General features: G+C 46.6%; 1 protein-coding gene across 1 annotated transcript; it reads right to left on the reverse strand.

The window, feature by feature from the left end:
• Positions 1–11,467: 11,467 nt before the first annotated feature.
• Positions 11,468–40,250, reverse strand: TMED7 (transmembrane p24 trafficking protein 7). The gene is made up of 4 exons (XM_073552898.1): positions 40,034–40,250; positions 37,725–37,938; positions 15,830–16,075; positions 11,468–11,906 (listed from the first exon to the last, which is right to left on the reverse strand). Exons 2-4 carry the CDS (start codon positions 37,893–37,895, stop codon positions 11,670–11,672), a joined length of 654 nt encoding a protein of 217 aa, XP_073408999.1. The 5' UTR covers positions 37,896–37,938; positions 40,034–40,250; the 3' UTR covers positions 11,468–11,669.
• Positions 40,251–72,089: the final 31,839 nt, after the last annotated feature.

Below are 72,089 nucleotides of genomic sequence, written 5' to 3' on the forward strand. Positions count from 1 at the left end.
GGATGCCCTCTTTTCTTGAGGTGTCCAGGACCCCTGGCCTATGTGACCCCTTAGGTGTGCCCCCCACCCCAGGGAGCTTGCGTCCGTTAGGATTACATCTGTCGCCTGTTTGTCCCAAGGTATTCCTGCGGCCAAATTTGTACTGTCCAGCCACCAGTTGAGACTCTGGTCTGTAGTGAAAGCTCTAGACCTCCTTCTAAACGCCCTCCTAGTGATCTTTGTGCTGCTAGTATCTCCCACTGGAGTTGAGAGGTATGAAATTGAGCCCACCTGACCGCAGGAATACAGGACGTCAGAGTGCCTAGTAGAGACATCGCTTTCCTCCATCATCTGAGGGTGGTCTTGGGCTGACAAGGCCACGTTCCGCACCTTCTCTTTTTTGGCCTCCAGAAGCAGACACACCTGCTGTTCTGAATCCAGGATATACCCTAGGAAGGTCTGTTGCTTTAGGGGTTGTAGTTTTGATTTTTTTTAAATTTATTATCGGTCGGTCACCTGGCTTAACTGCGCAGTACATTGGTCCTCGGAGTTGCCCACTATGAGGAAATCGTCTAGATAGGGTATTATGACTATCTTGAATGCGAAGGAAAGCTGTTACCTCCGCTATGACCTTGGTGAAAACTCTCAGGGCTATGGATATGCCAAATGGAGGAGCTGTGAACTGGAAATGCTTCAGTACGCCTTGGATATAAAGTGCTACCTACCCTCAAATATTTTTGGTGATCTGGATGGATAGGGATATGATAATATGCGTCCTTCAGTAGCTTTATGGCCGTCGTCACCGACTCCATCTTGAAGGTCTGATTCCTTATCCACTGATTGAGTCCTCTGAGGTTTATAATTGTCCTGATTGATCCAGAAACCAGAGCAAAAAAAGTGGTGAATAAAACCCCCTTCCCTTCTGTGTGTCTGGGACTTAATAAAGGACCTGTTTGTCTACTAGGTTCAGGATCTCTGCTTTCAAGGCCAATTGTTCTTCGGCCGCTCTTCTGAAGGGGGTAACTACGAACACTGGTTTCGGTTGGCGAACATAGGGGATTTTCAGGCCTTCTCTTAAGATGCTTAGGATCCAGGCATTGGAGGAGATCTTTTCCCAGGCCTGGGAAGAGTTCCAATCTCCCCCCCCACTGGAATACTGGCGTCATCGTGGAGATTTTTTTGAGGTGGAGGTACCTCCACCAAACATAAATCCTGACTCCTTTTTCCTTTTGTCCTCCCATCTCCTTCTATCGGCCGGAGGATGCCCCCTATTGAACCTTCCGCCCCTCCGAAAGGGCTGTCTCCTCTGCTCTGTTGGGAACCTGGGAAAGCCTTTTTTCCTATCGCTTGCTTTTTCCAGGATGTCGTCCAAGTTCTTTCCGAATAAGAATCTCCCATCACAGGGGAGAGCGCACAGCTTAGCCTTAGATTGCAGGTCACCCGGACAGCCTTTAAGCCAAAGTGCTCACCTAGCAGCATTTGATAAATTTGCTGCTCTGGCCGGTAATCTCATAGAATCCGCCGAGGTGTCCGCTAAAAAGGCTGCTGCCCCATGCAAGAGATACATATCTGCCAATATTTTCTCTCTTGGGACCCTTGATGCTAATTTTTCCTCCAACTGCTGCAGCCAGATCATGAGGGAGCGTGCCGTGCAGGTGCCCGCTATCACCGGCTTTAGTCCTCCTGCTGTTGCCTCCCATGCATGCCTCAGATATGAGTCTGCCTTCTTATCTAGTGGGTCTCTAAGAACCCCTGAATCTTCCAGGGGCAGGGCTGATTTTTTAGAAGACCTGGATACCGCTGCGTCTATTTTTGGGACCTTGTCCCATATCTCTGCGTCTTTGTGCTCAAAAGGGTATCGCCTTTTAGAGGTGGAGGGAAGAGCTCCTGATTTTTTGGGTTTCCTCCATTCTCTCTCTATAAGCGCCTGAACCTTTTCGTTCACCGGAAAGGTACGCTTTTTCCTCTCCTGGAGACGGAGACCCCCAAACATAACATCTTCTAGGGTTTTTGTATTTTCTCTTCCTGTATGCCCATTGTTGTCCTAATGGCCTTTAGGAGGGCATTTGTGTCTTCCACCGGAAAACATGGCTTACCCCCTGTGTCACTATCTGAGGAGTCTGATGAGGAGGCCTGTTCCGACTGGGTCGAGGCCGAAGAGGAATTTGAGGGAGAACTAGGGGGATCCTTTCTACTTTTCCTCCTTTTTTTCAATAGGGTCTTAGTTGAACCCTCCATCTCCGACCTAAGGGCTGATATTAGATTAGCCGCGAAACTAGGTGCTTCCTCCACCATAGTACTCTGAATACAACTGGCACAGAGGTCTTTCTGCCAGTCTCTTGTTAGGGCCGCTTTGCATATGGCGCAGTCCCTATTCTTTTCCTTGCTTGCTGCTTTCTTGGGCCTTTCCTACGGGGTCAAACAGGGAAACCCTATTAACACAAATGCTAGCTTTCACGAAGATCTCTCACCACCCGCAATCAAGGGTACCAGACTCGGAGGCTGCATCAGAGCACGTGACCTGTGTTCTCGGGATCTCGAGGATTCTCCCGACCTGCGGCTGGGGTGGCTGCTGCTTGAGCGGCTTCCATGTTTGCGGCAGGAGGGCGGCAGAGACACGGACCTCTCCTGCTCTGACTCCATCGCTGCACCGTCTGCCCCGCCGCAGAGCCTCGTTTAAATATGCCTCCGTCCTGTGAGTGGCATCCGATCAGCTGTCTCCCCTCCCCCCTGCGACCGCCGGCCGACTGCCTTCAGAAAAAGCTGGCTGGCGTCGCACTGGGCGCCATGACAGTCGCCTGGTGCTGACGTCAGCCGGCGCACCCATAATCCTCTGCGCCGCTGACGTCAGTGGCCGGAAAGCGTCCACGTCTCTCCCCCGTCAGATACCGTGGGGATCGAGATGCGGCGCACGCGAGGGGAGGGCGGCGTGGTGGGGGCTTCCCGCAGCCATCGGGGATCCCACCAGCGCCCAAACAAACCCGGAACCCCCGGAGGGCCCGGGGACTGTGCATCCAGCAGCAGACGGCCGGCGCTACAGGTAAGACACCTGTTCTTCCCGCGCCAGGACGGGGCTGGGTTCCTTTTTTTTTTTTTTTCTTTCTTCGCACATGACAGGCACCGCCGACAGTGGGGTTCCTTCCAGGACAGGAACCCAACTGAAGCGGGGGAGAGGTGCCGCCCCTTATATCTCAGTAGGTTTCTGTCCTGGCGGGGCGGATCCCTCAGGTGGTGCTGTCATGGGTGAAGGGAAAACATGAGATATTCTCAGACGAATCATCGTTTACCCTATTTCCGACCTCCAGCCGAGTGTACGTTTGGAGACAGCCAAAAGAAGCATTTAATCCAGACTGCATTCTCCCAACCGTAAAACATGGCGGAGGTTCTGTGATGATCTGGGGTGCTATTTCGTGGAGATCTGCCGGGCCAATGATATCCCTTCATGGAAGAATTAACAGCCGTGATTATTTAGGCATTTTGGGCGACCAAGTGCATCCTATGGTTCAAGCACTGTTCCCAGAGGGGAACGCCATCTTTCAGGATGATAATGCACCAATTCATACAGCTAGAATCGTTAAAGCATGGCACGAGGAACATTGTAATGAAGTTGAGCATCTCATCTGGTCCCCACAATCCCCAGACCTCAACATTATTGAGCATTTATGGTCGATTTTAGAGATTCAAGTTAGACGTCGATTTCCGCCATCGTCGCTCAAAGAACTGTTCCAGTTGGAAGAATGTCTCAAGTGGGGTACCACAGGGCTCTGTCCTGGGCCCTGTATTGTTCAACATCTTTATCAACGATTTAGATGAAGGAATTGAGGGTAAACTGATTAAATTTGCTGATGACACAAAGCTGGGAGGGATAGCTAATACTAGAGAAGAGAGAGAGAGGATTCAAAAAGATTTAAATAAACTGGAGAAGTGGGCAGCAACTAACAGAATGGTTTTTAACAGGGAGAAATGCAAAATACTACATCTGGGCAATAAAAATGAAGCATATACAGAATGGGAGGAATAGGGCTTAGTGACAGCACATGTGAAAAAGACTTGGGTATACTAATAGATCACAGACTGAATATGAGTAAACAATGTGATGCAGCAGCAAAAAAGGCAAATGCAATTCTAGGATGTATTAACAGAAGCATACAGTCTGGATCACATGAAGTCATTATTTTTCTCTACTCCTCTTTGGTCAGACCTCATCTGGAATATTGTGTCCAGTTTTGGGCACCACATTTTAAAAAAGACATCAACAAACTGGAGCAAGTTCAGAAAAGAGCGACCAGAATGGTGACCGGTCTGCAAACCCTGTCTTATGAGGAAAGGTTGCAGGATTTGGGATTGTTTAGTTTGCAAAAGAGAAGACTGAGAGGTGACTTAATAGCTGTCTACAAATATCTAAAGGGCTGTCACATTGTAGAAGGATCAACTTTATTCTCATTTGCACAAGGAAAGACTAGAAGCAATGGGATGAAACTGAATGGGAGGAGACACAGATTAGATATTAGAAAAAACTTTTTGACAGTTAGAGTGATCAATGAGTGGAACAGGCTGCCACGAGAAGTGGTGAGTTCTCCTTCAATGGAAGTCTTCAAACAGAGGCTGGACAGGCATCTGACTGGGATGATTTAGACAATCCTGCTTTGAGCAGGGGGTTGGACCAGATGGCCCAGGAGGTCCCTTCCAACTCTACGATTCTATGGTGTTTTAACTGAAGAATGGGCTACAATTCCTTTGGAAACAATTCACACCTTGCATGAATCCATACCTCGGAGAACTGAGGCTGTAATCGCCACAAAAGGTGGACCTACACCATATTAAACTAACTTTTGTTGACATTTCCAGGTGTTTCCATTATTTTGTCCACCCCCTGTATATCTCTCTATCTACACACAATGGGTAGTTTCTTAATGGGAATCTGTCACCTATTTTTTCGACTATAAGCTGCGGCCACCTCCATCAGACGTTTATCTACAGCATTCTGTAATGCTGTAGATAAGCCCCCGATGTAACATGAAAGAGAAGAAAAACGAGTTATATTATACTCACCCAGGGGTGGTCCGGGTTCTGTCCAGCGCCTCCCATCTTTTAGCGATGACGTCCTCTTCTTTCCTTCCTGTCGCGGCTCCGGTGCACTGCTCTGCCCTGTTGAGGGCAGAGCAGAATACTGCAGTGCGCAGGCGCCGAGAAAGGTCAGAGGTCCGGCACCTGCATCGGGAAGCAAAGAAGAGGACGTCATTGCTAGAAGATGGGAGGCGCCGGACCGCGACACCCATCGGACCTGGACCAGACCCGGACCGCCCCTGGGTGAGTATAATATAACTCGTTTTTCTTCTCTTTCAGGTTACATTGGGGGCTTATCTACAGCATTAAAAAATGCTGTAGATAAGCCCCTGATGGCGGTGGCCGCATCTTATAGTCGAAAAAATAGGTGATAGATTCCCTTTAAATGACTCACGAGTTCCTGTCTCTGTATACGGTGCAAAAAGAAACACCATTCATGTAGGGTGATGGGTAGATGGTGAATCACCTGCAAGACGCTTCCCATTCAATTCTGGTCATACGTTCAGTCTTTTGAGCGTTTTTCTTCTGCTTCAGGTTTTGAAAAACCCTTGATAAGAGAAACACTGTTGATGGAAAAATACTCCTAACTAGGCACTGTCCAATCACACAACCACAAGAAATGCTTCCGACAAAACTTTTCCTAAAACTTCCCAAGTGTAAGTACACATGAAGTCTTCAGGATGTTTGTCTAGACTGCCGCTGCTTCGAGAAAAAGCCAGCCAAGCTTTCCTGAAGTGCCATCGCTTTTGTGCAGCATGTTTATTTCTAGAGCTTAAGCTGTAACTGGTGAGGAATGGACACGATCCGGCCTTTAACAGTTTCATGGTTTCCGAACCCTGAAGCGGTTGAAATAAGTGACAAAATACAGAACATGTGCACAGCAATGTTGTTTTTGCACCATGTTCATTTTTTGTGCCGCTTTTGCAGGGCATTTTTACGGGAGGATTACGACATCATCTGCACATACCTGAAGCTATTTCCACTAGAAACCTTGCCAGTTTTGACCGCCTCAAATATCCTCTATAGTATGAGATTCAATGGCTAGCACACGATAGGTACGGGGGTATGGTGCTAGTGAAGGAGGCTCATGAGTCCCACATAAATGTCTATTAGAATCACTGCACACATACACTTATGGAGTATTTGCTTATTAGTGAAATTTATTGAAAGCAAGTGCTCTTATAGTGATTGCGACAGAATGACGTTTCGGTCATTCAAGACCTTGATCACATAAGTCGCTGAAAAAAAACGGAGATATATACAATCAGGTGTTGTTGTTACATATATTACATATTTACATTATATTTACAACATAATATATATGTCTAGTATATCTATGTCTGACATCTGGTGATGCTCATAGGAGGAATGCCAAGACTATGGTAAATGTGAAAGTATTAACATATAAGTACTGAGAGAGAGATTGGAGGGCACAGATAATTGCATCATTATACAAAGTCAATAGACATGTGTGGAAAAAATATTGAAGCATAAAACAAGAGGACATGCATACCCTTGAACAATGTAGTGGTTCACGAAGGATGTGGTCCTTATGATCAAAAATAGGGACAGCGAGTATGCCTGGATAGAGGGATTTGTATGTTTAAATTAGATTTAATGGTTACTTATAATGCCTGGTGATAAAATTTTTTTGCTAAATATAAGTGACTAATAGCATGGTTGTATTTAAAACCCTGTGGTGTCATAGAACCGTCTAGAGAAATCTAGTATCATCCCCATTGGTGAAAATGGTATAGTGATAAGGTTATAAATATTTACCCGTAGCAGTTCTGAACTAAGGGCTGTCCTGAATTAGGTAATGGTCACTTATGCCTTTAGGTTAGCCAGGGTCAGAGCGGTCGCTCTATGTGGCTGTGGAGGTAAGTTGCATAAACATTAGCCTGTGTAAATAGGTGGAAAAAATGTACTTAACTTAATTGACTGGGTCACCATGGTTCACTCACGGTGGTGGCGAGACGGTGGAGTGTGTTAACACTCAGTTGTAGCAAGGAGGAGTGACTAGGAGCGATGTTCATAGCTCCTTTTAAACATGTTTTGTCCATGTGACAGGAAATGACAATTGCTGGTCTCAGGACAGGATGTGACATCACCGCACATGCTCAGATGAAGTGTGAGGCTCATGGTGGCAGCCATGTTTTTAGTTGAAAAAGTCATGTGATCGCAACGGGTCACATGACTATGTGATGATAAAAAACTTATTTTATCATAGTAAATAGTGTGGGACAATGGTTCAACAACATTGAACCAGTGTTATGGTCAATATAAGCTAAAATACATTATGTATCGGCCATAAAGATGTTACTGGGTATGGATGCTAGTATGCCGAAGGTCTGATGATATATATGATATATGTTGAGTACAGTGTATATGATGATAGACATTATGATCATAATACATCAGAAAACAAGTAGGAGTCCAAACTTAAGGTTAAAGGAAAGCAATCAAAGAAAGGGAAAGGAAACTTATGGCCAAAATACTAATGGTATGCTTAATCTTACCAGAGGGTTATGTTGTGCCGTTATTTGTATACATTAGGTGACCTAGGAAAGAATGTCAGTTGTTAGTTATGCCACTCTATTTCACGATTAAGACCCCTAGGAGCAAGGGTGTCGAGTGTGTATATCCAATAAGTTTCACGCTCTTTCAAGAGTTTGATGTGGTTACCCCCTCTTCTGGGTCTGTGTACTTTTTCTAACACTTGGAAGCGTAATTGTGAGATGTTATGTCTGGCTTCTTTGAAATGGGCCGGTAGGGGTAGCCAGGTGTATTCACATCTGATTGCAGATTTATGGCTAGAAATCCTCCTCCTAATTGCCTGGGTTGTTTCCCCTACATATAACAGTCCACAAGGGCACTTAATCACGTAAACAACAAAGTTAGAATCACAAGTGTAGAAGTCCTTTATGGGGTAGGATTTGCGGGGATGTGTGACTACATTGCCTCTGGTGACATTTGAACATGACATACAGCTAAGACAGGGATAAGTACCTGTCCTCCTTTGACCAGTGAGGGTAAGCGAATGGATGGTTTCCTTAGTCCCTATGTCCGCTCGTACCAGTCTGTCCCGTATGTTTGGGGGTCTCCGCAGACACATCAAGGGGGGGTTTTTGAATGACTCAACCCTGGGGTATGATCTTGTCAATAGTGGCCAGTGTTTGCGGATCAAATTATGTACCCTTAGTATGGAGGGATGGTGGTAATGGACAAAGGGAAGCCTCACAGGTTTTGTCATGTCACTGGGCGATGTAATGTCAGTGCGGGCTCTATGTAGTTCATCAGTAATTTTTTCGGGTAATTTCGGCTGGCAAATTTATTGGACATTTCGATTAAACGTGTGTCTTTAATTGTGGGGTCGGAGACAATTCTATTGACTCTTAAATTGTGATCTTGGCAAGCTCTTTCTAGTTGCTTGTGGGTGACAGCTGTCATATAGGAGGAGACTATTGACATCTGTAGGCTTTGAAAAAATGTCTGTAGTTAAATATCCCCGGTCATCTTTTATTACTCTTGTGTCCAGAAAGCTGATGTTATTGGCGTCATGGGATAGTGTGACTTTGAGTTCAGGTCTAATCTCATTGATGGAGTTAAAGAAGTCAAGGAGGCTGTCCTGGGGGCCGTGCCATATGCAGAAGATATCATCGATGTATCTTAACCATACGAGAGCCTGTTGCTGAAAGGTGGGATTGGGGTATATATGGTCTCTCTCAAACCTATCCATATAAAGATTTGCGTATGCGGGGGCTACGTTCGAGCCCATCGCAGTACCCCGTATCTGTACATAAAAGTCATCTTCAAAGAGAAAGTAATTTTCACGTAGTACCAGGTTTAGTAGATCAATACATAGGTTTCTTTGTTTGGTATCGGTGTTAGCCTCCTGGAGGGTAAGGGAAACTGCCTCTATACCTTTGTCATGTTCAATGGAGGTGTATAAGCTGTTAACATCCAATGTACACAAGATACTATTAGGTGAAATGGGTCCCAGATCCATGGTTTCCGAACCCTGAAGCGGTTGAAATAAGTGACAAAATACAGAACATGTGCACAGCAATGTTGTTTTTGCACAATGTTCATTTTTTGTGCCGCTTTTGCAGGGCAATTTTTACGGGAGGATTACGACATCAAATGCACATACCTGAAGCTATTTCCACTAGAAACCTTGCCAGTTTTGACCGCCTCAAATATCCTCTATATGCACACAGCCTTAGAAGTATTAAGACATTTTATTTTAATGTATGCCTTGAACCTGATAAATTAGTAGTCCAGATACCTGAAGCAAGAAACACGCCATATATTAGTCATCAGACACCATTAAAATACCACAAGGCAAGATTGTATGATTTTTATCACTTATTTTATTTATTCCCTCAGCTGTCTGGTTATACCAGCCAATACAGAGCTTGTCCCCTCTTATTCCAAGCCTCGGGCTGCAGCATCCCACAGCAAAGAAATTATATTCTTTCCCCCTTCATGACTAATTAAATAAGATAAAATTATGTCTACATATTTCATCAACATGAAAACCCCAATTGTACTGTTTGGAATGCTTTCCCCTTCCTGCTACAATTATACTCCAACGCAAACTTATGGCGACATTTTGTAATATGTTGTAAATTTACCGGTTCATAAAAATATTCATTTTTCTTAAATAGGAAAAAAAAGACAACTTCCAGTCTTTATTTGGGCGAATACTGAAAAAAGTTGCCAAAATATCAACGTAAATCTTATTTCATATGTAAGAGCTCATGTTCATGACCTGATTAGTCCTTTATACAATTTTGGACTTTTATGGAGACAGCTATGGGACCTTACTATACCTACACGTGCCTCTGCTTCCATGTCCCATCAGATGGCGTGCATTGGAGATATTCCCTAGAGTTACTTCTAGAAATTAACATTTTCATGTATGGAGGCAGCAAACAGCAGAAAAAGATCTGAACGAGGCCTAACTGGGCTCCAGAGAGAAAATTTAGGCAACAGCTGAATTTACGAGGCTCAAAGTGACCTGGCATAGAGGCACAACTAATATTGTTAACCCGAAACTAAGAAAAAACCCTGTCCGTTAACCATAGTGGTTATGTCTGATACTACAATGAACACGTCCCATAAATATACTGACTCCAATATTAACAGCATTAAGTAAGAATTTGGAAGAGGGTCAAATAAGAACAATATTTACAACAAGAGAAGCACATTTTCCATATAGAAAATAATTATGTCATACCCAGACATAACCCCTTTCCTGTCATCCCGATCCAGATCTATAGGTTAGCTTTGGGCCGGGTTCACACGAACATATATATTCTTGGACCAGTCATTTGTCAACTGTGTATGTGACTGGGACCACTTGACGCTCCATGTGCTCGTCTGCCTCGTGCATGGGTGCAGGAGCCACCCGCCATTAAAAAGCAACACTCATCTGTAAAATCACTGGCAAATTGACCAACACGGGACGGCGCTGTCCGTTGTACACACGTTCAGCCGTAGGCCAGTTTAACACATCCGATATTCACGGTCCGAGTAGGGGCCATGATGTCTGGACTGGTCACGGGACCCTTGATCAAAACGCACCATGCTCACAGGCATATACGAGGCTGTTGCGCGTGGGATAGGAGTCCTGGTACTAACATCGTGGTTCATACTCATGTGAAGCCGGCCTAGTTTATAGCAAGTTTCAAATAAATGTATGAAAGTGAACAACTTATGTTTATATGGAACACGTTTTATACAAAAAAAAAAAAAGGCAAAAACCCCAAAAGCATTTGACTATACACCAACTGTAAAAGAATGCAGGTTTATGCCCCCATAACTAGGCCAAAAGAGCTAAACTAAACCTTAGTGTGCAACTACAAATGTACGCTTCGTATCAACTAGCCGACGTTTGGAGGCTCTTTTTTAGGTCGCACACTGGACACCACTGAAGATGCACTCGCGGAACTAAAAAGACTTTTAGCTTTGAAAGAACATCAAGTGGACAAAACATCCTTCAGAGGGAAAGATATTAACACTAATGACGAGTGCAAGTGCTCGTTACTAGACTTTGCCTAGGGTGCTCGGATATGCACAGAATAGCGCAGGTGATTGAGTGACATGTTAGAGTCCCCGCGGCCACATGTTTCGTGGCTATTAGACCGCCACAAAACCTGCGGGGACTGCCCATATTTGTCAGGCAATTGCCGCATGATTTGTGGCCATCTAACAGCCATGATACGTGCGGCCGCGGGGACTCGAATATGTGATCCGTGATGCACCCGCGATACTCTGTGCATACCCGAGCACCCACGGTGGGCAAACTCGAGTAATAATCACTCGCGCGCCTCACTAATTAACATTAAAGATCAAAATCCAAATCCCCTTTGGGAAAAAAAACAAAAAAGACCCTTCAGACAGTTAAAAATAAAAGTTATGTCTTAACACCAATTTTTAATTCCGTTTTGCATTTTTTTTCCTTTCAGGGGACGACTATAGTGGAGTTTAAAAGGTAAAACCTAGCTTTAGCAATATATACAGTCTTTTAGATACCAATATCAGGAAAAAACAAACAAAAATAATTTGCAGTTGGGACAACAGTGTGTAAAGAAAGAAAACTATCAAATAATTCTGGGTTATGATCCAACACGTGTCGTGGTTGTTCTTTTATCGGAAAAGAAGCTTTTGAGGAGAAACACCTGTCCAATGCTGACAACTAGGAGTATAATGGCCTCCCCTACGGACCAATAGGCTACACGGGTGTTCAGATCCTCTGCCCTGCTGCGGCCCTGCGCCTCTCGTAAACGAAAGTGTGTCTGGTAATCGATGACTGACTTCAGAGCTTCGTGGATTGAAACACAAGCGGATTCCATCTGCACAATATAGAATAAAAAAAAAAAAAAAAAAAACAGAAAAAACAAAAATATTTATTAGAAAATGCAAATATAGTTATAATTTCCAAGAGAAACTAAGCTACATTATTAGAGAAAGTACAGATTTTTTTTTTAACCCATTCATCACATAAAGACCCCATTGAAAGTTGTCGTCATGTGAGGCTCTGTTCACATTGGATTCCATTTATGATGAAAAAAAAAGGTTACAAATCTCAAAGAATTTCTTAAAAAACAAAAGAACGGTTGAGTGGTGCTTTATTTTACAACTGGAGTGGTGCTTCTAATCTAAGGTCCCTGCCCTTAGGCTATGTGCACACGTTGCGGAAATCCTGCAGTAACTTCCGCGGGAATTCCGGAATTCCATTCCGAGGGAAAATCGCATTTTAAATTCCCGCGAAAAAACTAGCGATTTGCAAGCGTAATTAGCTTGCAAAATGCTAGCGATTTCCAAGCGATCTGTAGCATCGCTTGGAGAACTGATTGACAGGTTGGTCATACTCGTCAAACATAGTGTTTGACGAGTGTGACCAACTTTTTACTAAACTGTGTTCCAAATTATTATGCAAAAAGAGTTTAGGAGGGATAAGGTTAGAATTTTTTTGTTTGTCATTTAAACTAATTGATGATGATGTGTGTCAGGGCTCTTTATATCACTGAAAGCAATTGCAGATACTTGTGCAAATTAGTTTGGCAGGTGTGTCCAAATAAAGGCAAGACTAGTTAAGAAGGCTGTTCCACATTATTAAGCAGCCTACATTTTTTGCCAAAATGGGAAAGAAAAAGGATGTGTCGGCTGCTGAGAAGCAACAAATTGTGGAGTATTTAGATCAAGGCATGACTACAATCAACATTGCCAAGACACTTCATCGTGATCATCGCACATCAAGAAGTATGTAGCTGATTCCCAGCACACGTGTGCGTGCTGATAAGGAAAAATTGAGGACTCTTTCAAACAGGCAATTGCGTCAGGTTAAAAGAGCAGCTGCAAAAATGCCTTGTCATAGCAGCAGACAAGTTTTTGAAGCTGCTGGTGCCTCCAACGTCCCCCGAACAACAAGATGCAGGGTCCTTCAGAGGTTTGCAGCTGTGCGTAAGCCATCCTGTCGACCACCTCTATCCACTGCACACAAGCAGAAACGGCTCCAGTGGGCCAAACGATACGTGAAGACTGACTTCCAAAATGTTTTGTTCACTGATGAGTGCCGTGCAACGCTCGATGGTCCAGATGGATGGAGTGGAGGATGGCTGGTTGATGGACACCCCATGAAAACACGGCTAAGGCGCCAAGGAGGAGGTGGAGTAATGTTTTGGGCTGGAATCATGGGGAGAGAGATTGTCAGCCCCTTTAGGATCCCTGAAGGAGTAATGATGAAATCCATAATCTATGTGGAGTTTCTAAAACAGCACTTCCTGCCATGGTTCAAGAGGAAGAACCGTGCTTTCCGCAGCAAGATCATTTTCATGCATGATAATGCACCGTCTCATGCTGCAAATAACACATCTGCATCTCTGGCTGCTATGGGAATAAAAGAGGACAAACTTATGGTGTGGCCACCATCTTCCCCTGACCTCAACCCCATTGAGAACCTCTGGAGCATCAGCAAAGGAGTGTCTATGATGGCGGGAGGCAGTTCACATCTAAGCAACAGCTCTGGGAGGGTATTCTGACCACATTCAAAGCAATTGAAGCACAAACCATCCAAAAACTGACAAATTCAATGGACAAGAGAGTTCAGAAGCTTCTTTCGAACAAGGGGTCCTATGTGCAAATGTAACATCACCTAGAATAAAGTTTTGACTTGAAAACTGTTTGATTTCATTTTGTAATAAGCTGATAATGCTTATAATTTCACAATTGACCATTTTTTTGTTCAAAATAAAAAGGTTGAAAACTCTGCTGTGCATAATAATTTAGAACATGCATTTTGAGTGTTTCTTATTTTTAAAAATATACTGTTTTCATAGGCAGTTTGTTCAAAAACATTGCAATTATACTAGAATATTAGATGACTGGAAAATAACTGACTGCAATTCATATAGGTAATTTAGAAAAAATATGAGGAAATATTTTTTGCATAATAATTTGGAACACAGTGTATTGAGGCTGCCTATGCAGCATCAGTAAAAAGAGCTAATGTTAAAAATAATAAAAAAAATTAAAAAAAAAAAAAAAAAAAAAAAAAATCGGGTTATATTCACCTTCCGGCGTCCCGAGCAGTCTTCCCGGGCATCAGCAATGCTCCCGTTCCCAGTAATGCCTTGTGAGACCTTTGATGACGTCGCGGTCTCGCGAGGAATAGGGACCGCTACATTATAGCGAGACCGCGACGTCATCAAAGGTCTCGCAAGGCACTACTGGGAACGGGAGAATTGCTGAGGCCCGGGAAGGCTGCGCGGGACACCGGAAGGTGAATATAACCCGATTTTTTATTCTATTTTTTACAGGGATATGGTACCCACAGCCTGGAGGAGAGTCTGGTTACCATCCGCAAATGTTCTGCTTAGTTTTCGCATGGTGGGCACAGCCACATGCGGAAAGTAAGCAGAACAATGCATTCCTATGTGGGCGGAATCCCCGTGATTCCGCAAAATTAATGAGCATGCTGTGGATTTTTCCATGATGCGATTCCGTCGCGGGAAAATCCGCAGCATTAGCAAAGCATTGAGGAATCCCATAGGAATGCATGGGATGCTGTTTTTGTGCTTTTCCGCGGCAAAAACGAGCGTTAAAAACCGCTGCGAAAACGCGAAAAAACCGTGACGTGTGAATGCAGCCTTACTTTTATACTCAGCTGCCGTAGTCTTCACCTTCTGTCGCCGTTGTTCCCATAGTCTGTGACCTGCCGGATCGCCCCAGTGTTTCATGGAGAGCCGGAGATCACTTTTCGATGCAGGTCAGGCTCTCGTAGACTTAAATTGAGAGCTTGTGACTGTTACTTATGACCAGTCAGAATTTGTGGTCACAAGATGCTGTCACAGGACCAGATTGGCGCTGATAAAAGATGAAGATGCCGGAGGGCGAGTATAAGACTACAGGCAGGGACCTTAGATTACTAACGCCACTCCAGCGTGGAAAGAAAAAAAAAAAATCGCTAAAGTGGTGCTTTAAGCAATAATTATGTATTATATATAGACTTATAAATGTGATATTGCTGTATTTGAAGTAACCTGTAAAATCATTTTGTTGGGTCATATTTATTATAAAATGAAAGCCATAAAAGAAAAATTTTAAAAACAGCGGTAGAACTTCAGATTCTCACCACCTGATATTTTTTTTTTTTACCTGTTTTTCAGTACATAATATGGTAAAATGAATGTTGTAACTCAAACCTACACTTCATACTGACAAGCCATCATAGGGCTGGGCTGTGTAAATGGAAAAAGGAAAGAATATTATGGTGCTTGGAATAACAGGAGAAAAAAAAACCCAAAAAAATTAAAAGCAAAAACTGCCCAGAGAAAGGTGTTATGGGCCAATCCTCCAAGGTCCATCAGAAGAAAATGTGTTGTATTGCGATCTCAGAAATGATTGGTTACTGCTGAGCCCTGGCCGAATATCAATGTCTCCTGGGCATCTAGCAGAGGTACACACAGATGTCATCCATTTATAGAATGGCACATGTAGTATCCGCCTGGGCTGATGGCTTAGTCTCACCCACAGATAGAATACGATGTGCCAGATAAAGCTCATTGGCATTATTGCTTCCCCCTTCTTCACATACACTAAATATATGGGATGTAGCTGCACAACATTTAACAATGTGAACGTCAGCAATATCACAGGTATTATTTCATTATACGCGTTTGGTTGTGAACTGCTTTATACGCGGTAGCTCCATTGATTAATATAAAAGCAAATTTAAAAAAAAAAAAAAAAAAAAAAAAGAAAAAAAGCTTCTGACCTGGGTCAGGGCAGTGGCCCGGTTCTCACTGGGGAAGAGAGGAGGGTCTTCACCAACTTGGAAGTCAAAGTAGACAGTCTTGTGCGTGAAGGTCGAGAACTCATTGCTGAAGCAGAACTTGTATGTTCCATTGCGAGAGGCTGTGAAAGTGAAGCTGTCGTATTGTTTCTTCATCTCCTTGTACAGCACAATCCCATCTGCGTCTTCAAGCCGGCAATCCACATCATAATGGCCGCCGGTGATGACCTGTAGAAAAGGACAATGTTAGAGGACACCCTGGAAGCGAAGAAAAACTGTTTCTTCTTGGGGCAGCCATTTTTCCAATATGGTTGAAAAACAAGCAATGTGAAATATAGAAGTATCAGGTTTTCTAAATTGAATGATCATTGAGACTTAAAGGGGTTGTTCATTACCTGGATAACCCCTTTTAAAGGGAATCGGTCACCCTTTTGTTCGACTAAGAGCTGCCGCAGATTCCCTTTAAGAAGTAGTTCACTTTGTAAAAGTAAAAAAAAAAAAAAAAAAAAAAACACTCACCTCCTGTACTAGCACTAGGTCTCCAGGGGATTGCATGACACTATTATGCCATGTGAGCCCTGCAGCCAACCAGCGCCTTCTCTAGTAGTGAAACGGCAGAAGTCTAAAGCTGGTGCTGATTGGCTGAAGGGCTCATGTGGCATAAAGTAATGCGAGCGTAGGGGCAGATAACACTTAAACAGCGCCAGTCTAGAAGGAGAGTACCTGTTATTATCATTTTACAAAGTGAACTACTTAAAGTGGAAAACACTTCAAATGGTTAAGAAAAGTGGACTCCAAATGCTTTTATACTTGCAAAATAAATAGAGCAGATACTCGCCTCCCCTGGGTCCAGCGCTTGCAGACCGCACGAGCTGCGGAACTCAATGATTGGCTGCAGTGGTTGTGTGCGCTATGTGACAATACTGTTGCAGTCAAAACACAAAGCGCAGCAGCAGGGCCAAAGCTGGACCTGGTGAGGTAAAGTGTCTGCTCTGTTTGTTAATTAACAACTAGAGTGGCATGTACAAGTTTGGGCACCCCTGGTCAAAATTACTGTTATTGCGAACAGATAAGCAAGTTGAAGACAAAAATGTCCAGGAAGGATGGGAAATCTTGAAAAATGAAATTCTCAAAGCACAATTGTTAACAATTCCGAAAAGAGGGAAGAATAGGAAGCTGTTGTGAGTTCAGGAGCTTTTCTATCCTGTCCTTTTTAGTTAGCTTGGGCCCCATCGTTTGCTCAACCTATCTTTCTATCTGTGTTAGTGTTTTCATCTTGCTTCACCGTCATTATTTGTTGGGGGCTGCCTATTGCTTTGGGGGTCTGCTCTGGGGCAGTTTAGATTTCCAGTTTCTTTCTTTAGGCCTATTTAGTTCTCCGGCTGTGATCGAGGGGTCTAGGGCATCATAGGAACCCCCCACGGCTACTGTTAGTTGTTGTGGATAGGATCAGGGGTCTGCAATCTGATAGCTACCAACCTCTCCGGTTTTCTGGACTTAGCTTGTATTTTTGTTTTTTCCTCCTTCGGTGACTCATTCATAACAGGAAGCATTTAAGGAAACTAGGATGGATGAACACAGAACTTAAGCACATGCTAAAAAGGATGAAAAAAATGTTTATAAAATGGAAAGAGGGAGGCATATCTAAAGAAGAATATAATGCTGTCTGCAGAACCTGCAGGGCACAAATCAGATTAGTAAAGCTGACAATGAATTGAGGCTTGCAAGAGATGTCAAAAGCAATAATAAAGGATTTTGGGGATATGTCAAAAGTAAAAGAAAAGTCAAAGATGCTATAGGATTTTTACAGGATGTAACATCAACTGTTCTTCACTGTCCTATTAAGGGAATAAAAGAATCCAGGATATCTATAAACAGAAAGATAGTGAGGAAACACTTAGCTAACCTAAATGAACTCAAGTCTCCAGGTCCAGATGAATTACACCCCAGAGTACTGAAGGAGATAGCAGAAGAAATTTTTGAACCCCTCTCCATAATCTTTGAAAATTCTTGGAGAACAGGAGAAGTCCCAGAAGACTGGAGAAGAGCAAATGTTGTTCCTATCTTCAAAAAGGGGAAGAAGGTGGACCCAGGCAACTATAGGCCGGTGAGTCTGACTTCTATACCAGGAAAGATCTTTGAACAAATTATTAAACAACATGTATGTCAGTACCTGGATAAGAATGAAGTGACTAAACAGAGTCAGCATGAGTTTGTAACTAATAAGTCATGTCAGACTAACTTAATTTCCTTCTATGACGGAATCACTGATTGGGTGGATCAAGGAAATGCTGTAGATATAGTATATCTTGACTTCAGCAAAGCATTTGACAAAGTATCTCATACAATCCTTATTGAAAAAATGGCTAAGTATGGAATGGACAAGGCAACTGTTAGGTGGATTCATAACTGACTTAGTGATCGGACCCAAAGAGTGGTCGTAAATGGCTGCACATCCAGTTGGAAGAATGTCTCAAGTGGGGTACCACAGGGCTCTGTCCAGGGCCCTGTATTGTTCAACATCTTTATCAACGATTTAGATGAAGGAATTGAGGGTAAACTGATTAATTTGCTGATGACACAAAGCTAGGAGGGATAGCTAATACTAGAGAAGAGAGAGAAAGGATTCAAAAAGATATAAATGAACTGGAGAAGTGGGCAGCAACTAACAGAATGGTTTTTTAAGGGGAAAAATGCAAAGTACTACATCTGGGCAATAAAAATGAAAAAAGCATATACAGAATGGGAGGAATAGGCCTAAGCAACAGCACATGTGAAAAAGATTTGGGTATACTAATAGATCACAGACTGAATATGAGTCAACAGTGTGATGCAGCAGCAAAAAAGGCAAATGCAATTCTAGGATGTATTAACAGAAGCATACAGTCTAGATCACGTGAAGTCATTATTTCCCTCTACTCCTCTTTGGTCAGACCTCATCTGGAATATTGTGTCCAGTTTTGGGCACCACATTTTAAAAAAGACATCAACAAACTGGAGCAAGTTCAGAAAAGAGCGACCAGAATGGTGAGCGGTCTGCAAACCCTGTCTTATGAGGAAAGGTTGCAGGATTTGGGATTGTTTAGTTTGCAAAAGAGATGACAGAGGAGACTTAATAGCTGTCTACAAATATCAAAAGGGCTGTCACATTGTAGAAGGATCAACTTTATTCTCATTTGCACAAGGAAAGACTAGAATCAATGGGATGAAAATGAATGGGAGGAGACACAGATTAGATATTAGAAAAAACTTTTTGACAGTTAGAGTGATCAATGAGTGGAACAAGCTGCCACGAGAAGTGGCGAGTTCTCCTTCAATGGAAGTCTTCAAACAGAGGCTGGACAGACATCTGACTGGGATGATTTAGCGAATCCTGCTTTGAGCAGGGGGTTGGACCAGATGGCCCAGGAGGTCCCTTCCAACTCTACGATTCTATGAATGATCTATAAAAAGGCCTACATTTAAAGATTGCCTAAAATATAAATGAAATGTGCAAACATAATAAATATAGATGTCAGTTTTTACGTTTAAAAATTAAAATGGGTTGACGCAAAAGTTTGGGCACCATTGGAGATTTGTGTGCTCAGATAACTTTGATCAGATCTTAATTCTTATTAGGGTCATGGCTAGTTCACTATTATTGTTGGGAAACGACAAGTGATGCAAATTTCCCAGTATTATAAAAACCCAGTCTCCTCTAACTTTTTGAGAAAAAACAGCAGCCACGAGTTTTTCTAAGGCCTGTTTCACACTTCCGTTGTTGGCGGATAGCTGAAGATGAAAAGTGCAGCAAATTTAAAGCGACCACGGTCTAGAGGGGGGGAGAGAGAGAGGGGGGGAGAGAGAGAGGGGGGGAGAGAGAGAGGGGGGGAGAGAGAGAGGGGGAGAGAGAGAGGGGGGGAGAGAGAGAGGGGGAGAGAGAGAGGGGGAGAGAGAGAGGGGGAGAGAGGGAGGGGGAGAGAGGGAGAGGGAGAGAGAGAGAGGAGGAGAGCAGAGAGGGAGAGGGGAGAGGGAGAGAGAGGGAGAGGGGGAGAGAGATTTTTTTGCAGCTCCCGGAATGGCATTTCATGGTTAAAATGCTTTCCGGAGTGAAGCTTCCGGGCATGCGCACATAAAAATGACGGACCGTCAAGGAAAAAAAACGTTGCAGGGTCCGTCTCATCCGGGAGACGCTAAAATCTTGGCGGATCCGTCCAAAAACGGGTGGGACGGACGACCGTCAGTCAAGATCCGCCACTAATGTAAGTCTATGGGGGGAAAAAACGGATCCGTCCCTTTTTTGGCGGATCCGTTTTTTTTCGAAAATTGGTGGATTTTGACTGACGTCAAAATACGGAAGTGTGAAACAGGCCTAAGCAGCTACCTAGCCCTCTGAAAATGGTGGAGGCCCACAAAGCAGAAGGACATAAGAAGATAGCAAAGCGTTTTCAAGTTGCCCTTTTCTCAGTTTGAAATGTAATTAAGAAATGGCACTTAACAGGAACAGTGGAAATTAAGTTAATGTCTGAAAGACCAAGTAAAATTTCAATGAGTTGCTCGTAAGATTGCTAGGCAAATCAGAACGCCCAATTGACGGAAAATGATCTTAAGAAAGATTTAGCAGACTCTGGAGTTGTGCTACATTGTTCCACTGTTCAGAAACCCCTCCACAAATATGGCCTTCATGGAAGAGTCATCATAAGAAAACCTCTCCTGTGTCCTCACCATAAAATTCAATGTTAGTAGTATGCAAAAGAACATCTAAACAAGCCTGAAGCATTTTGGAAACAAGTCCTATGGACAGAGGAGGTTAAAATGGAATTCTTTGACCACAATGATCATGGGCATGTGTGGAGAAAAAAGGGTACAAAATTTCAGGAAAAGAACATCTTGCTAACCATTAAGCATGGGGATGGATCAACCATGCTTTGGGGTTGTGTTGCAGTCAATGGCACAGGTAACATTTCACAGGTAGAATGCACAATGGATTCCATTAAATTTCAACAAAATTCTTGATGGAAACATAACACAATCTGTAAAAAATCTGAAGTTGAAAAATAAGAGGACGGCTTCTACAAATGGATAATGATCCTAAACACTCATCAAAAGCCACAATAGACTACCTCAAAGGCGCAAGATGAAGGCTTTCAATGGCCCTCACAGTCCCCTTATCTGAACATTATTGAAAATCTGTGGCTAGACCTCAAAATAACAGAGCATGCAAGTTAACAGAGCAGGAAGAATTTTCCAAGGAGGAATGGATGAATATCTCTTAAAGCATTGAAATACCCTTGGATGGCTCCAAAAAGTTTACAAGCTTTCATACTGTGAAAAGCAGGTGCCACTTGTTACTAACCATGCAGGTTTTAAAAAGTAAAAAAAAAAAAAAACCACATTTCCCTAAATACAAAGTAAATGTGTCATCTTTAATTTTAGGTCTTTGAGAGATCATTTCATCTTCAACTTGCTTAACGGTTCATAATAACAGTAATTTTGACCAGGGGTGCCCAAACTTTTACATGCCACTGTAACAGCTTTGGGGACCACTTTATGTAAAGTGTAAAATCCCTTAAAACACCTTAGAGTGAACCTGTCACCAGGTTTGGCCGATATAAGATACAGCCACCACCTTTCAGGACTTATCTACAACATTCTATAATGCTGTAGATAACCTCCAGATCGGACTTGAAAGATAAGAAAAATACGTTTTATTATACTCACCCGGGTCCGGTCTGATGGGCGTCGCAGGTCCGGCGCCTCCCATTGTCTTATGATCACCGTCGTCCTGCTTGTTTCATGGCTCCCCAGCATCATGCTCCTGCGCAGGCGTACTTTTCTCCCCTCTTGAAGGCAGAGCAAAGTATTGCAGTGTGAAGGCGCCGGGAAAGGTCAGAGAAGCCGAGTGCCTGCGCACTGCAGTACTTTACTATGACTCAACACGGCAGATCAGTACGCCTGCGCAGGAGCACGGTGCGGAGGAGAGACTGTGGATGATGCAGGGACGCGTCATCCACATGAAGCAAGCAGGATGGCGGTGATCGTAAGAAGATGGGAGGCGCTGGACCCGGACCTGCAACACTCATCGGACCAGACCGTTCCCCGGGTGAGTATAATAAAAGTTATTTTTTTTTCTTTCAGGTCGGATCGAGGGCTTATCTACAGCATTATAGAATCCTGTGTATAAGCCCTGAAAGGCAGTGGCCGTATCTTATAGCGGGCAAACCTGGTGACTGGTTCCCTTTAACACAATCAGCTTTACCATACTCTGCAGTCAGACTTTTTTGCATAAAACATGGCAGCTTTAGTACGTTACACCAAATCCAACATGCACCAATATCTGCCCCTATACCACAAATGTTTCTTAAGGCCGAGTTCACACGTGGCGTTTTTTTGCATTTCCGCGGCGGTTTTAAACGCGCGATTTTGCCGTGAAAAATAAGCATCCCATGCATTCCTATGGGATTCCGCAATGCTGTGCTAATGCTGCGGTTTTTACAGCGGCGGAATCGCTTCGCGGTAAAAAAAACGCAGCATGCTCATTAATTTTGCGGAATCGCGGCGATCCCGCACCCATAGGATTGCATTGTTCCGCTTACTTCCGTCTGACGCCCCCGGAAGAAGAAAACTGTGAAACGCGCGTCGGGGTAGTGAGACGCCACCACTACATATTACCAGGTATAAATTCATTCCTTTTAGGAAATGTTTAATATTTACTTTGTATCACTTGATACGTATAATTTATCTTATTGAGAATAAGCATATGACTATGGGGTTAATATAGCTGGGCTCCGTTTTATATAAGGATTGATTTCCTGGTATATATACACCTTTTCAAATACAAATTATATCTACCATAATTGTTTGGCTTAACAATATATTGTGTACCTTGAAATTGATGGTTATAAATAAGCACACTTAGGCATATGATTTTATAGCCAAGTGTGTGTGTGTGTATATATATATATATATATATATATATATATATATATATATATATATATATATATATATATATATATATATATATAAGAGAGAAAATATATATATTTTTTTCCTGTGAATTCATTTCTTATGTACTTTTGTTTGCCAAAATTTACACTGATGGTGGTTAATTGATTTGCGGTGACGTCTCATTTTTGGAGACATCTTGTTTCATTTTATTGTGCATGTCTTTTTTAAAAATATATTGAAATAAATCTCATTTTAATGGAACGCTTCTATCTGGAGTTCATTTACTCTGGTTTGTGATATACGTGTGAACTTAGCCTAAAGGGAATCTGTCACCTACTTTTGGCGGGCAATTTAAATGAGGTCGGTCCGGTCCGATGGGCGGTGTTTCCGATCTTTGCCGCCTCCCCATCCTTGGCCACCGTCTGCAGTTTTTTAATGAATAGGTGTCCGCCATTTTTTGCACGTGCGCTAAGCATTCTTGGCTCGCGCACGCGCAGTATGCTTTGCCCAGCTGCGGGCAAAGCTGAAAAGCTTGACTGCGCATGCGCCAGTTAACTAAGCCCCGGAAGTATTTTGCTGTGTTCCGGGGCCTAGTTAACCGGTTCATGCGCAGTCAGGCTTTTCAGCTTTGCCCACAGTTGGGCAAAGCATACTGCGCGAGCCAAGAATGCTTAGCGCACGTGCGAAAAATGGCGGACACCTACACCTATTCATGAAAAAACTGCGGACGTCGGCCAAGTATGGGGAGGCGGCAAAGATCAGAAACACGGCCCATCGGACCGGACCGACCTCATTTAAATTACCCGCCAAAAGTAGGTGACAGATTCCCTTTAAAAGCAAGTGATTGTCTTCTATCCAAACTGCCAGGAGTTCAAGAGCAGCTTTGCAGGTAAAAGAGGTATTCACATCTTCAATATCCTATCCCAATATGTAGTAGGTGTAATATTATTATTATTGTTATATTATAATAATATTATTAAATAATATTAGCAAATACCTCCAAACAGAAATGTAGTATAGTTCTTCTGATTCGCTAGGTCCCTTACCCCATGTGCACGGCATTGCAGTAACTTAGGTATCCATGGTTACAGCCAATAACATCTAACTCACTATATCAGTAGCTGCAATAATGGATACCTAAGATACTGCAATGCCCTGCACATGGGGTAAGTGACATAGCAAATCAGAATTATTAGTACACCTACTACATATTGGAATAGTATCTTGGAGATGGGAATACCCCTTTAAAATAACTATGGGGCTGTCTAACGAATGCCAATCCTGCCACCGTTACCCTCCCCGTCTGAAAGACTGACCACCAGGGCTGTGGAGTCGGTAAGCCACAGTTGCGACTCCGACTCCTGGATTTTATCAGGCTCCGGCTCCGACTCCTTCATAAATGGCCAATTCATAACAACAAATTTACTGTTGTAAAATATTAAACATCGTGCTTATTCAGTTTCTCACTATCATATAAGTAATCAGACCACTTAGAGCAAAAACTACATTTATTAGAATACAATTAGAATATAGCAAATAACTTTTATAAACTTTTCTAAACTGTAAGTAAATATGCAATAAACACTTTTATGCAGTTAATAAGAAGAAATCTATAAATTTGTCCTCAGAAAAAGTATTGCCTCTGTCAGATCCTCCTTCATGGATGCCCTCAAATCTGATCTAATTATTTTGAGAGCAGAGAACAACCTCTCTACACTAACTTGTGTTGGTGGCAAAGCAGTAACCACTCGGGCAACATCTCTGACAAAGTCAGGATACAGAGGAATCGCTTGTTGCACTGTTATTTTTGATGAACGGTCAAATTTCTCAATTTCTTTTAGTGCACATGAAAAATTCTGCTGAAATGTACTGGCTGTGTTCCTTGATGGGGATGACTCTTCTATGCGGGAACGCTTTGCACGGTCCTTGTGATCCAAATATTTTTCGAAATTAAATTCATCAGTTGATGATGAGGGTTTAGATGTGGCAGGACGACCAAATTCTTCTTGTTCCTCCTGACTGTTCTGCAACCCTTTCATCCTTACTGCTATTTCAAGCAGAGCTTCTTTTCCTTTACTTAGCTGTTGATCATCTAGAAGAATCCGATGCATTGGGTCTACATAAACAGCTGCCAAAAGAATGTTATTTTGTAATAGTAGCTCCTCTCTCCGTTTCATTGATGTAGCAATGCCACTTGCAATTAACCCTCCTCTTTGGGACAGGCGAAACATCAGGTTCTTCCACTCCTTTAAGAAAATACCTGAAGTCCTCTGCTTGTAATTTTTTAGTCACTGTAAATGGGTGCTCTAGCAATTTTCCAGCTCAGTCACCTGATTCCACTGACTTTCATTTAGCGTCAGTTGAGGGTTAGCCATGTCTACAAGAAAGGTTTTCAGTTCAACCAAGCGCTGAATCATTAAGTAAGTACTGCCCCATCGTGTGGCTTGATCAATAATTGCCCCTTTTCCAGCACATCTCTTCAAAATTGAGTCAACTTTAGGGGTTCTGGCAACAGTAGCCAATTTTCTCACCTTGCCAATCAGTGCAGCAGCATGTCCTTCTTGCAGACTGTCTCTTATAGCCAGCTGTAGCGTATGCACAACACAGCGCATGTGATGAATGAAAGAACATATTGACACAGTTTCAACAAAATCATCTAAACTATCATGTTGCTGTTCATCTGAAGCAACTTCAGTTTGCTCCTCAGTTACAATACTGTGTTCCTCTATTTCAAACATTTCTGTGTCTGTGGACCCAGAATGTTCTTCTAGCTGCTGGTCACCATCATTACTCTCATTCATTAGCTTAATAGTACTTATCATATTTGAAGCATTGTCAGTTACGACAGAAAGAACTTGCTCTTTTTTAAGTTCATAGTCTTGCAGAACCTTTTCCACCAAGACCTGGAGAAACTCACTGGTGTGATGAGCTTTGGTGTCTTTTACTGCCAATGTCTTGGTAACTATTTCATTTTTGTCACAAACAAATCGGACATTATTGGCAAGATAGTTCACTCTGTGACGTGTGCAGGCATCCATTTTAAGAAACAGAAAGCGTCCCTTGAGAGTTTTTTTAAGTTCTTCCTTTTGTTTAAAAGCTTCTTCGATTACCAATTTTCTAATACTCTCTCTCTCCAGAGAAACACCAAGCTTGCGGGCCATTTCCCCATTCAAACACATAAAAGCTGGTCGTGAAAATAATGAAATAGGCACACTATCCTTTACAAGCTCTATGATCTGTTTTTTAAATGTATCTACTGTCATTGTCACAGTAACTTTGTCACTGACAAAATATCTTGCAACTGATGGCTGCAAAGTTCTCTGCTCCTTTGTTTGGCTGGAAGAGCTGGGCACTGGTTCATTGGTTTGGATGCAGTCTCTCTCATCCACTGCTTTCAGTACTTCTGGATGAAAGCGCTGTACATGTCTCTTTAGATTAGAAGCTCTGGTAGGAGCATTTTTATCTTTGCCTGAATATGCACTCATCTTGGCTTCACAGCATTTGTTTTCGTCTGGATCATTTGTCATACACTGACAGACAATGTTTTCTATCTTGAGCGATGGTGAAATGTTCAAATACAGCTGATTTAATGTGATGCTTCTTTGACATTCTCAGGTTTTTAATTCTGCTTTCACAATCCAAATGACAATTGTTTTTCCTAAAAACAATTGTACAAAATTATTGCCAGGTCGTACAACTGATATAGTGGTCAGTAATACTGTTATTATTCCTCATGTATTCACAGTTAACTGATGCAAAGTTTGTTGAAAGGATAATACTTCTTACAGTCTTCCTCTTCTGAGTAGCAGGCAGCTGTGAGAAGCTTGGAAGACGCACACCTAGTATGATCTAGTCTAGAGGAGGAGCTTTACTACTAAGAATTTGCAACACATTTTCACTTTCAGTTTCATACATTATAAGTAGGGGGGTTGGGGCAGCATGAGGTTAGCCAAGTATAAGATTAGATAAGGGCAGTGGAGAACAGTGACACACAAGAAGTAAGAAATGTCTCTATCTCCAGCAGAACTGCTTATCACTGTTGTTCATAGTTTGATAGAACATATATATTTGAGTAACATTTATAAAATTCAGATGAAAGTTCAATTATGAAATATTAATACATTTTTTTTAAAGCTGGAGTCGGTACATTTCTACCGACTCCGACCAAAACTAACTCCGACTCCACAGCCCTGCTGACCACAGAAGTTTTTATGTTATAGATTCCTGCTGCTTTCAACCAATGTAATGACACAGATTCTTACTTAGAATCGTAGAGTTGGAAGGGACCTCCTGGGCCATCTGGTCCAACCCCCTGCTCAAAGCAGGATTCGCTAAATCATCCCAGTCAGATGTCTGTCCAGCCTCTGTTTGAAGACTTCTATTGAAGGAGAACTCCCCACTTCTCGTGGCAGCCTGTTCCACTCATTGATCACTCTGTCAAAAAGTTTTTTCTAATATCTAATCTGTGTCTCCTCCCATTCAGTTTCATCCCATTGCTTCTAGTCTTTCCTTGTGCAAATGAGAATAAAGATGATCCTTCTACAATGTGACAGCCCTTTAGATATTTGTAGACAGCTATTAAGTCTCCTCTGTCTTCTCTTTTGCAAACTAAACAATCCCAAATCCTGCAACCTTTCCTCATAAGACAGGGTTTGCAGACCGCTCACCATTCTGGTTGCTCTTTTCTGAACTTGCTCCAGTTTGTTGATGTCTTTTTTAAAATGTGGTGCCCAAAACTGGACACAATATTCCAGATGAGGTCTGACCAAAGAGGAGTAGAGGGAAATAATGACTTCACGTGATCTAGACTGTATGCTTCTGTTAATACATCCTAGAATGGCATTTGCCTTTTTTGATGCTGCATCACACTGTTGACTCATATTCAGTCTGTGATCTATTAGTATACCCAAGTCTTTTTCACATGTGCTGTTGCTTAGCCCTATTCCTCCCATTCTGTATATGCTTTTTTCATTTTTATTGCCCAGATGTAGTACTTTGCATTTTTCCCCTGTTAAAAACCATTCTGTTAGTTGCTGCCCACTTCTCCAGTTTATTTAAATCTTTTTGAATCCTCTCTCTCTCTTCTCTAGTATTAGCTATCCCTCCTAGCTTTGTGTCATCAGCAAATTTAATCAGTTTACCCTCAATTCCGTCATCTAAATCGTTGATAAAGATGTTAAACAATACAGGGCCCAGGACAGAGCCCTGTGGTACCCCACTTGAGACATTCTTCCAAATGGATGTGCAGCCATTTACGACCACTCTTTGGGTCCGATCACTAAGCCAGTTATGAATCCACCTAACAGTTGCCTTGTCCATTCCATACTTAGCCATTTTTTCAATAAGGATTGTATGAGATGCTTTGTCAAATGCTTTGCTGAAGTCAAGATATACTATATCTACAGCATTTCCTTGATCCACCCAATCAGTGATTCCGTCATAGAAGGAAATTAAGTTAGTCTGACATGACTTATTAGTTACAAACCCATGCTGACTATTTAATCACTTCATTCTTATCCAGGTACTGACATACATGTTGTTTAATAATTTGTTCAAAGATCTTTCCTGGTATAGAAGTCAGACTCACCGGCCTATAGTTGCCTGGGTCCACCTTCTTCCCCTTTTTGAAGATAGGAACAACATTTGCTCTTCTCCAGTCTTCTGGGACTTCTCCTGTTCTCCAAGAATTTTCAAAGATTATGGAGAGGGGTTCAAAAATTTCTTCTGCTATCTCCTTCAGTACTCTGGGGTGTAATTCATCTGGACCTGGAGACTTGAATTCATTTAGGTTAGCTAAGTGCTTCCTCACTATCTTTCTGTTTATAGATATCCTGGATTCTTCTATTCCCTTAATAGGACAGTGAAGAACAGTTGATATTACATTTCCTTTCTGAGAGAAAACAGATGCAAAATAGGAAATTAAAAGTTCAGCGCTCAATATCCTGTCTTATCATTTCATCATTTTCATCCTGTAAAAATCCTATAGCATCTTTGACTTTTCTTTTACTTTTGACATATCCCCAAAATCCTTTATTATTGCTTTTGACATCTCTTGCAAGCCTCAATTCATTGTCAGCTTTACTAATCTGATTTGTGCCCTGCAGGTTCTGCAGACAGAATTATATTCTTCTTTAGATATGCCTCCCTCTTTCCATTTTATAAACGTTTTTTTCTTCCTTTTTAGCATGTGCTTAAGTTTTGTGTTCATCCATCCTGGTTTCCTTAAATGCTTCCTATTCTTCCCTCTTTTTGGAATTGTTAACAATTGTGCTTTGAGAATTTCATTTTTCAAGATTTCCCATCCTTCCTGGACATTTTTGTCTTTAAGGATATCCAGCCATTGGATCCCTCCAATTCTCTTTCTGAATCCCTTAAAATCTGCCTTTCTGAAATCTAACCTTGACGTCTGAGTCTTCACAGGTCTTCCTCCTCTAGTTATCCAAAATTCTAAAATAGCATGGTCGCTACCTCCTAGGGTCCCAGCCACTTTTACCTCCTCAACCATTCCCTCCCTGTTTATAAGGATTAGATCCAAGGTAGCAGTTCCCCTTGTTTTCTCCCCTACCTTTTGGAAGATAAAGTTGTCAGCAAGAGAGGATAAGAATTTCCTTGACCTGTTAGTTTTGCCTGAGAGAGATTCCCAACAAGTGTCTGGATAGTTGAAATCTCCCATGACAACTATGTCATATTTTTTGGAGAACTTGGCCATTTGATGCATAAAGAGTTCATCCATATCTTCAGCTTGCACAGGCGGCCTGTAGTAAATGCCTACAATGGTGTCCTTTCCATTGTTCTGTCCTTGTATTCTTACCCAAATAGTTTCCACAGAACTCACAGTCTCTGAAGCTTCAATCTCTGTGCAGATATACGCGTTTCTAGCATACAATGCGACACCTCCTCCTCGTTTATCAAGCCTGTTTCTTGCAAATAAGTTGTTTCCTTCTAGTCTTGTATTCCAATCATGTGTATTGTCCCACCAAGTTTCAGTGATTCCAAAGACATCATATTTCTTTTCCTGTGTTAGCAGTTCCAATTCTCCTTGTTTGTTGCCCATGCTTTGTGCATTAGTGTAGAAACATTTTAGTTTGTGATTGGTTTCTCTTTCTCCAATATTTTTATTAATTAGATTCTTTTGTCTTTGTTCTTCCTTTCCACTTCTAATAGCAGAGTTCTCAATAGCATTTGTCAGGTGTATGGCTTTTTCTGGTCTTTTGCTTCCCTTCCCATGTTGTTCTAGTTTAAAGCTCTCCTTACAAGTGTAGCAAGGCGACTTCCAAATACATGTTTTCCAGTCTTCATAAGGTGCACCCCATCTCTAGCAAGTAGTCCATCGTATAGGTAATTCACTCCGTGATCCAGAAATCCAAATCGTTGCTGACGGCACCATCGACGTAGCCAGTTGTTCACCTGCAGAATCTTATTCCACCTCCTTGTTCCATGGCCATCCACTGGGAGGATGGAAGAGAAGACCACCTGCGCTCCCAGTTCTTTCACTTTCTGGCCTAAGTTTTCAAAGTCTCTGCAGATGGTTTCCAGGTCGTTTCTTGCGGTGTCATTTGTCCCCACATGTAGTAGCACATGACACATGAGCTGAAATAATTCTCCACAGCGTGTGGCCAAATATGCATTAAAATGTGTCTACCGCTACACGACGGAAACGGTCTCTAACTGGAGATATACTATTAAAGGGAATCTGTCACCTATTTTTCGCCCATCAGCAGCCGGCACCGACATCAGGGGCTTATCTACAGCATTCTGTAATGCCAGACCGCAACACCCATCGGACCAAGGTGCCGGCAACTGACAGGCGAATAGGTGACAGATTCCCTTTAAATTTTTATTTGCAAAAGCAAGCCCATAAACAAGTTATTGTAAAACGCCACACAGCAGGAGTTTTAGGAGATGTCACACCATGACTTATAAGAACAAAACAGGAGACTGATACAGCAATGCATTTATATCAGAAGACTGTCAAAACAATTTGAAGTCAAAATTTTTTTTTTAAGGTAATGCAGAGTTGTACAGAATTTTAAGCAACTTTTAGCATTTACTCGCCAATTTCAAGCAGCTATGCTGAAATGAGAGGCGCTGGAGAAGAGCCAGGGTGCAACTGGGAGTGACTATGCTAGCCTGTCAAATTCATGGAAAGTGGCGGCATTTCTTAGGCAAAAAACTTTGCTCCAGTCTCTGATCGGAGTAACATTTCTAGCAAGGTGCATGCCTCTTAGTGAATTGGAGCCTCTTATTCCTACACACCCCTCACCAAGCCTGGCGTACGAAACACTAATCTTAACGAAATCAGGACCCTAATGTTTCCCAAAAGGGATTTGAAAACACGGAGAAAATTTCTTGGACACAGCAGTGTTGACAAATTGGGATGGTCACTGAAAGGTGTGGTAAGATTGTGACTAGGCAGCAGACGGCAAGAAGTCTTCTAGTGATATCACCCAAACATGTCCAACTAGTGCTGACAACAGAAGAGCACCCACCAAATAGCAGCCATGGGTAGAAACTGTAGCAAAGGGGCTGTGGGAGTTTCTCCTTTAAAGTTTCAAAGGGCTGTCTGAGACGTAACAATTAAAGCACCCCTCCCTCCAGCAGTGTTCAGCGCTAGTGTGGTGCTTCTAATCTAAGGTCACTGCCCATAGTATTGTACTTACCAGTTCCCGCCTTCACCTTCTATTGCCACTGCTTTGGTAGCGCAGCACAATCTTGTGACTGTAACTTCTGAATAGCCAGAAATCAGAAGTTATGTCACAAGCGCTCAATGCAAGTCTGTAGAGACAGAACAAGGATCTCATAGACTTGCATTGAAAAAGTGACCTCAGACTCCCTCCTGAAAACAATGGAGCACTAGGGAAGGTCACAAACTTCTGGAGACTGACTGCAACGACAGCGATGTGAAGACAGCGGCGGGCAAGTATAAGGGTACCGTTACACTTAGCGATGCACCAGCGATCCCTACAACGATATGGATCGTTGGTGCATCGTTAAGTGGTCGCTAGTGAGCTGCCACACAGGTAGATCTCACCAGGGAAATCGCTGGGGTCGGGGTCGCTACTTACTTGTCAGACGCGGCAATCCTGACGTCCTCCCGCCCGCGTCCACGCGTCGCTCGTCGGCACCACAGGAAGCCCAGCAGGAAGCGCCTGACGAGAAATGATCCAGGACCTTCTCGCACGACCAGCGATAATCAGCGGGGGAGCCGGTCGGAGGCAAGTATCACATGTAGTGATATCGCTAGCAATATTGCTGCTACGTCACAAAATCGGTGACTTTACAGCGATATTGCTAGCGATATCGCTATGTTTAACGGGGGCTTAAGACATTACAGGCCAGGTAGAGACCGTAGATTAGAAGGACCAGTGTGCGCTAAAAAAATAAATAAAGTGCTGGAGAGGTGCTTTAATGACCAGATAGCTCATCAATAGGAGATTGGGGAAGAGATGAAATAAGTTTTGCAAGAAGAAAACAGCAGTACTCGTCAGAGGCTGCTAAACAATGTACGGAGCTGCGGAGTTCTCGCCAGCACATCATTTCTATCTGGTCGATAACAGCTGGTTATTGGGGATGAGGAGTGGAAGGTGGTCTGGTTTTCGGACCCCTGCAAATTTTGACTGTTGGAACTTTATCCAGTAACTTAATGTATCGGTTAAAAACAGGTGAAAGTAAGAACTCCAAAGTCTGTCTTCCTAGTTTCATCCAATTTAATGGCCAAGTCTGATCTACACAAAAGGATGAGAATCGGACACGTTCTGGGTTTTCTGGATCAGAGACACGGACCCGTTTTTTAAAACTGATGTGTGTAAGCATCAATAGAACGCTATAGGTCAGTGTGCTGGCAAAGAAAAAAAAAAAACGGACTGCACTAGGATGTGTCGCACGTGTAAACGGAGCCTTATTTTGATTTTTTTAACATTGATAAATAATACATGATCATTCACTCTCTGCGGAAAAATTGCTGCAACATCTAAAAGATGGTCTATCGTACTGAAACTTTGTACGGTAAACTAATGTTTTACAACAGGTGTTGAAAATGTCCACTGTTCGCTTCGATGCACGCCGGCACGTGCCGTTCCATATTGTTGAGTGTATTCTGCGGTAAGTCTGGGGTCATAGCCTGAATTTCTCGCTATATTTTCTCTCAGAGTGAATGCAATGTTTGCGCCTTGTTTCTGTACAACAGACCATTCAAATGGCAATAGAAGGAAAAAAATCTAGCGGTGTTAAATCAGAACAATGACTCTGCATGGGGAATGCAACATGCCTGTCTCCTGAGAAAGATTGTACAATTCATGTGGAGATGCCACATCTTTAATGGGTTCCTTAGACATTTTCAGATGTCCTCCGTCATGCCTGTCCAGTAATGTTCTTGCACATTGCAGCTTATTCACTGATGACAGAATCCACGGTTTGCACAGCGGATCTCGTAGTGGAGACAAGTCGGCGAGACCACTTGGCACGAGGACGTTTCTCGTCGCTGAGGTTCACTGCCCTCTCACTTGTCATGAACCAAGGTGTGTACAGCCCAAATATCAGTACAGTTGACAAGTTCTTTTAAAAGTCACAGCAATTTTCCCGGGTAAAGTAGTGAGTGAATCACCCTGTACAATGATTGGTAGCCAAGTGGATTTGGATTAGCATACTGAGACAAGTCCGACGGATCAGCCTTAAGCGGGAGTCACACATAGCAATCTCGTTAGCAAGATCGCTGCTGAGTCACAACTTGTGTGACAACAGCGATCTCACCAGCGAGAGATCGCTGTGTGTGACAGCGATAAGCGACCGGCCCCCCTGCCGGTATCGCTGATCGCTACAAGAAACCTCTGGACATATTTTTTGTCGCTGGTATCCGGCTGGCCAGCACGGATCGCTGCGTGCGACAGGCGGGAGACCAGCGATCAGCTGTAAAAAAGAAATATTGTTATTCTCACCTTCCGACGTCCCGCGCAGCCATCCTGCCTCTCTCCACGCTCCCGGTCCCAGTGATCCTTTGCACGAATGACCGTGAGACATCGCACTGCCGCGAGACCGTGACATTCTCGCGGTCATTCTCGCAAAGGATTACTGGGACCGGGAGCGTGGAGAGAGGCGGGACGGCTGCGCGGAAAGTCGGAAGGTGAGAATAACAATATTTTTTATTTTAATTCTATTTTTTTTACAGGGATATGGCATCAGCGCTAACGAACACAGCGATGCCGCTCGCTCGGCATCGCTGTGCTGATCGCTGGTGAAGTTGTCTGTTCGACAGCTCACCAGCGATCACATAGTGACTTACCAGCGATCCTGACACGTTGATATCGTTGTCGGGATCGCTGGTAAGTCGCTATGTGTGACTCCAGCTTTACACTGAAGACAAACAAATCACTGCCAGGAGCACCACAACGCCAGCTCATCAACTCAACCACACACGGCAAAAGCCTATAGGGTCACCCACAAAAAGAGAAGGAAAAATCGATCATTCATACCAATTCTAACTTCTCATTAAATCTGAACCTCAAAACCAAGGTAAAATATAGTCGGTACAGCATTAATAGGAGGACATGACATACAGCACCTCACCTTCCAAGTGGATTAATTACAGAACTGAACTTTCCAGTCTGACAGGCGGAGTGCCTAAATTTTAATAAATAAAACATACACAAAGGACTCGATGCATCAAAGCTTTCAACGCCAGAATTCTGGAGTTAAAGCTTTGAAAAGTCGCAACATTTTGGAGCAACACAGCTTTCTACCAAAATTTTGTGGATTTTGACAATTTCTATCAGCATCGACGAGATGGGTAGAGCGACAGGCTCTAGTCAAAATTCATGATGAGTGGCAGTGTTCACTGCAACACCAATCTTACTCCAGTAGGGACTGGATTAAGGCTTGGGGTGAGGCGCACACAGCAGTGTACACTGCTCATCCGACACTCCTGATTTATGAAGCAGTATGTGTGTCATGAATCAGGAGCGCCTGACTGCAGTACACCCCCATTGGGCCCAAAAATCAAACAACGGTAGCAAAAAGAAGGCTAATGGCAGTCTCCTGCACATCGCGGCCAAATTCTCTTATATACAAACCTCAAAAGCAGCTTGACACAATGTCGTACAGAATATTTTTTTTTTCCTACAACACTGAAGTGATTCTTTGGCACATCAAACTAAACAAGCCTAGATATAATTACTAAGAAATAGATGTAGACTGCTGTCACAGACACTGGCTGGGACCATCGCTTAACGCGCTCCCTGAGTACTCTTAAAAATGTAACCCTCAACTAAATACTCACTGTAAAGTATGAAAATGATATGAGCCAGCCAAATGGGGCTATGGTGCCATGGAAGGATCACTTTACAGGGAATCTGTCAGCAAGATCACCACCTCCTGAACTGTTTATATAGGCATGATGATCAGTGAAAGAAACGCGTTGTTACTACAATATATGCACCATCCATTACCTGAAGCTGGATAAAACACTTTTTCCAACATGCATGAGGCATTAAGATACAAGTGATGGGTCGATGTGCTTAACGTCAGGTGCTGATCAAGAAATCTACAGACGCTGCGTAGCTCAGCACTTTCTTCGCCTCTGTGCACTAAGATGCCTTGCTGAGGGCACTGGCACTAGCGTTCCACTGCGCATGCGCCACTCAGCCTCGCTGTATGCCTGCACACACCAAGTGACCTCATTGCTTTTCTTCCACGGTCTGCAACAGTTCATGTAAAGGACATGCCTACATCTGTGCATATGTTGTTTCTTTTTATTGTGAAGCAAACAAAAAGGCAAGATAACTGAAAACTTCAGTGTGCATAACTATTCACCCCCCTAATATCAGTACTTTGCAGAGCCCCTTTTGTGGAAGTTACAGCTGCATAACACTTTAGATACAGTGCATTTACGGAACATACATTTCAATATTCCAACATTTCGTATTTTAAAATAATTTTTCAAGGTAAAGAATTCTAATTACTGAGATAATGACTTTGGGGTTTTCATTGGCTGTAAGCCATAATCACCAACATTAACAGAAATAAACACATGAAATAGATCACTCTGTTTGTAAAGACTCTATATAGGAGTTTCACTTTTTGTATTGAATAACTAAAATTAACTTTTTGATATTCTAATTTTGTGAGATGCACCTGTAAGTCTATGAGCTTTCCACATCTTGCTACTGAGATTTTTGCCCATTCCTCAAGGCAAAACTGCTCCAGCTCCTTCAAGTTAGATGGTTTCCTCTGGAGAACAGCAATTTTAAAGTCTGACCAGTTTCACCTTAAAATACTCCAGTGTGGCTTTAGCTGTATGCTTTGGGTCATTGTCTTATTCAAAAGTGAACATTCCTTCCAGTCTCAAATCACTGACTGACAAACCGGTTTGCTCAAGGATATCCCTATATTTCACATCATCCAACTTCCCCTTGACTCAGACCATTTTTCCTGTCCCTGTGGCTGAAAAACATCCCCACAGCATAATGCTGCCACCACTGTGTTTCACTGTAGGGATGGTGTGCTTGGGCTGATGAGCGGTGTTGGTTTGGCGCCAGACATAGCGTTTACCCTGATGGCCAAAATGTTCAATTTTGGTCTCATCTCACCACAGCACCTTCCCTCCATACATTTGGGCAGTCTCCCACGTCTTTTGGCAAACTCAAAACATGCCTTACAATTTTTTTTTGTGTGTAAGAAAAGGCTTTTTCTGCCCTCTCTTCCATAAAGGCCACCTCTATGGAGTGCATGGCTTATTGTGGTTGTATGGACAGATACTCCAGTCTCTGTATGGGAACTATGCAACTCCTTCAGGGTTAACTTTGGTCTCCGTCCTGCCTCTTTGATTAATGCCCTCCTTGCAGTGGCTGTGAGTTTTGGTGGGCGACCCTCTCTTGGTTTGTTGTGATATCATGCTTCCATTTGATAATGGATTTGATGGTGCTCCAGGGGATCATCAGAGATTGGGATATTTTTTTTCTTTAATAACCCAACACCTTTATCCCTGACTTGTTTGGAGACATCCTTTGTTTTCATGGTGTTGTTTGGTTAGTGATGCCTCTTATTTAATGGTGTTGCAGCCTCTGTGGCCTTTCAGAAATAGTGTATATATACTGACAGACCATGTGACACATATTGCACATTGGTGGACTTCCTTTCACTAAGCAGGTGACTTTATGAAGACAGTTGCTTGCACCAGAAATTTTTAGGGAATTCATAGGAAAAGGGGTGAATACATATGCACATGCCAATGTTTATTTATTGATCCCATAAATATAATTTAGGTCTATTTTTCTCACTTCACCAACTTAGACTATTTAGTACTGATGCATCACACACAAAATCGGATTACAAAAATATTTAAACACAGCACAGGATTTAATGTAACACAATACGTGAAAAGCCAAGAGGGTGAATATTTTTTCACCTACATGAGCCACATAAACAGTTGATCTTGCTCATGAGCACATAACATACACATTAGGCCGGGGTCACCCTTACGAGAAACTTGCACCTCAATACCCGGCACTGCCGCCGGCACTCGGACCGTTGCACTCAGCTGCATAGAAACACATGCAGCTGCACACTCCGACCTCAAGTGCCGGCGGCAGTGCCAGGTATTGAGGTGCGAGACTCGCGTGAGTTTCTCGTAAGTGTGACCCCGGCCTTACTCTGATCTCCGTGCAGTGCTAAACACAGCCAAGGGGCCTCTGCAATACATCCCATAGTCATAAGGGGTTATCCGGCACCTGACACTTCCCTACTGAGAGGTAATGGCGCTACTAATGCAGGGGGCCAAGAAATGCTACAAGTATTGGACACCAGCGAGACACCCGTGTACAAGACCTTGGAAGAAGCTGATGGACGCCATGCCAGTAGTGTCCCTTACCGCCCAATGCAGAAGTCAGACACACTGAATGACCCAACTGTAGGGGAGGAACACTCGGACTAGAGAAAAACGTGGAGTGAAATTTACCTGGAATTCCAGCGTACACTTGGTGCCCTGAATGATGTCTTCATAGAAGCACTGCTTGGCGTTATCGGGAAGCTCAAAGGTAATTTCAGAGGCAGTGGCACAACCCAGAATAAGCAGGAATAAAGATAGCAAGGAGCCGACCCTGGAGACATTTACCAGACACTGCAGCATCTTCACGTTATTACTGGCCACAATCCACAGAGACAATCACCACCTACAAGGAGCCAAGAAATGAGAAAATAAAAAGATATATTAAATAACATGTTGGACTTCACACTCTTCACAATCCTATCTGATAAATGGTAGGCGCTATTCATACACTATGCATCGGAAGAACATTTCTGTGAGCTCCAAGCCCCGAGTGCAGTGTCCTCCGATGTCACTCTGGCTGCACCCCTGTATTACACCGTGTGCCAAAGTCATGATAACCAGTGTGGTGGCCATCGAATTACAGGCTAAAGTCGGCCATTCTCATACGACAGCGCACGGCAGAATGAGCTCTAGGCTGTCAGTTATCTCCCCTGACTCACCGTTCACACAAATCACACAGACCAAGTCTTCATGTGTTTTCAATGGGGAGAGCGGAGAAAGCTGCTACAAACGTTGGATGTAAGCCACTGAATGGGTGCCCTTACACAGCTGCTCTTCTATTGAGAAGCCGCACGTGTCTAGTTGGCGTGTGACAGCAAATCACATACATGTGGTCATATAGGGCAATCATGCACATCCTGCAGACTTTTGTCCCAAGCATGGACAACCCTTTGAGGCTACTGCCAGATGTTCTTTGCGAAAATTGTGTAATTAGGGCCCTGTATGAGATTGGATCCTTTCAGCACATATCCGGGAAACTTTTCCCAATAGTTGTATTTGGTTAAGACGCCCATGCTTAGTACTTACAGAATCAAACCCCTTTCTTGGCCTCACAAAGCTCCACCTGGTATGGCTAAAGGTTCCATACACTGTGAAGTCATCCAAAGCAGCAGATGACTTGTCTACTGGGGCTTGTTGGGAATGTTGTGTGTCATCACTCGATGTGTCTGGCAGCAGCTTAAGGTACTGTCACACTTAGCGATGTACCAGCGATCCCGACCAGCGATATGACGCGGTCAGGATCTCTGGTGCATCACTAAGTGGTCGCTAGTGAGCTGTCACACAGGCAGATCTCACCAGCGACATCGCTGGGGACGGGGGTCGCTACTTACCTGTCACACCAGGCGATCCTGCGTCCTCCCGCCTGGCTCCACGCTCGTCTCTCCACAGGAAGCTGACGACGAGAAACAGTCCAGGACGTTCTCGCGCGATCAGCGATAACCAGCGGGGGAGCAGGTCGTAGGTAAGTATCAGACACAGCGATATCGCTAGCAATATCGCTATAACGTCACAAGTTATAGCGATATCGCTTAGTGAGACAGGCCCTTTACTCTACTCATATAAAACATCTTCAACCCATAGGAGCGACGCGCGCAGATGCACGGGGGTCAGGAACTAACAATTCCACTGAACAGCACTGCCATTCAGTAAGGTGACAATTCACCAAGGGGCATTTACCCTGCACGAATATTGGGAACAGACGTCATTATTTCCTGGTAATCATACGGTGTAAGCAGGCGGACAATCACCCACCAACAAATCACTTAATGGGTGTCATCTTTTACCTTGCATGCTTCTATATGGTGTCATCCTAATGACGTCCCAATGTACACCCCTGACCGATACTACAAAAGGCGCTAGACAAGCCGTGTACAGCCATATTCACACTCGGGGACGGCTATATGTATGGAGCTGAGGCTACGGACCCCCATACACACGTGCAGCCGGCCATGTGTACAAGGGGCATAATTCCGCAATGGATCCAACGTCTCTACACACAGGTGCAGCGGGCGGGTCTGGGGGTCTCTGGGAAACTATACGCCCATGCCCTGCCCTACATACAGACACTGGCACATCCTGAGGGCGGCACATGTCTCCTCATGGGAAGTAGGCCATAATATAGCTCAGCAGGCCGAGATCTACAGGGGTCCATCTGCTGGAGCCCCCACAGTCAGCGGATGGGGGGCAGCGCTGCACACAGCACAGTGCTGAGGACCCATTACAGAGGCTGCTATACACCACCTAACAATGCCAGATAATGACACCCAGCTGACAGCAGGAGCTTGCTCTGGCCCGCCACAGGCCGGTTCCCCCCTGCACCTCCTGTACGAGTCCCCGCAGTAATCCGTGCACATGGCCGGCGCCCGCACTGCGGCCACCACAGCTCCCGGCCCTGCACGGTGCCCCCCGGGGAGGTCCCAGCGCCGGCTCTCACTCACCCCGGCCGGGTCCCGGATGTAGAGGACAAGCAGCTCCTGTAAGCGTGGCAGATGCGGAGGAGGAGGCTCGGGACGAAGGAGCCTACAAAGCGGAAACCGGTGACTGCTGCCCCGGAAACAACCGCGCAATGTCTACGTGTAGGTCAGGGAGTGAGGAGGAGGCGGGAGCGGTCTCCATGGCGGCGGCCACTGTGCCTGCTGTGCTATGGGCGGGAGGGAATACCGAGGAGTCTGGTCGCCCTGGTCTACACAGCCACCCAGAGCTTAGTGCTGGGTTTTGGGGCTTGTAAAGAATAAACCTCAGAACTATGGAGGACTGAGGAAACACGGGTCAGAGGCCACAGTTATATATAAATGTATTATGCTAGGCTGACCTGGCCCAGACCCTCATGTGCCCCCGCAAAGGACAGGTCCAGAGAGTGCCCCTAGTGACACAGGACAGGGAGAGTGCCACTAGTGACAGAGGACAGGGAGAGTGACACAGGACAGGGAGAGTGCCCCTAGTGACACAGGACAGGTCCAGAGAGTGCCCCTAGTGACAGAGGACAGGGAGAGTGCCCCTAGTGACACAGGACAGGGAGAGTGCCCCTAGTGACACAGGACAGGGAGAGTGCCCCTAGTGACACAGGACAGGGAGAGTGCCCTAGTGACACAGGACAGGTCCAGAGAGTGCCCCTAGTGACACAGGACAGGGAGAGTGCCCCTAGTGACAGAGGACAGGGAGAGTGCCCCTAGTGACAGAGGACAGGGAGAGTGCCACTAGTGACACAGGACAGGGAGAGTGCCCCTAGTGACAAAGGACAGGGAGAGTGCCCCTAGTGACACAGGACAGGGAGAGTGCCCTAGTGACACAGGACAGGTCCAGAGAGTGCCCCTAGTGACAGAGGACAGGGAGAGTGCCCCTAGTGACAGAGGACAGGGAGAGTGCCCCTAGTGACAGAGGACAGGGAGAGTGCCCCTAGTGACAGAGGACAGGGAGAGTGCCCCTAGTGACAGAGGACAGGGAGAGTGCCCCTAGTGACAGGACAGGGAGAGTGCCCCTAGTGACAGACAACAGGGAGAGTGCCCCTAGTGACACAGGACAGGTCCAGAGAGTACCCCTAGTGACACAGAACAGGGAGAGTGCCCCTAGTGACACAGGACAGGTCCAGAGAGTACCCCTAGTGACACAGAACAGGGAGAGTGCCCCTAGTGACACATGACAGGGAGAGTGCCCCTAGTGACACAGGACAGGTCCAGAGAGTACCCCTAGTGACACAGAACAGGGAGAGTGCCCCTAGTGACACAGGACAGGTCCAGAGAGTACCCCTAGTGACACAGAACAGGGAGAGTGCCCCTAGTGACACATGACAGGGAGAGTGCCCCTAGTGACAGAGGACAGGGAGAGTGCCCCTAGTGACAGAGGACAGGGAGAGTGCCCCTAGTGACAGAGGACAGGGAGAGTGCCCCTAGTGATAGAGGACAGGGAGAGTGCCCCTAGTGATAGAGGACAGGGAGAGTGCCCCTAGTGAAAGAGGACAGGGAGAGTGCCCCTAGTGACACAGGACAGGGAGAGTGCCCCTAGTGACACAGGACAGGGAGAGTGCCCCTAGTGACACAGGACAGGGAGAGTGCCCCTAGTGACAGAGGACAGGGAGAGTGCCCCTAGTGACAGAGGACAGGTCCAGAGAGTACCCCTAGTGACACAGGACAGGTCCAGAGAGTACCCCTAGTGACACAGAACAGGGAGAGTGCCCCTAGTGACACAGGACAGTGAGAGTGCCCCTAGTGACAAAGGACAGGGAGAGTGCCCCTAGTGACACAGGACAGGGAGAGTGCCCCTAGTGACACAGGGCAGGTCCAGAGAGTGACCCTAGTGACACAGGACAGGTCCAGAGAGTGACCCTAGTGACACAGGACAGGTCCAGAGAGTGACCCTAGTGACACAGGACAGGTCCAGAGAGTGCCCCTAGTGACACAGGACAGGGAGAGTACCCCTAGTGACACAGGACAGGGAGAGTGACCCTAGTGACACAGGACAAGGAGAGTGACCCTAGTGACACAGGACAGGTCCAGAGAGTACCCCTAGTGACCCAGGGCAAGGAGAGTGCCCCTAGTAATACAGGACAGGGAGAGTGCCCCTAGTGACACAGGACAGGGAGAGTGCCCCTAGTGACACAGGACAGGTCCAGAGAGTGCCCCTAGTGACACAGGACAGGGAGAGTGCCCCTAGTGACACAGGACAGGTCCAGAGAGTACCCCTTGTGACACAGGACAGGGAGAGTGCCCCTAGTGACACAGGACAGGGAGAGTGCCTCTAGTGACACAGGACAGAGAGTGCCCCTAGTGACACAGGACAGTGAGAGTGCCCCTAGTGACACAGGACAGGGAGAGTGCCCCTAGTGACACAGGACAGGTCCAGAGAGTACCCCTAGTGACACAGGACAGGGAGAGTGCCCCTAGTGACACAGGACATGTCCAGAGAATGACCCTAGTGACACAGGACAGGTCCAGAGAGTGCCCCTAGTGACACAGGACAGGGAGAGTACCCCTAGTGACACAGGACAGGGAGAGTGCCCCTAGTGACACAGGACAGGTCCAGAGAGTGCCCCTAGTGACACAGGACAGGGAGAGTACCCCTAGTGACACAGGACAGGGAGAGTGACCCTAGTGACACAGGACAGGTCCAGAGAGTACCCCTAGTGACCCAGGACAAGGAGAGTGCCCCTAGTGATACAGGACAGGGAGAGTGCCCCTAGTGACACAGGACAGGGAGAGTGCCCCTAGTGACACAGGACAGGGAGAGTGCCCCTAGTACACAGGACAGGTCCAGAGAATGACCCTAGTGACACAGGACAGGGAGAGTGCCCCTAGTGACACAGGACAGAGAGTGCCCCTAGTGACACAGGACAAGGAGAGTGCCCCTAGTGACACAGGACAGGGAGAGAGCCCCTAGTACACAGGACAGGTCCAGAGAGTGACCCTAGTGACACAGGACAGGTCCAGAGAGTGCCCCTAGTGACACAGGACAGGTCCAGAGAGTGCCCCTAGTGACACAGGACAGGTCCAGAGAGTGACCCTAGTGACACAGGACAGGGAGAGTGACCCTAGTGATACAGGACAGGGAGAGTGTCCCTAGTGACACAGGACAGGGAGAGTGCCCCTAGTGACGCAGGATAGGAGAGTGCCCCTAGTGACACAGAACAGGGAGAGTGCCCCTAGTGAGACAGGACGGGGAATGTGCCACTAGTGAAGCCGCCTGGTGCCCTCGCACAGGACAGGGAGAGTGCCCCTAGAGAAGCCACCTGGTGCCCCCACACAGGACAGGGAGAGTGCCACTAGTGAAGCCGCCTGGTGCCCCCACACAGGACAGGGCAAGTGACCCTAGTGAATCCGCCTGGTGCCCCTGCACAGGACAGGGAGAGTGCCCCCTGTGAATCCGCCTGGTGCCCCTGCACAGGACAGGGAGAGTGTCCCTAGTGAAGCCGCCTGGTGCCCCCGCACAGGACAGGGAGAGTGCCCCTAGTGAAGGCGCCTGGTGCCCTCACACAGGACAGGGAGAGTGCCCCTAAAGAAGCCACCTGGTGCCCCCACACAGTACAGGGAGAGTGCCTTAGTGAAGCCACCTGGTGCCCCCGCACAGGACAGGGAGAGTGCCCCTAGAGAAGCTGCCTGGTGCCCTTGGAAAGGGAGAGTGCCCCTAGTGACACAGGACAGGTCCAGAGAGTACCCCTTGTGACTAGGCTGACCTGGCCCAGACCCTCATGTGCCCCCGCAAAGGACAGGTCCAGAGAGTGCCCCTAGTGACACAGGACAGGGAGAGTGCCCCTAGTGACAGAGGACAGGGAGAGTGCCCCTAGTGACAGAGGACAGGGAGAGTGCCCCTAGTGACAGAGGACAGGGAGAGTGCCCCTAGTGACACAGGACAGGGAGAGTGCCCCTAGTGACACAGGGCAGGTCCAGAGAGTGACCCTAGTGACACAGGACAGGTCCAGAGAGTGACCCTAGTGACACAGGACAGGTCCAGAGAGTGACCCTAGTGACACAGGACAGGTCCAGAGAGTGCCCCTAGTGACACAGGACAGGGAGAGTACCCCTAGTGACACAGGACAGGGAGAGTGACCCTAGTGACAGGACAAGGAGAGTGACCCTAGTGACACAGGACAGGTCCAGAGAGTACCCCTAGTGACCCAGGGCAAGGAGAGTGCCCCTAGTGATACAGGACAGGGAGAGTGCCCCTAGTGACACAGGACAGGGAGAGTGCCCCTAGTGACACAGGACAGGTCCAGAGAGTGCCCCTAGTGACACAGGACAGGGAGAGTGCCCCTAGTGACACAGGACAGGTCCAGAGAGTACCCCTTGTGACACAGGACAGGGAGAGTGCCCCTAGTGACACAGGACAGGGAGAGTGCCTCTAGTGACACAGGACAGAGAGTGCCCCTAGTGACACAGGACAGTGAGAGTGCCCCTAGTGACACAGGACAGGGAGAGTGCCCCTAGTGACACAGGACCGGTCCAGAGAGTACCCCTAGTGACACAGGACAGGGCAAGTGACCCTAGTGAATCCGCCTGGTGCCCCTGCACAGGACAGGGAGAGTGCCCCCTGTGAATCCGCCTGGTGCCCCTGCACAGGACAGGGAGAGTGTCCCTAGTGAAGCCGCCTGGTGCCCCCGCACAGGACAGGGAGAGTGCCCCTAGTGAAGGCGCCTGGTGCCCTCACACAGGACAGGGAGAGTGCCCCTAAAGAAGCCACCTGGTGCCCCCACACAGTACAGGGAGAGTGCCTTAGTGAAGCCACCTGGTGCCCCCGCACAGGACAGGGAGAGTGCCCCTAGAGAAGCTGCCTGGTGCCCTTGGAAAGGGAGAGTGCCCCTAGTGACACAGGACAGGTCCAGAGAGTACCCCTTGTGACTAGGCTGACCTGGCCCAGACCCTCATGTGCCCCCGCAAAGGACAGGTCCAGAGAGTGCCCCTAGTGACACAGGACAGGGAGAGTGCCCCTAGTGACAGAGGACAGGGAGAGTGCCACTAGTGACAGAGGACAGGGAGAGTGCCCCTAGTGACAGAGGACAGGGAGAGTGCCCCTAGTGACAGAGGACAGGGAGAGTGCCCCTAGTGACACAGGACAGGGAGAGTGCCCCTAGTGACACAGGGCAGGTCCAGAGAGTGACCCTAGTGACACAGGACAGGTCCAGAGAGTGACCCTAGTGACACAGGACAGGTCCAGAGAGTGACCCTAGTGACACAGGACAGGTCCAGAGAGTGCCCCTAGTGACACAGGACAGGGAGAGTACCCCTAGTGACACAGGACAGGGAGAGTGACCCTAGTGACACAGGACAAGGAGAGTGACCCTAGTGACACAGGACAGGTCCAGAGAGTACCCCTAGTGACCCAGGGCAAGGAGAGTGCCCCTAGTGATACAGGACAGGGAGAGTGCCCCTAGTGACACAGGACAGGGAGAGTGCCCCTAGTGACACAGGACAGGTCCAGAGAGTGCCCCTAGTGACACAGGACAGGTCCAGAGAGTACCCCTTGTGACACAGGACAGGGAGAGTGCCCCTAGTGACACAGGACAGGGAGAGTGCCTCTAGTGACACAGGACAGAGAGTGCCCCTAGTGACACAGGACAGTGAGAGTGCCCCTAGTGACACAGGACAGGGAGAGTGCCCCTAGTGACACAGGACCGGTCCAGAGAGTACCCCTAGTGACACAGGACAGGGAGAGTGCCCCTAGTGACACAGGACATGTCCAGAGAGTGACCCTAGTGACACCGGACAGGTCCAGAGAGTGCCCCTAGTGACTCAGGACAGGGAGAGTACCCCTAGTGACACAGGACAGGGAGAGTGCCCCTAGTGACACAGGACAGGTCCAGAGAGTGCCCCTAGTGACACAGGACAGGGAGAGTACCCCTAGTGACACAGGACAGGGAGAGTGACCCTAGTGACACAGGACAGGTCCAGAGAGTACCCCTAGTGACCCAGGACAAGGAGAGTGCCCCTAGTGATACAGGACAGGGAGAGTGCCCCTAGTGACACAGGACAGGGAGAGTGCCCCTAGTGACACAGGACAGGGAGAGTGCCCCTAGTACACAGGACAGGTCCAGAGAATGACCCTAGTGACACAGGACAGGGAGAGTGCCCCTAGTGACACAGGACAGGGAGAGTGCCTCTAGTGACACAGGACAGAGAGTGCCCCTAGTGACACAGGACAAGGAGAGTGCCCCTAGTGACACAGGACAGGGAGAGAGCCGCTAGTACACAGGACAGGTCCAGAGAGTGACCCTAGTGACACAGGACAGGTCCAGAGAGTGACCCTAGTGACACAGGACAGGTCCAGAGAGTGCCCCTAGTGACACAGGACAGGTCCAGAGAGTGCCCCTAGTGACACAGGACAGGTCCAGAGAGTGACCCTAGTGACACAGGACAGGGAGAGTGACCCTAGTGATACAGGACAGGGAGAGTGTCCCTAGTGACACAGGACAGGGAGAGTGCCCCTAGTGACGCAGGATAGGAGAGTGCCCCTAGTGACACAGAACAGGGAGAGTGCCCCTAGTGAGACAGGACGGGGAATGTGCCACTAGTGAAGCCGCCTGGTGCCCTCGCACAGGACAGGGAGAGTGCCCCTAGAGAAGCCACCTGGTGCCCCCACACAGGACAGGGAGAGTGCCACTAGTGAAGCCGCCTGGTGCCCCCACACAGGACAGGGCAAGTGACCCTAGTGAATCCGCCTGGTGCCCCTGCACAGGACAGGGAGAGTGCCCCCTGTGAAGCCGCCTGGTGCCCCCGCACAGGACAGGGAGAGTGTCCCTAGTGAAGCCGCCTGGTGCCCCCGCACAGGACAGGGAGAGTGCCCCTAGTGAAGGCGCCTGGTGCCCTCACACAGGACAGGGAGAGTGCCCCTAAAGAAGCCACCTGGTGCCCCCACACAGTACAGGGAGAGTGCCCTAGTGAAGCCACCTGGTGCCCCCGCACAGGACAGGGAGAGTTCCCCTAGAGAAGCTGCCTGGTGCCCTTGGACAGGGAGAGTGCCCCTAGTGACACAGGACAGGTCCAGAGAGTACCCCTTGTGACACAGGACAGGGAGAGTGCCCCTAGTGACACAGGACAGGGAGAGTGCCTCTAGTGACACAGGACAGAGAGTGCCCCTAGTGACACAGGACAGTGAGAGTGCCCCTAGTGACACAGGACAGGTCCAGAGAGTACCCCTAGTGACACAGGACAGGGAGAGTGCCCCTAGTGACACAGGACAGGTCCAGAGAGTGACCCTAGTGACACAGGACAGGTCCAGAGAGTGCCCCTAGTGACACAGGACAGGGAGAGTACCCCTAGTGACACAGGACAGGGAGAGTGCCCCTAGTGACACAGGACAGGTCCAGAGAGTGCCCCTAGTGACACAGGACAGGGAGAGTACCCCTAGTGACACATGACAGGGAGAGTGACCCTAGTGACACAGGACAGGTCCAGAGAGTACCCCTAGTGACACAGGACAGGGAGAGTGCCCCTAGTACACAGGACAGGTCCAGAGAGTGACCCTAGTGACACAGGACAGGGAGAGTGCCCCTAGTGACACAGGACAGGGAGAGTGCCTCTAGTGACACAGGACAGGGAGAGAGCCCCTAGTACACAGGACAGGTCCAGAGAATGACCCTAGTGACACAGGACAGGGAGAGTGCCCCTAGTGACACAGGACAGGGAGAGTGCCTCTAGTGACACAGGACAGAGAGTGCCCCTAGTGACACAGGACAAGGAGAGTGCCCCTAGTGACACAGGACAGGGAGAGAGCCCCTAGTACACAGGACAGGTCCAGAGAGTGACCCTAGTGACACAGGACAGGTCCAGAGAGTGACCCTAGTGACACAGGACAGGTCCAGAGAGTGCCCCTAGTGACACAGGACAGGTCCAGAGAGTGCCCCTAGTGACACAGGACAGGTCCAGAGAGTGACCCTAGTGACACAGGACAGGGAGAGTGACCCTAGTGATACAGGACAGGGAGAGTGTCCCTAGTGACACAGGACAGGGAGAGTGCCCCTAGTGACGCAGGATAGGAGAGTGCCCCTAGTGACACAGAACAGGGAGAGTGCCCCTAGTGAGACAGGACGGGGAATGTGCCACTAGTGAAGCCGCCTGGTGCCCTCGCACAGGACAGGGAGAGTGCCCCTAGAGAAGCCACCTGGTGCCCCCACACAGGACAGGGAGAGTGCCACTAGTGAAGCCGCCTGGTGCCCCCACACAGGACAGGGCAAGTGACCCTAGTGAATCCGCCTGGTGCCCCTGCACAGGACAGGGAGAGTGCCCCCTGTGAAGCCGCCTGGTGCCCCCGCACAGGACAGGGAGAGTGTCCCTAGTGAAGCCGCCTGGTGCCCCCGCACAGGACAGGGAGAGTGCCCCTAGTGAAGGCGCCTGGTGCCCTCACACAGGACAGGGAGAGTGCCCCTAAAGAAGCCACCTGGTGCCCCCACACAGTACTTGGAGAGTGCCCTAGTGAAGCCACCTGGTGCCCCCGCACAGGACAGGGAGAGTGCCCCTAGAGAAGCTGCCTGGTGCCCTTGGACAGGGAGAGTGCCCCTAGTGACACAGGACAGGTCCAGAGAGTACCCCTTGTGACACAGGACAGGGAGAGTGCCCCTAGTGACACAGGACAGGGAGAGTGCCTCTAGTGACACAGGACAGAGAGTGCCCCTAGTGACACAGGACAGTGAGAGTGCCCCTAGTGACACAGGACAGGGAGAGTGCCCCTAGTGACACAGGACAGGTCCAGAGAGTACCCCTAGTGACACAGGACAGGGAGAGTGCCCCTAGTGACACAGGACAGGTCCAGAGAGTGACCCTAGTGACACAGGACAGGTCCAGAGAGTGCCCCTAGTGACACAGGACAGGGAGAGTACCCCTAGTGACACAGGACAGGGAGAGTGCCCCTAGTGACACAGGACAGGTCCAGAGAGTGCCCCTAGTGACACAGGACAGGGAGAGTACCCCTAGTGACACATGACAGGGAGAGTGACCCTAGTGACACAGGACAGGTCCAGAGAGTACCCCTAGTGACACAGGACAGGGAGAGTGCCCCTAGTACACAGGACAGGTCCAGAGAGTGACCCTAGTGACACAGGACAGGGAGAGTGCCCCTAGTGACACAGGACAGGGAGAGTGCCTCTAGTGACACAGGACAGAGAGTGCCCCTAGTGACACAGGACAGGTCCAGAGAGTGACCCTAGTGACACAGGACAGAGAGAGGGCCCCTAGTACACAGGACAGGTCCAGAGAGTGACCCTAGTGACACAGGACAGGGAGAGTGCCCCTAGTGACACAGGACAGGGAGAGTGCCTCTAGTGACACAGGACAGAGAGTGCCCCTAGTGACACAGGACAAGGAGAGTGCCCCTAGTGACACAGGACAGGGAGAGTGCCCCTAGTGACACAGGACAGGTCCAGAGAGTGCCCCTAGTGACACAGGACAGGTCCAGAGAGTGACCCTAGTGACACAGGACAGGTACAGAGAGTGACCCTAGTGACACAGGACAGGTCCAGAGAGTGACCCTAGTGACACAGGACAGGGAGAGTGCCCCTAGTGACACAGGACAGGGAGAGTACCCCTAGTGACACAGGACAGGGAGAGTGCCCCTAGTGACACAGGACAGGTCCAGAGAGTGACCCTAGTGACACAGGACAGGGAGAGTGACCCTAGTGATACAGGACAGGGAGAGTGTCCCTAGTGACACAGGACAGGGAGAGTGCCCCTAGTGACGCAGGACAGGAGAGTACCCCTAGTGACACAGAACAGGGAGAGTGCCCCTAGTGACACAGGACAGGGAATGTGCCCCTAGTGAAGCCGCCTGGTGCCCTCGCACAGGACAGGGAGAGTGCCCCTAGAGAAGCCACCTGGTGCCCCCACACAGGACAGGGAGAGTGCCCCTAGTGAAGCCGCCTGGTGCCCCCACACAGGACAGGGCAAGTGACCCTAGTGAATCCGCCTGGTGCCCCTGCACAGGACAGGGAGAGTGCCCCCTGTGAAGCCGCCTGGTGCCCCCGCACAGGACAGGGAGAGTGTCCCTAGTGAAGCCGCCTGGTGCCCCCGCACAGGACAGGGAGAGTGCCCCTAGCCGCCTGGTGCACCCGCAAAGGACAGGGAGAGTGCCCCTAGTGAAGCCGCCTGGTGCCCCCACACAGGACAGAGAGAGTGCCCCTAGTGAAGGCGCCTGGTGCCCTCACACAGGACAGGGAGAGTGCCCCTAAAGAAGCCACCTGGTGCCCCCACACAGTACAGGGAGAGTGCCCTAGTGAAGCCACCTGGTGCCCCCGCACAGGACAGGGAGAGTGCCCCTAGAGAAGCTGCCTGGTGGCCTTGGAAAGGGAGAGTGCCCCTAGTGACACAGGACAGGTCCAGAGAGTACCCCTTGTGACACAGGACAGGGAGAGTGCCCCTAGTGACACAGGACAGGGAGAGTGACCCTAGTGACACAGGACAGGGAGAGTGCCCCTAGTGACACAGGACAGGGAGAGTGCCTCTAGTGACACAGGACAGAGAGTGCCCCTAGTGACACAGGACAAGGAGAGTGCCCCTAGTACACAGGACAGGTCCAGAGAGTGACCCTAGTGACACAGGACAGGGAGAGTGCCCCTAGTGAAACAGGACAGGGAGAGTGCCTCTAGTGACACAGGACAGAGAGTGCCCCTAGTGACACAGGACAAGGAGAGTGCCCCTAGTGACACAGGACAGGGAGAGTGCCCCTAGTACACAGGACAGGTCCAGAGAGTGACCCTAGTGACACAGGACAGGTCCAGAGAGTGACCCTAGTGACACAGGACAGGTCCAGAGAGTGACCCTAGTGACACAGGACAGGTCCAGAGAGTGACCCTAGTGACACAGGACAGGGAGAGTGCCCCTAGTGACACAGGACAGGGAGAGTACCCCTAGTGACACAGGACAGGGAGAGTGCCCCTAGTGACACAGGACAGGTCCAGAGAGTGACCCTAGTGACACATGACAGGGAGAGTGACCCTAGTGACACAGGACAGGGAGAGTGTCCCTAGTGACACAGGACAGGGAGAGTGCCCCTAGTGACGCAGGACAGGAGAGTGCCCCTAGTGACACAGAACAGGGAGAGTGCCCCTAGTGACACAGGACAGGGAATGTGCCCCTAGTGAAGCCGCCTGGTGCCCTCGCACAGGACAGGGAGAGTGCCCCTAGAGAAGCCACCTGGTGCCCCCACACAGGACAGGGAGAGTGCCCCTAGTGAAGCCGCCTGGTGCCCCCACACAGGACAGGGCAAGTGACCCTAGTGAATCCGCCTGGTGCCCCTGCACAGGACAGGGAGAGTGCCCCCTGTGAAGCCGCCTGGTGCCCCCGCACAGGACAGGGAGAGTGTCCCTAGTGAAGCCGCCTGGTGCCCCCGCACAGGACAGGGAGAGTGCCCCTAGCCGCCTGGTGCACCCGCAAAGGACAGGGAGAGTGCCCCTAGTGAAGCAGCCTGGTGCCCCCACACAGGACAGAGAGAGTGCCCCTAGTGAAGGCGCCTGGTGCCCTCACACAGGACAGGGAGAGTGCCCCTAAAGAAGCCACCTGGTGCCCCCACACAGTACAGGGAGAGTGCCCTAGTGAAGCCACCTGGTGCCCCCGCACAGGACAGGGAGAGTGCCCCTAGAGAAGCTGCCTGGTGCCCTTGGACAGGGAGAGTGCCCCTAGTGACACAGGACAGGGAGAGTGCCTCTAGTGACACAGGACAGAGAGTGCCCCTAGTGACACAGGACAGTGAGAGTGCCCCTAGTGACACAGGACAGGGAGCGTGCCCCTAGTGACACAGGACAGGTCCAGAGAGTACCCCTAGTGACACAGGACAGGGAGAGTGCCCCTAGTGACACAGGACAGGGAGTGTGCCCCTAGTGACACAGGACAGGGAAAGTGCCCCTAGTGACACAGGGCAGGGAGAGTGCCCCTAGTGAAGCCACCTGGTGCCCCCGCACAGGACAGGGAGGGTGCCCCTAGTGAAGCCGCCTGGTGCCCCCATACAGGACAGGGAGAGTGCCCCTTGTGACACAGGACAGGCAGAGTGCCCCTAGTGACACAGGACAGGGAGAGTACCCCTAGTGAAGCCGCCTGGTGCCCTGCACAGGACAGGGAGGGTGCCCCTAGTGATGCCGCCTGGTGCCCCAACACAGGACAGGGAGAGTGACACAGGACAGGTAGAGTGCCCCTATGGACACAGGACAGGGAGAGTGACCCTAGTGACACAGGACAGGGAGAGTGCCCCTAGTGACACATGGACAGGAAGAGTGCCCCTAGTGAAGTTGCCTGGTGCCCCCGCATAGGACATGGAGAGTGCCCCTAGAGAAGCCACCTGGTGCCCCTAGTGAAGCCGCCTGGTGCCCCCACACAGGACAGGGAGAGTGCCCCTAGTGAAGCCACCTGGTGCCCCCACACAGGACCGGAAGAGTGCCCCTAGAGAAGCCGCCTGGTGCCCCCGCACAGGACAGGAAGAGTGCCCCTAGTGAAGCCTCCTGGTTCCCCCACACAGGACAGGGAGAGGGTCCCTAGTGAAGCCACCTGGTGCCGTCGCACAGGACAGGAAGAGTGCCCCTAGAGAAGCTGCCTGGTGCCCCCGCACAGGACAGGAAGAGTGCCCCAAGTGAAACCTGCTGGTGCCCCCACACAGGACAGGGAGAGTGCCCCTTGTGAAGCCGCCTGGTGCCCCTTCACAGGGCTATGCCCATGTACTGTCCTTTGCACAAACAGCACTCGCCGACATCTCTGGGGACCTATGAAGGAAGCCTGTCACCAGGTTTTTCTCAAACGAAAAGCACCCACTTTAAAGGGGATCTGTCAGGAGGTTTTTGCTGCCTCATCTGAGAGCAGTCTGACATAGGCAAAGAGAAACTCAGTCCTGTTATGTGTCACTTAGATTGCTGGGTACAGTTGTTCTGACACAGATCTCTTAGATTTAGAATGGAGCAGAGCTGAGAAAGCTAACCCCGCCCCACCATAGCTAACCTGCCCCCACCAGGCTCTATGCACAATGTTGTCCATAGATAGTGAGCTGCTTATCACTGGAGAGGACCTGTCCTACCAAAAGGCAGGAGCTTTTGTCTCCCAGCAATGATAAGATCCTGGTGCTAAAACTATCATTGCAAGCAAACAAAACCATAGAGTTTGATAAAAGAGGTATTGCTGAAATCTGTATTTTAACCCCTACCTCATGCTGTCTTCAGATTACATAGCGCAGGGTTCCCCAACTCCAGTCCTCAAGGCCCACCAACAGATCATGTTTTCTGGATTTCCTTAGTATTGCTCAGGTGATAATTGCTTCGCCTGTGCAATACAAAGGAAATCCTGAAAACATGATCTGTTGGTAGGCCTTGAGGACTGGAGTTGGGGAACCCTGACATAGCGGTCTAACGGGCGTCACTGGTCTGTGCAGTTGGGTTCTCTTTGTCTTGCTGAGGGCAGAGCAGTTCTTGTAATGCCCATACACCGGCTTTACTTCCGGGTCATCGGATCCGTCATGGTAGAGTGAAGTGCACCTGTGCCGCTCTGTCCTTTCACAGCACAGGCTCGAGATTTCCAGAGCTGAGTGACTAACGTAGGAGACATCCTCTATGTCCATGAGAGCAGGAAGGCCGGTTATTGCAGGGAGAGAGGAGGTGCTGAGCACAGACCAGCAATGCCCATCGGACCGCAGCTATTTGCACATAGTACTGGAGAATTTAGAAGGCGTTTTAGTTTTTATCTACAGGGGGCTTCTACTTATAGATGTCACTGGGCTGATTTGTAAGAGGAAACAAAAGAGGTACTTTTAGTTTGGGGAAAACCTGATGACAGGTTCCCCTTAAGTGGCTCGTCTCTTTGGGAAGCACAAGCCCACTCAGCATATGCATAAACCCTGCCCTCCTACAGCTCAGGGGTCCGATGGAATCCGGGATAGTTGACAACTATGCCAACAGTATGATGTTCCTAGAGTTGCCCCCCCACACAGGATGCTCCCACCCCTACACCCAGTTCACCCAATCTCCATTACAGCTCAAGAGGCTGCATCAGCCCAATGGTCTTCACGTATGGTTCCTGCAGGTCAAGGGCAGACATACCGCCGATGCAGCTACATGGGGGCCCGGAGGTGGAGGGAGGCCCTTGCAGGGCGATAAATAAGGAGATCAATCTGGCCAGAGGCTCTGAGGGGCCCATGGCCAGATTGCCGTCATCATAGGCAGTGTGCTGGGCAGGAGTCGTTCCTGCGGTTCTGCCTAAAGTAGAAAATGGCAGCGGAGATGTAGGCGCACGTCTTTACCTTCCTGCGGCACAAGCGCGCGCATCACTGTGCTCATGTCATTTAGAAATTTCCCAGCAAGAAGAAAAGCAATGCTGCAGTGGGGGCTGGACTGGAGGCAAGACATTGGGGGAGGTCAAACACTGGGGAGACAATACACGAGGGAGCAATACAGGGGGAAGAAATATACAGGGTGGCCCATTTATATGGATACACCTAAATAAAATGGGAATGGTTGGTGATATCAACTTCCTGTTTGTGGCACATTATGGGAGGGGGGAAAACTTTTCAAGATGGGTGGTGACCATGGCGGCCATTTTGAAGTCGCCAATTTTGGATCCAACTTTATTTTTGTCAATGGGAAAAGGGTCATGTGGCACATCAAACTTATTATGAATTTCACAAGAAAAACAATGGTGTGCTTGGTTTAAACGTTACTTTATTCTTTCATGAGTTATTTAAAAGTTTCTCTTTGTTTACAGCTATTGACGTGTTGCAGAGGTTAACACGTGAGGAGCAGATAGAAATTGTGTTGATGTCTGGTGAACGCAGTACCCGGGTCATTGCAGCAGATTTCACTGCAAGACACCCTACGCAAGAAAACTGTCACCATTCCCATTTTATTTAGGTGTATCCATATAAATGGCCCACCCAAAAAAGGTTTGCCTCATCACTGAACATAATGTTCTGTGTAAACTGAGGGCCCTGTTCCAATTTTTGTTTTGCCCATTCTGCAAATTCAGCGTGCCGATCTGGGTCACCAACCATTCCCATTTTATTTAGGTGTTTCCATATAAATGGCCCACCCTGTATAATAAACTGGGCAGGCAATACACTGGCGGAGTAATAAATGGGGAAAGGACGATGAGAGGGGGTTGGTGGAGGTTTGGAATGGGACTTGGACACTGATTATGGTAATTTATATTTATTGAGCGCCGTTAATTATAGATAATGTGAGACCCAGTGCCGCTTATCACTTTATCTTTCTAATGGGATGTGGCTGATTGTATATAAATTGTGGGGTACATATCTGTATTCAGGGGTACATATCTGTATTAAGGGGTACAATGTGGGGGATACAAATGTATATATACAATATATGTGACCTTGTTATTTTTAGGACTGCAGTGATCATCGTGACGATGAGTCATGGCTGGGAGGTGTCGACATGAAATTCTGACCAGGTGGAGAAGAAACAATGGAAAATGGCGAGATGTCGGCGGTCATTGGATGTAAGTATTCTGTATCTGCACTGTGTGACTTGGAATACCGTATATACTCGTGTATAAGCCGGGATTTTCAGCACATTTTTTGTGCTGAAAACGCCCCCTTCTGGCTTGTACACAACTCATTGTCCAAAAAGCCGGCGGCTGTGACATCAAACTCACCCGCCTTGCGCCTGCATTTTCCAGCGCGGTCTATGCCCCGGTAGCGTGTCCTGCATGTGAAGACTTCCGGGGCATAGACCACGCTGGAAAATACCGGCGAATGCGCAGTAGCGATTATATGCTTTGCTGTTGTGAGTTCATTTTCCCCTTCACCATTGAGGTCTGATGAACTTCCTCTTCTGGTGAAGGAAGGTAGTGAGGCTGATTACCAAGCAGCTGGGCAGGAAGATGTTGACTGGGTGACGGGAATTACTGACTGGATATAAGGCAGCCGACGCCCTTCTGCCTTGCTGGTGATCTCTCTGAGGGATTCTAGGAGACCAGTCTGATTCCTGCTCCTGAAAAGCTAAGTTTTCTGTTCTACTTTTGCATTTGTGTCAGGGTGGATAAAAATCAATGTTTTTTTTAAAAAAATCGGATTTTTTTGATTTAAATCGGATTTTTTTGATTTAAATTGGATTTTTTTCAATAAACTGCTTTTTGAGGAAAATATTTTACCATCCAAAGGTTCTTCCATCATGAGATAAAGCGGAGTTGTTTAACTCAGTAGAATAAAGGCTGTATATGTGTAACATTCACAATGCCATGCTCTTCCAGAGGTTTCTGTAGGATTAGTGGGCAGTTTCTCTCCTATATTATCACAGACGCTCGCTTTACTTACGCAGTTCTCAAAACTGAATTTGACTCCGCAGAGGTCCCAGCCTCTTCTTCATGGCAAAAATGTTACAACATGAACAGAGTTGAGAAAAAGACCTTAATCCTATTGTTCTACAAACCTATGAATACAGAATCAACCCCTTCAGTGCCAAGTCCAAGAAGTTAGACAATATGTTTCTGATTGTTTGGAGTGGAATAGATCTGCACAACACAAGAAGAATGTGAATCTAAGTGTGAGGAGGAGGAAGGGCAAGCAGACAAGAAAATGAAAGTGAAACTTTGAGCACAATACTGCAGCATAGCCACAGACAGACAAGTCTGGATCTGTTTGTGTGTACGATCTGAGGTTTATTACATTCTTTCCTTATAATGGCAGCAGGCCGTAAAAGAGACCCAGTTTGGGAATATTTTAATGAAGCTCCTTCGCCTATCGGTAAGGCAGGCATGCGTGCAAAATGCAAACGATGCAACAAAGAGATGCAAGGCCTGGTGGCGCGAATGAGGCAACATCATGAGAAGTGCGGTGATGAAGATGACCAAAGAAACACTTCTGAACAGGCAGGATCTTCAGGTTGGTAAACATTTTTATTGAATCCTATTTCTAAAGACTGAACTGTCATGTGTGAGAAATTATATTTCTTATTATTACTGCATGTTACTGTCATTTGGTACAGTTATGAAGAAAAACAAATATTCCTTTTGGGGCAGGGGCAGTGATGTGTTGTGTACAATAAGCAGAAATTGTATAAACAATAAAATAACAGCATTGACTTTTTTTGTTTGGGGAATTCATGGATTCTGGAAACTATCCACCTCCAAGATCACCATCATCCTGTTCTACAGTTTCAGAGTTATCCATCCAGGATAGTGCTTCATTAGCAGCAGCAGCATCATCGTCAGACACCCACAGCCACATATCACCATCACCCAAAAGGAAGAAAAAACCTTTACCTCCTGGAACCACCATAGATAGGTTTGTGATAAGAACTAGCAGATTAGAAAAAGAGTTGATTCATGAAAAAATTGCCCAGTTTATTTATGCAACGAACTCTTCTTTCCGTCTGACTGAGAACCCACATTTCATTAATATGGTTCAGTCACTGAGACCAGGATACAGTCACTGAGACCAGGATACAGTCCACCCAGCAGAGCTGATGTTACAGGGAAACTGCTGGATCAAGTGTATGACAGAGAAATGGAGCAATGTGCAACAGCTCTGGAGGGTAAAATTGTTAACCTAAGTATTGATGGGTGGAGTAATGTCCACAATGATCCTATTGTATGTGCTTGTATAACAACAGAAGAAGGTAAAGTCTTCCTTGCACAAACAACTGATACGTCAGGAAATGCACACACAGCAGAATACTTACAAGAAGTGGCAGTAAAAGCTATAACGACATGTGAACAAAAATTCAAATGTCTAGTACGCAGTTTGGTCACTGACAATGCTGCAAACGTATCCAAGATGAGAAGAGATTTAGAAGAGCAGGGAGGGAATACAAAGCTGCTAATAACATATGGTTGCAGTGCTCATTTGCTGCACCTCTTAGCCAAAGACTTAAGTGTTCCAGAAATAAAGGCTAATGTTGTTGAAATTGCTAAATACTTCCGTAATAATCATTTTGCTGCAGCAGCTCTGAAAAGGATGGGTGGAACCAAGCTAACGCTCCCACAAGATGTTAGATGGAACTCTGCGGTGGACTGTTTTGAGCAGTATATCAAAAACTGGCCTATTCTGATGACACTTTGTGAAGAAAATCGAGATAAAATAGATGGCACTGTCACGGCCAAAATCCTCAACATTGGGCTTAAGAGAAATGTTGAACATATGCTGAGCTTCCTGAAACCCATCTCTCAAGCTTTAAACAAAATACAGAAAAATAGCTGTTTTATTGCGGATGCTGTTGAAATTTGGAAGGAACTGAGTGAACACTTAAAAACAGAACTACACATGGACATAATTAAATTACAAGCAGTAAACAAACGAATGGGACAAGCACTGACTCCAGCTCATTTTTTGGCAAATATTGTCAATATCCAATATCAGGGTCAAAACCTAAGTGCTGAGGAAGAGGAGTTAGCTATGACATGGGTATCCAGCAATCATCCATCTTTAATGCCAACTATAATAAACTTCAGAGCTAAGGGGGAACCATTCAAGAAATATATGTTTGCTGAAGATATTTTAAGGAAGGTCACACCAGTAAACTGGTGGAAGTCACTTAAGCGCTTGGATTTAGAGACTGTTCAAGTAATGATTTCACTTTTAACAGCAGTAGCTTCTTCTGCAGGCGTTGAAAGAATATTCTCTTCCTTTGGACTCATTCATTCTAAATTGAGAAATCGGTTGGGACCCAATAAAGCAGGAAAGCTTGTTTTTCTTTTCCAGATGAATAGGAACTAAGAAGAAGATGATTATGAAGATGACGACAAGTGAGCTACAGAGGACAGCAGGGACAGTAGTATTTAAGTTTTTCATGTGTCGGCTGGGCTGACAGTCTAAAGTTTCTTAAAATATATTTTTTTTTTTTTAGCCAAATTAGTTAACAAACATGGATGTTTGTTTAAGCAAATAACTTATGCTGTAATGTTGTTATTGTTTCAGTTGAATAAATCTATTTAAATTGTTCTTAAGGTCAGGATTATTTTTCTCCTTCCTAAGTACAACAGAACAGTGGTGTCCAAATATGAATGATTAACCCATTAAACTGGGGAGAAAAAAGTAATATAAAAAGTGATTCTAAAAATCTTCATCTACTTGCATGTTAAAGTAGCAAGAACTAGTTTAGGTAGAAACTTTGATTTAAATCACTGATTTACATCAAGCCTTACTGACTAGTGATTTAAATCGTGATTTAAATCAGTTAGATTTAAATCAAATCCACCCTGATTTGTGTTTTGGTTTTGTTTTGCATTGTTTTCCTTGATTTCTGCCATTCCCTGCTGGGGTGAGGCTCCGTTTTTTTCCACCTCTCCTCAGTCACATGATGTTCCTGACTATTTGGCGGATTTTTATGATGTATTTAGTGAGAATGAGTCTGCGTCTTTGCCTCCTCATAGGAGTTATGACTGTGCAATTGAACTGAGCCCGGGGTGTAAATTTCCCAATGGTCGGCTCTTCAATTTATCTGTACCCGAGCACGAGGCTATGCGATCCTATATTAAGGAGGCGTTGGAGAAGGGTCATATTAGACCATCCTCTTCATCCTTAGGTGCTGGGTTTTTTTCGTGGCCAAAAAGGATGGTTCATTAAGGCCTTGTATTGATTATCGTACCCTCAACAAAATTACTATTAAATATCAGTATCCGTTACCCCTGATTTCGGATCTATTCTGCAGAGTTAAAGGTGCTTGCTGGTTTACCAAGCTTGACCTCAGGGGAGGCGTATAATCTTATCCGCATTAAGCATGGGGATGAATGGAAGACGGCGTTTAATACTCCGGAGGGACATTTTGAGTACCTGGTGATGCCTTTTGGGCTCTCTAATGCCCCTTCTGTCTTCCAGTGCTTCATGAACGATATTTTCCGAGACTTTGTGGATAAATTTTTGATTATCTATCTGGATGATATTTTGATCTTCTCCAAGGATTCGGATTCTCATGTGGAACATGTTCGGACTGTGTTCCGGATCTTGAGGGAGAATTCCCTATATGTCAAAGGATCGAAATGCCTTTTTGGGGTACAGAGGATTTCTTTTTTGGGATTTATTTTTCTCTCCGTCAACTATTGAAATGGACCCGGCCAAGGTACAGGCCATTTATGATTGGGTTCAGCCCACTTCTTTAAATGCCCTCCAGAAGTTTTTGGGTTTTGCTAATTTTTATTGGAAATTTATAGCAAAATGTTCTAATATTGCCAAGCCATTGACTGATCTGACTAAGAAGGGTGCTGATGTGTTGAATTGGTCTCTGGAGGCTGTTTCTTCCTTTCAGGAGCTGAAGCGAAGATTCACTTTTGCCCCGGTTTTGCGGCAATCTGATGTCACTCCCGTTCCAGGTAGAGGTGGATGCTTCTGAGATTGGTGCAGGAGCTGTTTTGTCCCAAAAGGATCCTGTAACATCTAAAATGAATCCCTGTGCTTTCTTTTCCCGAAAGTTCTCTCCATCTGAACGTAACTATGATGTGGGGAATCGGGAACTGTTAGCCATGAAATGGGCATTTGAGGAGTGGAGACATTGGTTGGAGGGAGCTAAACATCAAGTCGTGGTCCTCACTGACCACAAGAATTTGATTTACCTGGAGTCGGCCAAACACTTGAACCCTAGACAGGCTAGGTGGGCCTTGTTTTTTTTACACATTTTAATTTTGTGGTCTCTTTTCTTCCTGGCACTAAGAATGTCAAGGCTGACGCTCTCTCTAGGAGCTTCTTTGCTGATTCTCCTGTGGTGACCAAGCCTGCTACCATCTTAGGCAAAGGGGTAGTTCTTTCTGCCATCTCGCCCGATTTGAGACGTGCTCTGGAAGAGTTCCAGGAGGACAAACCTGAGCGTTGTCCCAGTGGAAAGTTGTATGTTCCTGACCAATGGAAGAAGAGAGTGATGTCTGAAGTTCATTGCTCTGCATTGGCTGGTCATCCAGGTATTTTTGGTACTAGAGATCTGGTGAGTCGGTCTTTTTGGTGGCCCGCCTTGTCTCGTGATGTCAGGAATTTTGTGCAGTCCTGTGGGGCTTGCTTCCGGTCTAAACCTTGTTCTCGCTCTAGTGGGTTGTTGATGCCTTTGCCGGTTCCCAGGAGGCCATGGACCCATATTTCAATGGATTTCATCTCTGATATGCCTGTCTCTCAGAGAATGACTGTTATTTGGGTGATTTGTGATAGGTTCTCTAAGATGGTTCATCTTGTACCACTCCCTAAGTTGCCATCTTCCTCTGAGTTGGTGCCCCTGTTTTTGCAACAGGTGGTTCGCTTGCACGGGATTCCTGAGAACATTGTATCTGACAGAGGAGTTCAGTTTGTGTCTAGATTTTGGAGGACTTTCTGTTCCAAGCTGGAAATTCAGTTGTCCTTCTCCTCTGCTTTTCACCCTCAGACCAATGGGCAGACGGAGAGAACAAACCAGACCTTGGAGTCGTATTTGAGATGTTTTATTTCTGCTGATCAGGATGATTGGGTTTCATTTATGTTCTTGGCCGAATTTGCTTTAAATAATAGAGCTAGTTCTGCCACTTTGATGTCACCTTTTTTTTGTAACTTTGGGTTTCATCATCGATTTTCTTCAGGGCAGGTGGAGCCTTCTTCCTGCCCAGGTGTTGACACTGTGGTGGAGAGAATGCACCAGATCTGGGACCAAGTGGTGGATAAGTTGTCTCTCTCCCAGGAAAGGGCCCAGCGGTTTTCCAACCGACATAGGACCATTGGTCCCCAGTTTAAGGTTGGTGATATGGTTTGGTTATCATCAAAAAATATCGCTATGAAGGTGGCTTCTCCTAAGTTTAAGCCTAGATTTATTGGACCTTACAAGATTTTGGAGATTATTAATCCGGTCTCTTTTCGGTTGGCTCTTCCTGTTACATTTAAAATCCATAATGTGTTTCATAAGTCCTTGTTGAAGAGGTTTGTTGAACCAGTAGTTCCTGGGGTGGCACCTCCGGACCCTGTATTGGTTGAAGGTAACATGGAATATGAGGTAGAGAAGATACTGGATTCCCGTCTGGCTAGACGGAGTCTCCAGTATTTGGTTAAGTGGAAGGGTTATGGTCAGGAGGATAATTCCTGGGTCTCTGCCTCTGATATTCATGCCAAAAGATTGGTGCGTGCCTTTCATCGGGCTCACCCTAATCGCCCTGGTGGTGTGGATGAGGGTTCGGTGACCCCTCCTCAAAGGTGAGGTACTGTTGTGAGTTCATTTTCCCCTTCACCATTGAGGTCTGATGAACTCCCTCCTCTGGTGAAGGAAGGTAGTGAGGCTGATTACCAAGCAGCTGGGCAGGATGATGATGACTGGGTGACGGGAATTACTGACTGGATATAAGGCAGCCGACGCCCTTCTGCCTTGCTGGTGATCTCTCTGAGGGATTCTAGGAGCCCAGTCTGATTCCTGCTCCTCAAAAGCTAAGTTTTCTGTTCTACTTTTGCATTTGTGTTTTGGTTTTGTTTTGCATTGTTTTCCTTGATTTCTGCCATTCCCTGCTGGGGTGAGCTGAATTCCTGTTTGCTCTGTCTTCAGAAAATACCTGAGTACTGATATAGTCTTTTTGAAGCCTAGCATCTTCAGGACTTTTTTCTCTATCAGCTGTTGGCTCTTGTTTTGATAGGGTTTTGGTGGATTACAGACAGCAGCTTTTCTATTCTGTCCTATTTAGTTAGCTTGGGCCCCATCATTTGCTCAGCCTATCTTTCTATCTGTGTGAGTGTTTTTTCATCTTGCTTCACCGTCATTATATGTTGGGGGCTGCCTATTGCTTTGGGGTCTGCTCTGGGGCAGTTTAGATTTCCCTTTCTATCTTTAGGCTATGTAGTTCTCCGGCTGTGATCGAGGGGTCTAGGGCACCGTAGGAACCCCCCACGGCTACTGCTAGTTGTTGATAGGTTCAGGGGTCTGCAATCCGATAGCTGCCAACTTCTCTGGTTTTTTGGACTTAGTTAGTATTTCTGTTTTTGCCTCCTACGGTGACTCATTCATAACACTTTGCCCACAGTTGGGCAAAGCATACTGCGCAGGCACCGAAGGCCTTTACAATGCGCAAGCGCGGAAACCAACGTTATCTGTGATATTCACAGATGAAGATTACGTGCAGCAAGCCGAGGAGGGGGGGAGAAGGCGACTAAACCATGCCCATCGGATCGGACCGCGGCAATTTGCATACATCCCCAACAAGATAAAATAGGTATTTATGGCTCAGGTGCGGGGTCGGGGGAGTCAAAAGCCCTAATAGAATCCTAATGGGACGCACAATTGGGTGATATCTTTACATGATATCACTAAATATGGGTGACAGATTCCCTTTAAGGTAATGAATATGCACACGTCTCCACTCCCATAGGTGTGGAGCGCATATTCATTACCTTAATGAGCAGTACCACGTGACCACTGAGCACAGGAAGAAAAAAATCTGGCAGCAAATGGATACAGAAAAGTAGCCTTATTATATATAGCGCCGTCCCTTAGTGTATAGTGTACTCACTTATGAATGGAGCAGTCCTTAACACCCGGGCCAATTGCTGTTTTTTGCTTTTTCATTTTTTGCTCCCCTTCTTTATAGAGCCATACATTTTTATTTTTCGTAAAAAATGGCTATCTGAGGGCTTGTTTTTGTGGGGTAAGTTGTACTTTTGAATTATACCATCAGTTTTAACATACTGTGTACTGGAAAACAGTAAAAAATTCCAAGTGCAATTTCACAGTTATCTTTTTTTTTCACCATGTTCACAAAATGCTAAATCTGACCTGCCATTATGATTTTCCAGGTCATTACGAGTTCATAGACACCAAACATGTCTAGGTTCTTTTTTTTTTTTAAGTGGTGAAAAAAAAATTCAAACTTTAGTAAAAAAAAAAATGGCGCCATTTTCCAAGACCAGTAGTATCTCCATTTTTCATGATTTGGGGCTGGTTGGGGGCTTATTTTTTGCACGTCAAGCTCACATCTTTATTGATACCACTTTGGTGTAGATACATTCTTTTGATCGCCTGTTATTGCATTTTATTGCAATGTCGCGGCAACCAAAAAACTTAATTCTGGTGTTTTTACTTTTTTTGTCGTTACGACGTTTATCAATCGGGATAATTCTTTTTTATATATTGATAGATCGGACGATTCTGAACTCGGCGATACCAAATATGTGTATATTTGATTTTTTTTTTATTGTTTTATTTTAAGTAAGGCAAAAGGGGTGTGATTGAACTTCTATATTTTTTTATTTTTTAAATATTTTTAAAAACTTTTTTTTACTTTTTGCATGCTTCAACAGTCTCCATGGGAGGCTCGAAGCTGCACTTGTCCGATCGGCTTTGCTACATAGAGGCGATGATCAGATAGCCTGTGTGTAGCAGAAATGCTCACTTTTTCATAGCAATCTGGCTATGACAACCTTAGAGATCTGCTGGAGACCTCTGGTTGTCATGCCAACCCATCGGTGACTCGCGATCACGTGATGGGGTCACCGATGGGCGGCATTTCCAGCGCGCTTGCTGGAAGCGTGAGTTAGATGCCGCTATGAGAGACTGACAGCGGCATTTAATGGGTTAACATCCATGGGTTGTTCGCGATTCCACCCTCGGCTGTTGGGTTCACATGGCAGCGGTTAATGGAGTGTTCCCATCCTATCCCGATATGTAGTACTTGTAGTAATATTAACAAATACCTCCAATTAGAAATGTAGTATAGTTCTCTTCATTAGCTATATCGCTTACTTCATGTGCTGGAATTCCAGTAGCTTAGGTATCCATAGTTAATGACATTTAGTTATTTAGTCAGCTGATAGTGGTCGTAAACATGGATACCTAAGCTACTGTAATGCCTGCACATGTGGTATGCGACATAGCTAATTATCAGAGCTATGCTAAATTTCTAATTGAAGGTATATAGATTAATGGCTGCACGTAATTCTCCATACAGCATAATTGCCCCACACAGTGCTCCATGCAGTATTATAATGGCCTCACATAGTACTCCATACAGCACAATGACCCCACACAGTGCTCCATACAGTATAATGGCCTCACATGTCACAGTGACGCGTGTCTGGACGCAGCGAGTACAGCAAGGCGAACCCATATGACACATGTGACCCTGGATACACCGCCTCCAGTGGGGCGAATTTAAATAATACGTGCAGCTGGATACGCCGCCTCCAACTTGCGAATTTAAATATTACACGTATATATAAAGTAGTCTGGAAACCCCGCCTCCAGTAAGGCGAATTTAAATAATAAGGGGGAACCTGGGTAACATTAACAATGGTGGGCCCTGCGATAGGGAATAGGGAAGTGGAGATCTCCTGAGCTCCCCATGAGCCAGTGTCCCTGCACTCCTAACGTTCCCTATGCCGATTCCACACCGGGCGCGCACAGGAACCTAAAAACCCTAGCTCGCCCTGACCTAAACCCTCACTAGGGAATTGGTCGGTGCGGAAACTAATCCCACCACTGCACTAATGCACACATGAGGAAATATGACAAAACAGGGGAAACACCACTTAGCTTTGTTCTGTTGCGTACGCTCCTAGCAACAGAGCCCACCACCTGTGTGCATCTTCTCCACCCGGATCCATCACCATAACTGGATCCTTCACCATAGTGCAGCCTTGGAGCAGAGTCCACCACCAGTTGCAGCTGTCCAGTAACAGAGTCACAAAGATGAGTTCAGCTCCTGCCCAAGAAGTCCAGCATGCTTGAGTCCAGCTCTCAGCAACCAAGTCCCGCATGCTGAGTGCAACGCAACTCTCTCCATAGTCGTCACTCCACCAAGCCATGCAAGCACTTCCTGCCAACACCATAAACTGTGACTCCACCACGCCATGCCAGCCCTTCTTGCAGACCACATAGCTGCCACTCATCCCCTCTGGCTGGGCTGCGTAGGACTCATGTTCAGCTCCTTCCTCACCCAGACTTGCTTCCCAAATGACGAACACACAATCACCAACCGTGATTGAACCCACCTGGCTCCCTTTTATAGAGCCTAACACCTCATTTGTAATTGCGTGCACATTAACCCTAAAACTAAGGTGCGATACCACTCACCACCACCGGGCAACTTAGAATGAAACACCACGTGTAATAATTCTAATGGCCACCGGGGGGCAATCAACCCACTTTGGCACCAAGCCAAAGGAAAAAAGTTCAAACTTTGTCCATTTAAACTGTCAGATCCAGCCTGGATCATGACAGTAGCTTTGGTGATAATGTCACTGTGACGTGTGTCTGGACGCAGCGAGTACCGCAAGGCGAACCCATATGACACACGTGACCCTGGATACACCACCTCCAGTGGGGGGAATTTAAATAATAACACGTGCAGCTGGATACGCCGCCTCCAACTGGCGAATTTAAATATTACACGTATATATAAAGTAGTCTTGTAACCCCGCCTCCAGTAAGGCGAATTTAAATAATAAGGGGGAACCTCGGTAACATCAACAATGGTGGGCCCTGCGATAGGGAATAGGGAAGTGGAGACCTCCTGAGCTCCCCTGAGCCAGTGTCCCTGCACTCCTAACGTTCCCTATGCCGGTTCCGCACCGGGCGCACACAGGAACCTAAAAACCCTAGCTCGCCCTGACCTAAACCCTCACTAGGGAATTGGTGGGTGTGGAAACTAACCCCACCACTGCACTAAAACACACATGAGGAAAGATGACAAACCGGGAAACACCACTTAGCTTTGCTCTGTTGCGTATGCTCCTAGCAACAGAGCCCACCACCTGTGTGCATCTTCTCCTCCACCCGGATCCATCACCATAACTGGATCCTTCACCATAGTGCAGCCTTGGAGCAGAGTCCACCACCAGTTGCAGCTGTCAAGTAACAGAGTCCCAAAGATGAGTTCAGCTCCTGCCCAAGAAGTCCAGCATGCTTGAGTCCAGCTCTCAGCAACCAAGTCCCGCATGCTGAGTGCAACTCTCTCCATAGTCGTCACTCCACCAAGCCATGCAAGCACTTCCTGCCAACACCATAAACTGTGACTCCACCACGCCATGCCAGCCCTTCTTGCAGACCACATAGCTGCCACTCGTCCCCTCTGGCTGGGCTGTGCAGGACTCATGTTCAGCTCCTTCCTCACCCAGGCTTGCTTCCCAAATGACGAACACACAATCACCAACCGTGATTGAACCCACCTGGCTCCCTTTTATAGAGCCTAACACCTAATTTGTAATTGCGTGCACATTAACCCTAAAACTAAGGTGCGATACCACTCACCACCACCGGGCAACTTAGAATGAAACACCACGTGTAATAATTCTAATGGCTCCCGGGGGCAATCAACCCACTTTGGCACCAAGCCAAAGGAAAAAAAGTTCAAACTTTGTCCATTTAAACTGTCATATCCAGCCTGGATCATGACATCACATTAAATAAATAAATACTCATCTTTGCCCGCTTCCCCACTGCTCCAGTCTCTTCATGTTTTCTTCAGATCCTCATCCCAGTACAGCGGGCACGTTGTAATGAAGTCATCGCACACGCTAAACTGAGACATCAGGCGCAGAGGGGGAATGATGGGAGTGGGAGTGTCAGCTGACGCTCTCTTCCATCATTGCTTTCAGATATACTGGCATCTCGGATGCCAATATAATTGAAAATGTAACACCCAGTGAAAGTGCAATGGTCGTCGGGGGTGAAATACACTCACCCTGCGGGCCAGAGTTTGACATATGTGCTCTACATCATAAAGAGAGTGTGCTGTAAATAACAAAAATAATGAGAATATGTGTTAGGCTAGGTTCACATTAGCGTATGAGTCCACAGCGTATCATCCGCATGCGCAAATGCATGCAAAACGCATGTTTACGCAGCATTTTTTATGCGCATCATCTTGCACATGGCGGAAAAAAGCGCTGCATGTGCATGCGTTTTTACATGCGTTTATGCACATGCGTTCTATATAACATCAGACAAAAATGGGCATGTCTCATGGGATTTATATACCGTATATACTTGTGTATAAGCCGAGATTTTCAGCCCATTTTTTGGGGCTGAAAGTCCCCCTCTCTGCTTATACACAAGTCATATCCCTGGGGGACGGCAGGGGAGGGGGTGCGGGGGTGTCAAGAGATCATACTTACCCCTCCTGGCGCAGTCTCTGCAGTCCCACGCTTCTCACGGTCTCCCTTCCTGCCTTCAGCTGTTACGTGGTTAAACTCATGAATATGTGCATATTCATGAGTATAATGAGCGGTACCACGTGATCGCTGAAGGCAGGAAGGGAGACCGTGGAGAAGCGGGGCTGCAGAGACCACGCAAGGATTGGGTAAGTAAAGCAATATTCACCTGTCCAGGGTCCATCGCTGATCACCGCTGTCTGTTGCGTCCTCTGTCTGTGATGTTTAGGCAGCAGAGGGCGCGATGACATGGTTAATGCACACCGCGCCGTCTGCTGGCTGACCAGTCACTGACACAGGAAGCGACAGACAGCGGTGAGCAGCGATGGACCCCGGACAGGTGAATATCTCAGGTGCCTTGTCCTGAGCAGGAGAGGTGAGTATGGCATTTTTTTGCAGCAGTAGCAGCATATGGGGGCATAATATATGGAGCATCTTATGGGGGTAGCATATGGGGGCATATTCTATGGGGCAGCATATGGGAGCATAATCTATGGAGCAGCATATGAGGGCATATTCTATGGAGCAGCATATGAGGGCATATTCTATGGGGCATCATAAGGGGAATAATCTATGGAGCATTTTATTGGGGCATAATCTATGGAGCATCTTATGGGGGCATATTCTATGGAGCACCATATGGGGGCATATTCTATAGACCAGCATATGGGGGCATAATCTGTGGAGCATTTTATTGGGGCATAATCTATGCAGCATTTTATGGGGGCATAATCTATGGAGCATTTTATGGGGCATAATCTATGAAGCATCTTATTGGGGCATAATCTATGCAGCATTTTATGGGGGCATAATCTATGGAGCATTTTATTGGAGCATAATCTATGCAGCATTTTATGGGGGCATAATCTATGGACATTTTATTGGGGCATAATCTATGGAGCATTTTGTGGGGGAATAATCTATGGAGCATCTTATTGGGGCATAATCTGGAGCATCTTATGGGGGCATAATCTATGGAGCATTTTATGGGGCATAATCTATGGAGCATCTTATGGGGCATAATCTATGGAGCATCTTATGGGGGCAAAATCTATGAAGCATCTTATGGGGAAATAATCTATGGATCATCTTATGGGGACATAACCTTTATGGAGCATTATATGGGGAATATTATTCTATGGAGCATCTTATGGGGGCATTATTAACCTTTGTGCAGAATTATATGGGGTGTATTTTGTATGGAGCAACTTATGGGGCCCATCATGAACTGTATGGAGCATTATATGTGGCTCCTGATTCAATATGGATATTCAAAAACATTTAACCTACTGATGTCTCAATTAATTTTACTTTTATTGGTATCTATTTTTATTTTTGAAATTTTCCAGTAGCTGCTGTATTTTCCACCCTAGACTTATACACGAGTCAATAAGTTTTCCCAGTTTTTTGTGGCAAAATTAGGTGGGTCAGCTCATACACGGGTCAGCTTATACACAAGTATATACAGTATATATTTTGAAGAGCGCATGCGTATCGATCACATGCGTACGCATGTCCTTGCGTACCAATGCGTTCCCATAGATAGTAATATTTTTTTTCGCACTCATCTGCATGCGCATATTTGACAGATTTTTGACGCCTCATGTTGCGTTTGCCGCGCCCTGCCGTACACCACGAAACAAGGCATGTCCCTGCATACAACATGTTAAATATATGTAGGCATGACACATGCGGATCGAACGCTGTGCGAAAAGACGCAAATGTGAAGCAAGCCTTATACTTAACAAGATGACACTGAAATAATGTGACAGGTGCTGTACGTAACAAGAAGACGCTATATAATAAAGGGTGGCACAATACATAACTAGAGAGGATGCCATATAATAAAGGACGGTGTTATACATAATAAAAGAGGAAGCTATGTAATCAAGGATAAATATAGCTAAATATAACAAAAAAGTTCACTATATACTAAGGGACAGTGCTATGCACAATAAGGCTATATTCATGTGAAGTGGCAGTGTGCTGCACGAGTTTGGACAGCGCACAGACCCATTCAGTATATCCTATTCTGATCCTCAAAATCGGATAAGAAATGAACAGGCACTGAGCTCACAGATATCATTCTCGGATCCGTGATTTTCACAAATATGTGAATGGATCTATAAAACTCAGGGTGCTGTCCGATGAAAAAAACCTTGCAGCACATGGACATTTCACATGAATGTAAGAATGTGGCTTAAGAGGTTGTTTTGCAAATAACAGTATTACTCTAAGTCATGCAGTGTAGAGACAGAATAATATTTACATCCAGTGACTGCCGACTTCTCATTTGATTACAGTGGTTTTTCTGTTGTTTCTTCTCTATCTGGTCAGACCTTCATATCGACATCTCCCAGGCAAGACCCATCTTGCTGCACTGATCATCGCAGCCCTGAAAATAACAAGGTCAAATATATTGTATATATACATTTGTCTCGTGAGTAAAAAATTCTCCACACTGTGCCTATAAATACAAATATATGCCACACCATTAATATACTATTAGCCACGCACCATTAAAAATATAAAGTGATAAGCAGCACTGTGCCCCCAATAGCTATAATTTCTGACTCCCAATAAATATAAATTAATCAGTCGCCATATGTGAGGGTAAACCACTGTTTGGGTACATGGCAGCGCTCATAAGGGAAGGAGCGCCAGATTTTACTATTATGGTTTGCAGATGCCATGACTCACTGAGAGAGCCCATGAGGTGGCGAAACCGTAGAACCCCCCCATAAGTGACCCCATTTAGCGAACTACACCTCTCAATAAATTCATCTAGGGATGCAGTGACACAACTTATCTAGATGTGTGGTGAGCTCTTTGAACCCCCAAGTGCTTCACAGAAGTTTATAACGCCCGGGCGTGAAAATAAAAAAATTATATTTTTTCCACAAACATGATCTTTTAGTCCCCAATTTTTTTATTTTCCCAAGGGTAACAGAAGAAATTGGACCCCAAAAGTTGTTGTTAAATTTGTACTGAGTAGGCTGATACCCCATATGTGGGGGTAAACCACTGTTTGGGCGCATGGCAGAGCTTGGAAGGGAAGGAGCACCGTTTGACTTTTTCAACGCAGAATTGGCTGGAATTGAGATCAGATGCCATGTTGCATTTGGAGAGTCCCTGATATTCCTAAACAGTGGAAACACGTCAGGGCTCAGAAGGGAAGTTGTTAGGAGTCAGATTTCTGCCCGTACTATGCAGGAATCTAGATCCTCACATTCGGCAGTCTCCTGCTCATTGTCTACTGCAGAAGATATTGCAGAGGAGATTGCCTTGCAGCAACTCTCTCCGGAGGCCAAGTCCTTCTTTCCATCTTCTGAGCATGCTCGTGGAACGAGCCCCCATTGGTGTTCGGGAGTCAGGTGCTCAGGTCCTGCTCCTAATCCCATTGGTTCAGCTCAGAGTTCTGGAGACTTCCGGAAGGTCCCGTTTGCTATAAAAAGTGCGCATGGCTGTTCCGCCATGCGCCAGTATAGTCATACTTGCTGCTGTGTGTATGTTGATGGATGCATGTTCTGGTGAATGACTCATTTGGAACCCCATTCCTTTGATAATATGAATGTGTGAGGGATGGAGTTTGGCCAGTACCAGCACCAGCGCGCTATTGCTCCACGGACACACCTGCTAGCGTCCAACATCGCGACTGCGCTATTTGCGGTGTTACACTGCGGTATTCTCTACGCCGCGCTGCTGTAGCAGCTTTAGCGTGCGTTTGCAGTTGCAACGCTAGGCACACGAGTATTACAGTAGGTCTAGACGGAGTTAGTGCCGTCATCTAGGGCTTTTCCTGTGACCAATTACCGCGTGTGCGTCGCTGAGTACCTGTGCCTCTAACAGGCTCAGCGTCATTATATTTTTCCTTTGTGCTATAATAGCTCTGTGAGTACAACAGAGTTTGCTTGGTGCACCTGGGTGACATCTAACCCTGTGCACACTACCGCCCGATTGCTCTGCCACCACCTAGCAGCGGTTTTAGCAACTACCGCACAGTGGACCCCGAGCGGTGAA

This window comes from Dendrobates tinctorius, unplaced genomic scaffold (genome assembly GCF_039654945.1).
Source record: "Dendrobates tinctorius isolate UK_male_01 unplaced genomic scaffold, ASM3965494v1 ptg000003l, whole genome shotgun sequence".
NCBI lineage: Eukaryota > Metazoa > Chordata > Amphibia > Anura > Dendrobatidae > Dendrobates > Dendrobates tinctorius.

What these genes read in the sequence shown, in the direction of transcription:
- TMED7 (XM_073552898.1), bottom strand. Translation starts at nt 37,895, where the DNA reads ATGCTGCAGTGTCTGGTAAATGTCTCCAGGGTCGGCTCCTTGCTATCT. An exon ending in AGTGTACGCTGGAATTCCAG is followed by an intron (nt 16,076 to 37,724) that starts GTAAATTTCACT and finishes CCTTTTCTACAG; the next exon opens with GTCATCACCGGCGGCCATTA. An exon ending in GGGCCACTGCCCTGACCCAG is followed by an intron (nt 11,907 to 15,829) that starts GTCAGAAGCTTT and finishes TATATTGTGCAG; the next exon opens with ATGGAATCCGCTTGTGTTTC.